At 42.3% G+C, this 72089-nt stretch overlaps 1 long non-coding RNA gene across 1 annotated transcript; it reads right to left on the bottom strand.

Annotated features, from left to right (window-relative positions):
• Positions 1-6856: 6856 nt before the first annotated feature.
• LOC137336798 (uncharacterized) lies at positions 6857-48978 on the bottom strand. The gene is made up of 3 exons (XR_010966595.1): positions 48858-48978; positions 8119-8235; positions 6857-7075 (listed from the first exon to the last, which is right to left on the bottom strand). It is a non-coding gene; the product is annotated as an uncharacterized lncRNA (long non-coding RNA).
• Positions 48979-72089: the final 23111 nt, after the last annotated feature.

Here is a 72089-nt window from a genome sequence, read left to right on the forward strand (position 1 = left end):
GGCGATGGTTATGCCATTGAATGTCAAGGGGAGGTGGTTAGACACTCGTTGGGGATGGTCATTGCCTGGCACTTGTCTGGCGCGAATGTTACTTGCCACTTATGAGCCCAAGCCTGGATGTTGTCCAGGTCTTGCTGCATACGGGTACGGACTGCTTCATTATCTAAGGGGTTGCGAATGGAACTGAACACTGCAATCATCAGCGAACATCCCCATTTCTGACCTTATGATGGAGGGAAGGTCATTGATGAAGCAGCTGAAGATGGTTGGGCCTAGGACACTGCCCTGAGGAACTCCTGCAGCAATGTCCTGGGGCTGAGATGGTTGGCCTCCAACAACCACTACCATCTTCCTTTGTGCTAGGTGTGACTCCAGCCACTGGAGAGTTTTCCCCCTGATTCCCATTGACTTCAATTTTACTAGGGCTCCTTGGTGCCACACTCGGTCAAATGCTGCCTTGATGTCAAGGGCAGTCACTCTCACCTCACCTCTGGAATTCAGCTCTTTTGTCCATGTTTGGACTAAGTCTGTAATGAGGTCTGGAGCTGAGTGGTCTTGGCAGAACCCAAACTGAGCATCGGTGAGCAGGTTATTGGTGAGTAAGTGCCGCTTAATAGCACTGTCGACCACACCTTCCATCACTTTGCTGATGATTGAGAGTAGACTGATGGGGCGGTAATTGACCGGATTGGATTTGTCCTGCTTTTTGTGGACAGGACATACCTGGGCAATTTTCCACATTGTTGGGTAGATGCCAGTGTTGTAGTTGTATTGGAACAGCTTGGCTAGAGGCGCGGCTAGTTCTGGAGCACAAGTCTTCAGCACTACAGCCGGGATGTTGTCGGGGCCCGTAGCCTTTGCTGTATCCAGTGCGTTCAGCCGTTTCTTGATCTCACATGTTGTGAATCGAATTGACTGAAGACTGGCTTCTGTGATGGTGGGGATATTGGGAGGAGGCCGAGTTGGATAATCCACTCGGCACTTCTGGCTGAAGATGGTTGCAAACGCTTCAGCCTTGACTTTTGCACTCACGTGCTGGACTCTGCCATCATTGAGGATGGGGATGTTTACAGAGCCTCCTCCTCCTCCCGTTAGTTGTTTAATTGTCCACCACCATTCACGACTGGATGTGGCAGGACTGCAGAGCTTTGATCTGATCCGTTGGTTGTGGAATCGCTTAGCTCTGTCTATAGCATGTTGCTTCCGCTGTTTAGCATGCATGTAATCCTGAGTTGTAGCTTCACCAGGTTGGCACCTCATTTTTAGGTATGCCTGATGCTGATCCTGGCATGCTCTTCTACACTCCTCATTGAACCAGGGTTGATCCCCTGGCTTGTTGGTAATGGTAGAATGAGGAATATGCCGGGCCATGAGGTTACATATTGTGCTGGAATACAATTCTGCTGCTGCTGATGGCCCACAGCGCCTCATGGATGCCCAGTTTTGTGCTGCCAGATCTGTTCTGAATCTATCCCATTTAGCACAGTGATAGTGCCACACAACATTTGGGTGTACAGGGCACAATTTCAAGATTTTCAGATGACACAAAACTTGGAAGGGTAATAAACAGTGAGGAGGATGGTGATAGACTTTAAGAGGATAGAGAAAGGCTGGTAGCATGGGCGGACACGTGGCAGATGAAATTTAACGGAGAAAAATGCAAAGTGACACATTTTGGTTGGAAGAACGAGGAGAGCAAATATAAACTAAAGGGCACAATTCTAAAAGGGGTGCAGGAACAGAGAGATTTGGGGGTCTATGTACACAAATCGTTGAAGGTGGCAGAGCAGGTTGAGAAAGCGGTTTAAAAAAGCATACGGGAACCTGGGTTTTATAAATAGAGGCATAGAGTACAAAAGTATGGAAGTCATGATGAACCTTTATAAGACACTGGTTCGGCCACAACTCGGGAATTGTGTCCAGTTCTGGGCACCGCACTTTAGAAAAGATGTAAAGGCCTTAGAGACGGTGCAGAAGAGATTTACTAGAATGATTCCAGGGATGAGGGGCTTTAGTTACGTGGATAGATGGGAGAAGCTGGGGTTGTTCTCCTTGGAACAGAGATGGTTGTGAGGAGATTTGATAGAGGTATTCTTAATCATGTAGAATCTAGACAGAGTAGATGGAGAGAAACTGTTCCCATTGGTGGAAGAGTCAAGAACCAGAGGACATAGATTTAAGGTGATTGGCAAAAGAACCAAAGGTGACATGAGGAAAAACTTTTTTACACAGTGAGTGGTTAGGATCTGGAATGCACTGGGGGGTGGTGGAGGCAGATTCAATCATGCCTTCAAAAGGGAACTGGATAAGTACTTGAAAGGAAAAAAAATTCTGGGGATAGGGCGGGGGAGTGGGACTAACTGGATTGCTCTTGCATAGAACCGGCGTGGACTCAATGGGCCGAATGGCCTCCTTCTGTGCTGTAACGTTTCTATAATCCTTAGATTATTGTAACATGGACAAAGTAACTCGAAGACAAGGCCTCTCTTAATGAAGGTTTCACAGACTAACAAACATGAGGAAACTATTGTTCCTGAACCATGAAATATTCCATTGATAGAAGCAGCAGGCTTAGCCTTTCACCTTGTCTGATCTGTCGATACATAGTGTATTTCTAGCATTGATAACTGCCAGAAGGAAAGTTGAATAGTAGCACAACAGGGCTATATCAAGTGATTTTCCTATTTGTAACATTATTAAGAGCAAAATCTTTGTCCCACAAAAAGCAGAAGCGGAATTTGGGTGGATGGGTAGTTAAAATGCCCTGAGTTACTTACCCGCCCTGGAGCCACTAAGATCCTGCCATCCGCAATTTTAACCTGCTGTCCTGAGCAGGGGGCAAGGACACTCGCCCAAAGCAGTCTCTTTGCATATGCCTGTTGGGTTCCAATGATGTCATCATGTCCCGACTGCAATTTTAACCCTGGTCTGAGTGGGGAGGCAGGTGCAGCTTTCCTACCAGGCCAGCACAAGACAGAAGAGGATCAGCCCCAGAAGAGGCCGAGAAAGATACAAGTTTTTCTTTTCTTTGTGGGGCTAGGAGGAGTAGGGGGGCCGCTCAATTTTCCACTGCTTCCAGGTGGGAAGTCAGCCAGCGAGATTTAAATGAGGCCCGGCTGTTTAAAATCATCCGGGTCTCATTCTGCTGTGGGCAGGTGGACAATTAACTTGCCACTGGGGTTTCCAGCCTGGAAATAATAGTTCACAAATATTATTAAGAAGGCTGAATATTAAATAAAGGCTATGATCATTGAATAATTAGAGAAATATGAATTATGGTATCCAGTAAAAATGTTGAAATTCACTTTCGAGGAGTTACATTGATTATGTGTGACATCTGCGGCAACCTTTATGGATTATATTTAATGATGAGCTCAATGTTTAACACTGAAGTTTAAAAAGGCAAAGAAAAGGTTTTTTTTTATAAAGTTGCAAGTAAAAACCAGACAGTTGAAATAGATCACTTCAACACTTAACGACCATAATATGTTGCAGCAGTGCTGTCTTTGACTGAATACTTTCTCACTCAGTAAGAGTTTCAAAGATCGTTTTTATATGTGTTACAGTATCGGATGAGCAGAGCTTTTGGAACATGTGTGGTCTTTTTGGCATATCCCCAGTAGAGGCTGAATAAACAGGAGTTGGACAAATGATTTAGTTAGAACAACTGGCACAGCAGACAAATCAACAAGACACAATATTGTTAGTCACCACAGGCCCTGTCTCCCTCATTCTCAATACCCCAAACTAATTCATTTCATGTACTAGCCAATGTTTAAAGAGTGAAAACCAAGAGCGTGGGTTAGGCCATTTTCGCCACAGAAGCTGAAGTTGCATTTGTAGATTACTCATTGGAAGATAAATTGTTTGTTTTAGTCAAATGAGTAAACAATTTAGTTTTTATGAAGCTTTGACATTTTCGGTTATTTCACCCCTTGCCTTGCTCAGTGACTCCTACCCTTCACTTTAAAAAAACTCTCTCAAGCTATCTTAAAGAGGAAGGAAAGGCGATGAGTGTTTTCTCCATCTTTTACAATTTTTAACCTCATGGAAACTTGCCATTTTGGGTCTCTGTTGCCCCTATGACTTTTCCGCAATGTAGACTACAGAGGTACCTGCATATCTCCTGGAGTAGCCTTGTTTAATTTTAATAGGAGGTGATGCTCTGGACCAGCCAAGGGGCCAATCTGGCAGTGCCCATTCGTGGAAAAACTATTACTGGGTAGGCACTACGCTATTACAATAGGAGGAGATATGGTAATTATTTATTAAAAAGTCAGAAGATTATTTTCCTTCCCCTTCAGGTCTGTTTAATCCTTTTCTCAATTTGTGGCAATGCTGCTCAGTTATTTTTAAACTGAGAATTGATTCCCCTTCCCCCCACATACGTTTAACACTTATCTGTTGTTTTTCTCGTGCTCTTGCACTATCTCAGGTTCATTACACATTCACACTAGGATATGCACAAAGTTATTCAGTTATAATTAGTGAATTAACTTTCACATTTTATTGCACTCACATTATCCCCCATTAAAATTACATAAATAATAAGGGGTGTCTTATCGCACTCAGATCAATGACTTTCTCCATATTCCTCTGGTTTGCACTCATACAGGTATTTACCTGGTCATAAAACTTTACCATGATTTTTCTACTCTTGTTGCTGTGTATGTTAAGTGAAAAATAAAGTATGCATCTTCGAGTTGTTGTGTGGCCATTAATGCAGTTTTAAAGTTCAGTCCTACCTCAAGGAATATATTGATGAGATAAAAAGAAAAACCATACATGCTGGTTTTCTGAATTGAAACAGACATTACTAAAAGTTCATAGTGTCGATCAACATCTGAAAAAGATAAGTAAATGGCGAGAAATTCAACTCATGCCGGTTTCCGGTGCGAAATGGGCGGCGTGATGCGAATGTGCGCCTGAAGATATTGACCTGAGTTCCATTTGAAATTGGGCCTTGGGCCACTTCTGTACGAAAGTGGCAAGCTGCAGATGCCAATCCATCCCAATGGATCTTGTCGGTCGGGGCCTCAGGAATTTTGGCCAGCAGGTAGGTGCCTAGGGGGTGGGGGGAGACGAAACAAAGTGAGGAGGGTGAACCAGAACTGGCAGCCTGCAATATTCATCTGGAGCACTCCTGCTCCTCCTGCCTCCACAGAAGTTAAGCTATTAAAAAGTTTGCTTACCTTGCTGTGGGTGGCCTCCAGCGATCCCTTTAAGGACCATTGGTTGGGCCGCTGAAGACCTGGAACAACTAAGCGTAGGCATTGTATGCCCCGCCCATTTTTCACCAATTTTGTATCAGGGTCCTAAAACTGGGATTAGGTTAAAACACCTGGAAGTCGCTGGCTTCCAATTTGACAGCTGGCACACGTCCGGGGGGCGATCGGGTGCAAAAGTTTGTGACCCAAAATTCGTGCCTCCGCTCTTCATTGTGTGCCCAAAAAAATGGGTGAAACGAGATTGAATTTCTCTCCATTAGACTGGGATGCATGCAAAAGTTAGTGGAGCAGAACTAAAATGAAATGAATGAAGAGATAAGGGAATAGAAGAGCAGATTGTAGATAACAGCAGGAAAGATCCAAAAAAAAGTGTTAGCCACATTAATAATAGCTGGCATGTTAAAGACCAGACGATCCATTGAGGCGCAGTGGCAGGAGGTGTGGGGGGGAAGGGGTAGAAATATTATGGAGGATAAGAATTGGCAGAACCATTAAATGAGTTTTTCACACCTGTCCCTGTTAAATTTGTATCCACTCAATTTAACTCAGAATTCTATGGCACATAAGGGTAGGTTTTCTGACTCACTTCACCAGCTGCACTAATGTGGACTGGGTGATCAGAAACTGGAAAATCAGGCAAGCAGCCTTTAGCCACATTTCTCAACTGATGCGATGCAAGCTGGGAAAAATTATGGCTAAGAATGCCCTCGCACAAATCGTGTGAGAGCCTCCTTACAATGGGCAGAATTATGTAAAAATATTTAAATAGACTGAAGGTGTAATTTCCTAGCTTTACCACTGTGATTGCACTGTTTGCTTTCTAAGCCCATCTGGACTAAGCCTAAGGGAAGCTCCGTGCGCAAGGGGTTCTCGGCCATTTTTTCTTCATGTGCAGTTTTACGGTCCGTGTTTAGTACTGGTTTTCATTATTTTTTGGCAATTTAAAAGAAAAGGTTTATTTTACTTTTTTGGGCAATTTTTCAGGTATAGTTTTTATTTTGTCATGATCGTGGGTGATGTTTAAATTCAGCCCAAAATAATCAAATCTTGTCCATTAATTCACTGGAAATCCAACTAATTGAAACACTGGCAAGACTTCAGCAAAACAGGAGGAGATGAAAATAGAGGGAACGTGAAAAAGGAACTTTCATGGAACCTTAGGCAGTGACGAAGCATTTACCTGCAAGCTATAGAATCCTGCGGGTGGTCAGCAAGTCAAAGTGAAATTATTGGTGCCAGTTGGTAGAACTGCACTGCACTCACCTACCATTATCGCACCAACGTTAGCTGCAGGCCTTGGGATACCTACATTGCAATGACCACTGGAAGCTTGCTCCACCTCCCTTCTGGGCAATAGAGAGCCGGTTGCAGAGCTATGTTACCTGCTGCAAGGACACCTGCAGCCAGGGACGGCAGACCCAACGGCACACAGTCAGCAATACACTCAACCTTTTTGCTTCCGTGTGCTGCTAGGCTAGCATAGAGATCAACTGCTGCCCGCACAACATATGGAACAAGTGACTGATGCATCTCATTTTCCACTAAATAGCAACAGCAGCATAGCATGAATTGTCCAATTTCCCCATACTGCTGCGTTTCCAAAAGCTGAAGAGTCATTGATGGTGGCTATGTTCCCATCCAACTCAGCAGATTCCAGTTTCTCCTCTGCAACCAGCATCTGATGCTCCCCACCTGTGCACTTTGACTTAGCCAGTTCTACCTACTGCACATCACTAACAGTTCCTTTACGATGTATATAGCTGAGCTGGTGCTTGAAAACATTGGTAAGAAGGACGCAGTGTACTGTGAGGTTCTACTGACAATGCTGGCAGGTTGCTCATCCAGGCCTACAATGGAAAAAAAGGAACAAATGTTAGAATGCTGGGATCCAAGACATGCATTCAAATAGATATAAGAATAAAGGCTCAAGACAGAGAGCAAGAGAAACTTCTTTTTTAAAAGAGTTGTGAGGCTACCGAATGCACTGCCAGAGTTAGTGATTGAAGCAGAGACCATTTTACCGCTCCTAAGTGATGATATGACTAATGGTGGGTATGCGTACTGGTGGATGTGGGTCCCTAATCGTGATTGTATGGGGCAGGCTCGATGGACCAGCAGGTTTTCCTGTCCATCGATTTCATATGTTCCTATGTCAACATTTAAGAATAGGTTAGATAGGTGGTTGAAGAAAGGGGATTAAAGGGATATGGGAACAGGGTGGGCACATGGGATTAGGACTACTGCTCATGTGGAAGATAAGCTTTTACACAGACTGGTTGTAATTTCTTTTTGGGGGCAAGGAGGGGCACTCCTGTTCAGGAAAGTTAAAATGGTGGTGGGTGGGAATGCGGCGCAAACCCCCCCTGCCATTCCTGCCACGCGGGCTGGGTTAAAATCTTGAATTTTTATGATATGACATGTTCTCTCAAACCCTCAATGTAGTGTTCAATACTTTTTTTGAAACAAAGCAGTTCAGCAATGATGCACATATTTTACTACATACATGTAGGGTGTTTTGGGTTTGTTCTCACCCTATCGATCGGTGCAGATATCTGGTCCCCGGTCTAGCCAAGGAACACTTATACCTCACGGATCGGGGGTTCAGGAAAACGGGACTTACACTAATGAACCCGGTGATGGATCACATAGTCGAATAGCACAGAGAACACACAAACTCGGTGTTTGTATTGAATTGGAATGTTGGTTTTATTATACCGTTAACACGAAGAAGATAACGATACAAACTGTCCTACACAGTACATTGAGTTACACACACCCACTACAGTACTTTATCCCGCTAAACTAAGAGGATGGTGGGGACCCTGGAGACACCTATCTCTCTCACACACACACACACACACACACACACACACACATGGTCGAGGCTCACCAATCCTTTGCACTTGCAGGTCTGGCTGACCGCTTCTCTCACGTAGGGTTCGTTGGTTTCGCTGGAAGCTGCTCTCCTCCCTGGAGAGTTCAAACCAAGAGACAGCAAAAAGCAAGGCTGCAGAACAAGAGAGAGAGAACACGAGAGAGAGAGGGGTTTCGAGTTTCTTACCCCTCTCTTACAATGACCTGCGTCACTTAAATGAGGCACTTCATGTCCGTTTAAACAGTTCTTACAAAGTGCTTAAGAATCTTTGATGGCTTTTGATGGTCTCTCATCATGTTGCAATTGCTTTTCTCGATGGGCCATTGTTAATTCCGATTTGTAGAGCACTTGCCACAGGGCTCCTTTTGTATCCGAAGTTCTAGGTGTTGATCAGTTTTGCTTTAAAACAAAGACATGGCCCCACCATGTCTGGAGCAGTTACCTCTATCAATGGCCTACTGCCTTTCTGATCGTTGACCACCTGCTGTAGGTTTTGCATTAAAACAGAGACATGTCTGAAGCAGTAATTCTCCCATATTCCACTGTGTATGTTGTTGATTCGTCTGGTGACCTCTCACCTATCCTTCCATCTTAGGATTTTAGTCAATGGCCAAAGTTTCCCATAGTCAGGGAAAAGGTGGAATTCCTAGAATTCTTACACATACTAAGTTATTTTATGCGTTAGCAAATTCTTTTCCACACAGTATGGTGAGCCTGGTTCCAGAAGAACCCATTATTTGATCTAACTACAAGAGTATTAACGTCCTTCATACATTGTTTCACAATGACAGGTCATTGTGATGGGTCAATGGAAGGGAAGCTTTCTCAGTGTGCTATCTCTAAATTACAGATAGGAATAACAGTCCAAGAGGTCTAACTGGGGAAAAATATTTCTCAGTTGCATTACTTTGTGATTACAAGGAGATGCCACTAACTTAATACAGGAATCTGTAACATTACCCTAGTGATAGCTGTTGGTTAAAGACAGCACTACTAGCTAATGAAGTCATTATCTAAATGAGCTTCCTCTCAATTTTAAGTTGTCACTACTACTTGAATATAATATTTACTCTCCCCAGTGTGCCTCCTTTTAATTACATTTGCATACACCACATACTAACTGCTGCATAAGAGAGCAGAACAAGCAGATTTTAACAGCCAAATTTAAATCAGTGCATGAATTAAGTAGATTATCAAGAAGAATCATACTTGGGGATAGGTATACTTTGTTTTTAAGACATGGATTCAGAGTAGGTCTTCTGCTTCTTAAATGATGCAAGTGGTGAAGAAGGAAGTAACACAGCTCAAATAGCTCATTCACTACTCACCTGACGAAGGAGATAATCTCCGAAAGCTTGTGATTTTAAAATAAAATTGTTGGACTATAACCTGGTGTTGTAGGATTCCTTACAATAGCTCAAATAGACAAAGAGGACTGCAATGTGAAACTTAGAAAAAATATTACCATTACCTCTTTGCTTTTGTACTCTGTGCCCCTATTTATGAAAGCTAAAATGCTTTTTCTCGCACAAGCTATGTATAATTTCTCCTATCAAGCCATCTACCCATTAATTTAATCTCCCAAGGAAAGATTCTGCAAAGTCCCGTTCTTCCCCCCCCCTCCCCCCCCCCCCAACAATATAATCGTAGCAAACTTCCAAAATGCCGACCTAATCTTGCAGACCACATTACTTAGCGCCATCTTTCATTAACATGTTAGTTGCATAGTCCCAGCAGTTCAAGAATCATCAAATTTCACACCGCATTCAGTTATTGTTATCTGTACTTAGCCTTATAACCTTCAATTCCTTCCTAATTAGATATTTATCTAACTCTTTATTGAAGATGTTAATCAACACAGCATTAACTTCGAATCTGGGAGTCGATTCCACATGATGCAGTAATCAATGGGAGGAAATTCTTGATGATTTTACATCTTGCTTGAGGCAAATTTGTTTTATACTTGTGTCCTTTATTTTTGCATTCATAATCTAAGTTGAGTAACCTGTTTGGATGTAAATGTACATTATCCATTTCTTTCAACATTTTATTAAATCTGGATCACATGTCTTCTTGATCATCTTTTCTCTCACACTTACAAGTTCAGTTTTCCATAACTTAAAACTCTAAGTCATCTTGTGTGCTGGTGTCTGAACTACCTTCAACACATAATATCCTTTTGATTAGCAGAAAATAGAAGGATATGGGTCAGAACAGATCTTGAAACGCGACCAGGACTCTGGTGCGGTGAATGGCTGTTAGGTGTTCACCAATTCTACATTCTTTTATTTTTTCCTTGACTGGAAGAACAGGAACAATTTTTTTCTTTTGAACACTGGGTTTGAACTTACTGCATGATCTACCTTTTGGCATTTGCACTGGAAAAGGTAATTTATTATATAGGTTTACACATACAGATATCTCGAGCAAACAGCTGATGAGAAATTCAGGATCCACATGACTGCAGGTTGAATTTGACGTTTCTGAAACTTGCCCCATTGTGATGTGAAGATGAGTGCTTTATTCATTAGATATTTATCCAGGATATTCCAGTCAAGCTTTAAAGCTGATTTACAATTGGTTCCTGCTAAAGGATGACTTATAAAGGCTAATTTTCCTGGCCCTTGCACCCAGGAACTGTGGCCGCAAGAGCCAGGAGAAAGGGTCAGAGACCCAGAGGGACAGGCCAGATTGAACCATGCTGAGTAGGCAGGAGGAGGGGGCTTTCCCCACCTCCCATCTCTATTTCTGTTGGGAACACTTGCTGGGTGCCCAAACACAGGGGCGCCCAGATAAAGTTGATGTTGCATGCCCTGAACACCCACTGATTTAGGTAGTCCTCAGGGCAGGCCAAAGATCTGTATGTAGGCCACAATTTTTATTCTTTGCCCTCTCCTGAAAGTTTTCACTTCAATCGAGACCTCCTGGCAGCCAGAAGGTCCCAATCACCCAGACCAGAGAGGCAGCTGCAGGCCTCTCAGGTTTGCACCTGCCTCTGATAATCCAGGCCCTACCATCGGCACAAGCCCTTGCACTGGAGCAGGCCCTGGCCCATTTAAATGGCTTGGATCAGGAAGTAGGGGAGATCCAGGTCTGGACAGGCGCAGTGCAATATTCTGCTCCTTTTATTGTCTAGGTATGGAGGGCCCAGGATAATTGACCCTATAATTTTTTTTTGGTGTTGAGTTAATGGATGATTTAGCTCATGTTTGTCACTAATGTGGTCAAAAAACTAAAAAAAATCCACTGTTTTGGTGGATTTCAAAAGGGCAGCAGTAGAAGGTGCAACTTTTGATTGTTTTCCCACCACTATGAACTGCAGCAGTGAAAGTGATCATCAGCCAAAACAGTGACAGCCCCCAGCCTGACTGCCTTCCGTTCACTACAAACCTTCAGTATTTCAATTCAAATGGATTTAGGAGCACTTACTGGTGCAGTACTCCACAACTTAATGCTTTCAAAATTTAAAAAAGATGTACTTATTCTTGTGATGTGGGCGTCACTGGCAAAGCAAGCATTAGTGTCCATCCCTAGTTGCCCTGAGAAGGTGGTGGGCCTTCTTCTTGAACTGAAGTAGTTTAATACAACTGAGGGCGGTTAAGAGTCAACCACATTGGTGTGGGACTGAAGTCACATGTAGACCAGACAGGGTAAGGATGGCAGGTTTCCTTCCCTGAAGGATATTAATTAACCAGTTGGGTTTTTACTACATCATCCAACAGCTTCATGGTCACTTTTACTAATACTGGCCAGGTGAATAAAAATTAGTTTAAAACTTTTTGTAAAAATCTGTACTTGCATGAGTATACCACATAGGTGTACAGTAGTTGCTGCATGCAATTTTTAAAAAATCTGCATAAAAATGTTCTTTTTAACTTGGCTAGTGTTACAATATTATGTAGATAAACCAATACCAATTCCGATGCCTCAGAAACTAATCATGCTAGGGTAGGAATAGGATAGATTTTCCTTAGAGGTTAAGGCTAAGATTTTAGTAATTGTCGTTGGGGATATCTTGGTCTGGATGTTAATAGTAGAAGTGGATAAGCTGGTGAGCAAAAGCAGTGATGGGCTTTCCTTCCATTTTACATTTAATCTAATTTTTGCCACAGCTTAAAATGAACGTAAGGAGAGTAGTACAAAAGGAAAGTTTATTATGGGCCCGTTAAGAACTGTTAAAGCCTTCTTAAAGGTCTATTCTAAGAATCGTGTTCAATTTTGTTTGGGGGGAGGAGAGCATTTAAAAAAAACTGTATACTAAACTTTTTCAGAAAGCGAGTTAGTCACACAAAGGAGGGGAAGATTTAGACGTATCAGCATAACTGCCAGAAGTGAATTGTGCAATGGATTTTTCAATCTTACAGAATGGATACAGCAGCAATTGTTGATGTGTCCTAGTTCTGCAGCAGCTTCAGGATTGAGTAGTCCGAGCAATCTGAGGTCATAGGAAGTGAATCACTTACCGACCTACCAAACCAGAATCACCCTACTGGCCATGATGGAAGATCAGTGCATGATGTGCAAGGACACATAGACTGAGGTGTGCAGCCAGCACAGTAAAATATCACTGAAGGTCTCCACTGTCCTCAACATACATGTGATACGGTCTCTCCACACATCTACAAAAGATGACATTGCAGAGATCAGCTGCTATGCTGTCCACTACTGCATTAAGCAGGTAACTGAAGCCCTGTTTTATCATTCATCCGCCTACATAGATTTTAGCAGAAACCAGGAGGAGCAGGACAAGAGGCAGTAAAAGATTTTCAACATTGGTGACATGCCCAAGGTACAGGATATCAACGGCTGCATGGGTGAAGCCATTCATGCACTTGCTAACAATGCTGTAGCTTATTTCAATACAAAGGGCTCAATACATACATTTGGTTCTAGATTCCTGCTGGAAAGTAATGCACACTTCTCATGTAGTATATTTTATGTTTTCATTCTAAAACAATTAACATCAACATGCATTTATATAGTACTTTTAACATGGAAGACTTCCCCAGATACTTTACAGAGAAGGGAGAAATAAAATAGATAAATGCAATGAATGCTGAGCCATGGAGGAGAGATTAAGAAAGGTGAGTGAAAGCTTGTTGAAAAAGATGGGTTTTGTATAGGGTTTTAAAGGTGGAGAGAGAAGGAGGGTTTAGAGAAGGAGTTCCAGAGAGTGGGATTGAGGTGGCTGGAGGCTCTGCTACTATCAGTGGGGCAAAGGGAGGGGATACACAAAAGGCCAAAGTCAGAAGAGCAAAGGATGCAGGTGATGCGAATCTGGAGGAGATTGCAGAAGTAAGGTGAAACAAGGCCATGGAGGGATTTAAAGACAACAATAAATATTTTAAATTTAATGTGTTGGGGAAAGGGTGGCAATGAGGAAGGGGGTTATGGCAAGTGGGACTATGCGTGTGACACAATTCGATCAGTTGGGTTTTGGACAAGTTGGAGTTTATTAAGGGTGGAGGATGGGAGGCCAGCAAGGGGGACATTGGAGAAATGGAGTCTAGAGGTGACAAAAGCATAATTGAGGATTTCAGTGGCAGAGGGGCTGAGGTGGGAGCAGAATTGGGCATTGTTGCAGAAATGGAAATAAGTGGTCTTGGTGATGATAGGGGATATGAGATAGTCAAAAGTAACACAGTTCTTTGAAAGAAAATAAAGGATGGAGGACTTGTTCGTCAAAGATACAGATTGTTTTGTTCAATCATGGCCGATAATACCTTTTCACAACCTCTGTAAAGATCAGCTACAATGATGTGTATGGGTGGAACAGAGCCCCCATCACTCAAATATTTGAAGTGCTGAAGTTTGGAGTTTCAGATGCTTGGACTGCTCACTGGGTCCATTACAATATGACTGAAGTATGCAGCATGTTGTATAATATTGTCATGGGCAGAAACCTCATGATGGATATGAATGATGAGCAGGAGAATCATGGTACATAGAAAGGACCAACAGCAGATCAAACACTGCAGTTTGGAACAGAGGCATGTGAAGATCTGATGGCTCATGTCTTGTCCTAGTCCCAGTGAGATCTGCTATTAGGCACTATTAGGTTTCATTGGTCCTATTTTCAATGTTGAAGCTGCTGGTTGTTTTTCCTGCTTAGTTTGTGATAAGAACTAAATATGCTTAGTTTACTTCAGTCATTGACAGTTAATGTTTTATCTGCATGATAAAAAATTACAGTCTGCAACATATACTGGAAGTAATTTCATTAGAAAGAAAGATTGATGAGATCTGATAGATGTTCAAAATTATGAGAGGTTTTGATAAGATTAATTGGCAAAAACTATTTCTACTGGTTAGGTAGTTGGTAATTAGTAAGCATAAGTTTAAAATCATCATCAAAAGAATGAGGGAGAGACTAGGAGATTTTTTTTTTATGCAGAGAATTTTAGGAGATGGAATGCCCTACCAGAAACAACGGTGGAAGTAGAATCCATAATATCTTTGTAAAGCGAAGTGGATAAATATTTGAAAAAGAAAAATTTAAAAGGGTATAAAGAAAGGATAGTAATACCATGTTCCACCCCATTTTCCAGTCCCCCATGGGACGATACACCCTAGTTCCCTCAAAGACCCAATTGGGATTATGGACCCTACATCTGTCTGTCAAAGCTGCATATATTAACATTTCAGACATGATACCCAGCCATCATAGTAGCTTTATCTTAACTGATTCTAAATCAAAAGATATATCTTTTTTCATAGCCTGGCTATCGCCTGCTTTCCATTTTGTATCAAGAATTATGGAATCTCATAAATTACAGCACAGAAAAGGGTAATTTAGCCTATTGAGCAGTGTTGGTACTAATTCTTCAACTCGAGCTAATTATTTTAATCTAATTTCCCTGCCCTTTCCCTGTATCCTTTTTTATATATATCCTTTTATTATGGACTTCCAAGGTTTACCCACAACTGAGTAAAACTAACTACAAACATACAAATTAAGAGCAGGTATAGGCCATTCGGCCCCTCAAGCCTGTTCTGCTGTTTGATAAGATCATGGCTGATCTGATTGTGACCTCAACCCTACTTTCCAGTCTACCTACTATAATCTTTGACTTCTTTGTTAATCGGGAATCTATCTAAATCAGCCTTAAAAATATTCAATGACCCTCTCTGGGGAAGGGAGTTCCACAGGCTCAGGACCCTCAGAGAAAAAAATTCTCCTCATCTCCATCTTAAATGGGAGACGCCTTATTTTTAAACTGTGTCCCCTAGTTCTAGTCCCTCCCACAAGGGGAATCATCTCTCAGCATTTACCCCTTCTAGTCCCCTCAGGATCTTATATGTTTCAATAAGATCACCTCTCATTCTTCTAAACTCCAGTGTATACAAGCCCAACTTATCCAACCTTTTCTCATAAGATAACCCACTCATCCCAGGGATCAGTCGCGTGAACCGTCTCTGAACCACTTCTAAAGCAATTATGTCCTTTCTTAAATAAGGAGACCCAAAATGCACACAGTATTCTCGATGTGGTCTCACCAATGCCCTGTAGAACTGTAGCAAAACATCTCTACTTTTATATTCCATTCCCCTTGCAATAAATGACAACATTCCATTTGCCTTCCTAATCACTTGCTGTACCTGCATACTAGCTTTTTGTGATTCAAGTACTAGGACACCCAGATCCCTCTGTACCTCAGAGTTCTGCAATCTCTCTCCACTTAAATAATATACTGCTTTTCTATTCCTCTGCCAAAGTGGACAAGTTCACATTTTCCCACAGTATATTCCATCAGCCAAATTTTTGTCCACTCACTTAACCTTTCTATATCCCTTTGCAGACTCCTTATGTCCTCTTCACAACTCACTTTCCAACCTACCTCTGTGTCATCAGCAAATTTAGCAACCATACATTCGGTCCCTTTATCCAAGTCATTGATATAGATTGTAAATAGTTGAGGCCCAAGCACTGATCCCTGTGGCTCTCCACTCGTTACATCTTGCCAACCTGAAAATGACCCATTTATGCCTACTCTCTGTTTCCTGTTAGTTAGCCAATCCTTTATCCATGCTAATATATTACCCCCTGCACCATGAGCTCTTATTTTGTGTAGTAGCCTTTGATGTGGTACCTTGTCAAAAGCGTTCTGGAAATCCAAGTACACCAAATCCACAGGATCCCCTTTATCCACGTTGCTTGTTACTTCCTCAAAGAACTCTAATAAATTAGTCAAACACGATTTCCCTTTCACAAAGCCGTGTTAACTTTGCCTGATTGCACTGAGATTTTCTAAGTGCCCTCCTTAATAATAGATTCTAGCATTTTCCCTATGACCGATGTTAAACTAACTGGCCTGTAGTTTTCTGCTTTCTGTCTCCCTCCTTTCTTGAATAGAGAAGTTATATTTGCTATTTTCCAATCTGATGGGACCCTTCCAGAATCTAGGGAATTTTGGAAAATTAATACCAATGCATCTACTATCTCTGCAGCCACTTCTTTGAAGACCCTAGGATGAAGTCCATCAGGCCCTGGGGACTTGTCAGCTTTTAGTTCTAATAATTTTTTCGGAACCCTTTCCCGAGTGATTGTAAATGTTTTAAGTTCCTCCCTCCCTTTCACCTCTTGGCCTATAATTTCCTGCCTTATCTCTTCTCTTTTCTTGAAAAGGGTATAACATTTGTCACCCTCCGTTCTTTCGGTATATGTTCTATTACCAAAGATTTTTAGAAAATGATGGTTGGTGCCTCCATTATTTCTGCCCCAATCTCCTTCTGTATTCTGGGATGCATTCAATCTGAACCTGGATAATTTTCCATTTTTAGTCCTACTAACTTTTTAAATACAGTTTCCTTTTAAATATTTATCTCTAATAATTGTTCTTCCACATCCTCCTCAGGTATTCCTACAGCTCCACTTTCACCTTCCTTTGTCAAAGCTCAAGTGAATTACTTTTCTTCACTCAAGTACAAAATGGCCCTGTCCATCTCTAAGTAGTGCCACTACTTTTTTAACTATTCTATTTCTTATTTGTTTATAAAAGCTTTTGCTTTGACCACCAACCTTTTTTGTACCCTCTTGCCTTCCTAATCTCTCCTTTTGCTTCCCTTCTATACTTTTTATATTTCTGATAGTAAGAAAGAAAGAACTTCCTTTTATATAGCACCAAAGTTCTTCACATCCGATGAATATTTTTTGAAGTATAGGGAGATGAGGCCTGGGTTTAACAAGCCATCCAAAAGATGGCAACTCCAACAATGCAGCACTCCTTCAGTACTGCACTGAAGTGTCAGCCTAGACCACATGCTTTCGAGTCCTGAAAGCACGTACAGATTCAGAAATGAAAGTGCTACCAAGCTCAGTTATTTGCTTAGTATTTAGCATATTCTTTTTTTGTGCTCTAACCTCTCTATTTATCCTAGGAACCCCAGATTTGATGTACCCTCCTTGCTCCTCGTTAGAATGTATTCAGCATCATAGGCCCTGAATTTTTGGCCAACTAACGTGCCGCAGAACCTCCTCCAAAACCAAGGGATGGGGTTATAAACATATTTGGGCAGGCGGTCCTTGTCTGTATAGGCGCTTTAGAAGTGCCTATCCTATTCTGCTGGTGGATGTTGGAGAGGCACAGAGCTGCTCCGTTAAGGCTAGTAAAGGGCCAATAATTTAAAAAGGCTCAGACAGCCTGCTGAACGTCCACCCTGCACCTTGCTTGTTGTCATCATCCTGTACCTATTGGGACCAGTTCTGGGGCAGGAAGGACCTGTACAAGATGGACAGGTTGCATCTCAGCAGGGCTGGGACCAATGTCCTTGCTGGGAGATTAACCAGTGCTGTAGGGTAGGGTTTAAACTAATTTGGCTGGGGGAGGGGCACTAGAAGCATTAGAGGAGATACAAGGCGCACAGAGGACTGGGAAAGACAAACAGCATCAAAATAAGGAGTAGTTCAGAAATAGGAGGAATCAGACCGGGGGTGCGGGGGGTGGGGGGAGAATACGAGGCAGACTAAGATGGGTTTGGAGTGCATGTGCATAAATGGTCAGAGTGTGGTAAATAAGGTTGGTGAGCTGCAGGCACAAGTAGCCCTATGGGATTATGATATAGTGGCACTAGCGGAGACCTGGCTCGAACAAGGGGAGGATTGGTTATTTAATATTCCTGGCTATAATGTATTCAGGAAAGATGGAAAAGGAAAAAAGCAGCAGGGGTGACAGTATTGATCAAAGATACTGTTACAGCACTAGAAAGGGATGATGTACTTGAGGGTTGAAAGACAGAATCTATTTGGTTAGAATTAAGGAACAATAGAGGAGCTATTACGCTAATGGGTGTATACTATAGGCCACCAAAGAGTGGGAAGGAGATACAGGAGAAAATTTGCAGGCAAATTACAGAAAGATGAAAGAACTTTAGAGTAGTGATAATGGGGGACTTCAATTATCCCAATATAGACTGGGAAAATGACAGTGTAAAGGGAAAAGAAGGGGAGGAATTCCTGAAGTGTGTACAGGAATACTACTTGATCAATATGTTTCCAGCCCAACGAGGAAGTAAACAGTGCTGATCTAGTTCTGGGGAATGAAATGGGGCAAGTGGAACGTGGTTCAGTGGTGGAGCATTTGGGAAACACTGATCACAATATCATTAGATTTAAAATAGTTATGGAAAAGGACAAGAAAAAATCAGATGTGAAAATACTCAACTGGAGGAAGGCTAATTTCAGTGAGTTGAAAAGGAATCTGGTCCAAAGGGATTGGAATCAAAATTTAGCTGATAAAACAGTAAATGAGTAATGGGAAACCTTCAAAGAGGAGACAGTTTGGGTACAGACCAGACACATTCCCATGAGGGGGAAAGGAAGGGCATCCAAAACTCGAGCTTCCTGGATGACTAAAGATATAGAGATTAAAATGAAACAGAAAAAGGAAGCTTATATTAAATGTCAGAATCATAATTCAGTAGAGAACCAAGCTGAATACAAAAAGTACAGGGGAGAACTGAAAATGGAAATAAGAGGGACAGAAAGAGAGTATGAGAATAGATTAGCGGCTAACATAAAAGGGAATCCAAAAGTCTTTTATAAACATATAAATGGTAATCAAAGGAAAGGTGGGCTGATTAGGAACAAAAAAGGATATCTCCTTCTAGAGGCAGGGGGCATAGCTAAGGTATTAAATGAGTACTTTGCATCTGTTTTCACTTAGGAAGAGGATGCTGCCAATGTCAGAGTAAAGGAGGAGGTAGTAAAGATATTTGATAGGATAAAAATAGATAAAGAGGAGGTACTTAAAAGGTTGGCAGGGCTCAAAGTATAAAAGTCACCCAATCTGGGTGGGATGCATCCTAGATTGCTGAGGGAAGTAAGGGTGGAAATTGCAGAGGCTCTGGCCAAAATCTTCCAATCCTCCTTTAGATATGGGAGAGGTGCCAGAGGACTGGAGGATTGCAAATATTGCACCCTTGTTCAAAAAAGGGCCAAGGGATAAACCCAGCAATTACAGACCAGTCAGCCTAACGTCAGTGGTGGGGAAACTTTTAGGGACAATAATCCATGACAAAATTATTAAGCACTTGGAAAAGTATGGGTTGATAAATGAAAGTCAGCACGAATTTGTTAAAGGCAAAGTGTGTTTGACTAACTTGATTGAATTCTTTGATGAAGTAACAGAGAGGGTTGATGAGGGTAGTGCGGCTGATGTGTAAATGGACTTTCAAAAGGTGTTTAATAAAGGTGTCTGGATTTGAAATTGGCTGAGACAGAAAGCAGAGGGTAGTGGTGTACGGATATTTTTCAGACTGGAGGGAAGTATACAATGATGTCCCCCTGGGGATGATGTTGCGACCACTGCTTCTCTCCAACTTCTTCATCGACTCCTTCACAGGACTCCCTACCATTGCAACAAATTTTCTCTCATAACTAGTTAGTAATTGTTCCTGGTAGTTTATATTACCGGTTGTGATCCTTAATCGAACATTGTGTCCAACTGTAGCTTGTAAAAATAACAATTGTATGGCTTAAAGTAGGATAAATTAGCATTTTGAAATTCATCTATTTTTGGGAATTTAACAGCTTGATATCTATATATCTATATTTAGTGGGGATTATGCAATCATTTGAAATGCATTCATTTAATTCCACATTTATATAACTCATATATTTATGTTTGGTCTTGTGGCAATTTGAAAATTAGTAATTTTTCACAGCCAGTAACAAGTAGTCAATATCATGCCTATATATGTCTGTCATGTCAAAATCTGTTATTTGGTGATACCAAAGAGTAGCAGTGTAGCCTTACTTTGGTCTGTTTCATACTTTTGAACTTCTTATGCACATCCTGACCAGTGCTCTTGACTTCACCGGGTCTGTGATATATTGCCATGCTCAGTAACTGCATTGTATCAAAAGGATAGAGAAGCATTGGAGAAAGTGCAAAAAAATTTCACAAGGATGATACCAGAACTGAAAGGATATACTTATCAGGAAAGGTTGAACAGGCTGTGGCTCTTTTCTCTAGAAAAGGTCTTTAACATAATAGGTTTTGATAGGGTAGATGTAGACAAAATGTTTCCACTTGGGGTGAGTTCAAAACTAGAGGCCATAAATATAAGATAGTTACTAATAAACCCGATAGGGAATTCAGAAGGAACCCTTTTACCCAAAGAGTAGTAAGAATGTGGAACGCGCTGCCACAAGGAGTAGTTGAGGCAAATAGCATAGATACATTTAAAGGGAAGCTCAAAAAGCACACAAAGGAGAAATGAATAGAAGGGTATGCTGATAGGGTTAGCTGAAGTACGGAGGGAAGAGGCTCGTGTGGAGCATAAACGCCGGCATAGACCAGTTGGGCCGTATGGTCTGTTTCTGTGCTGTAGACTTGATGTAACTCGATTATAATTGTTGACTGTTCTATGGCACCCAAAAGATAGTTTATTCTAAAGAACTATTTACTGTGATGTCCATGTCCTGGTCCTTAAATCTGAATTACTAAGTTTGGTGGCCAGCCATAATGATTGAGTTTTACTCTCTCACACGCGCACAAGTAGATCAACTTTCAGGATTTTTGCTGATTACCAGGCAATTTAGGTGCTTGCGAAGTATGAAACAAGACTATTTCAGATAAGTCGTGATTGGCTGTTTTTTTTTAACACTATCATGATCAAATTAGTATTTCATGAATTTGACAGGAGAAAAATGGCTGTTGGTTACCATAAGAACATAAGAAATACCTGCACGTTCCCCTCTAAGTCACACACCATCCCGACTTGGAAATATATCGCCGTTCCTTCATCGTCGCTGGGTCAAAATCCTGGAACTCCCTACCTAACAGCACTGTGGGAGAATCTTCACCACACGGACTGCAGCGATTCAAGAAGGCGGCTCACCACCACCTTCTCAAGGGCAATTAGGAATAGGCAATAAATGCTGGCCTCGCCAGCGACGCCCACATCCCATGAATGAATAAAAAAAACAGGAGCAGGAGTAGGCCATACGACCCCTCGAGCCTGCTCCGCCATTCAATAAGATCATGGCTGATCTTCCACCTCAACTCCAGTTTCCTGCCCGATCCCCATATCCCTCAATTCCCTTAGTGTCCAAATATCCATCAATCTCAGTCTTGAATATACTCAACGACTGAGCATCCACAGCCCTCTGGGTTACAGAATTCCAAAGATTCACAATCTTCTGAGTGAAGAAATTTTTTCTCATCTCTGCCTAAGTCTTGAGACTATGACCTCTAGTTCTAGATTCTCCGGTCAGGGGAAAGAACCTCATAGCATCTACCCTGTCAAGCCCTCTAAGTATTTTATTCATTTCAATGAGATCACCTCTCATTCTTCTAAACTCCAGAGAATATAGCCCATTCTACTCAATCTCTCCTCATAGAACAACCCTCTCATCCCATGAATCAATCTAGTGAACCTTCTTTGCACCCCCTCTAAGGTAAGTGTATCCTTCCTTGCCTTACAGGGGACCAAAACTGTACACAGTACTCCAGGTGTGGTCTCACCAGAGCCCTATATAATTGCAGCAAGACCTCCTTACTCTTATACTCCAACCCCCTTACAATAAAGGCTAACATACCATTTGTCTTCCTAATTGCTTGCTGTACCTGCATGTTAACTTTCTGTGATTTATGTACATGGACACCCAAATCCCTCTGACTGCCAACATTTCTTAGTCTCTCACCTTCTAAAAATATTCTGTTTTTCTATCCTTCCTACCAAAGTGGATAATTTCACATTTCCCCACATTATACTCCATTTGCCACCTTCTCGCCCACTCACCTGTCCATATTCCTTTGCAGCTACTTTGCGACCTCCTCACAGCTTACCTTCCCACCTAGCTTTGTATCATCAGCAACCTTTATACATTATACTCGGTCCCCTCATATATGTTATTGATATAGATTCTAAACAGCTGAGGCCCAAGCACTGATCCTTGTGGCACCTCACCTCCAAGCCGAAAGTGATCAATTTTTCAACCAATCCTAAATCCACGCTAATATATTACCCCCAACCCCATGAACCCTAATATTGAGTAACAACCTCGTGTGTGGCACCTTATCAAATGCCTTTTGAAAATCCAAATGTACTACATCCACTGGTTCCCTCTTATCTATCCTGCTAGTTACGCCCTCAAAAAACTCTAATAGATTTTTCAAACATGATTTCCCTTTCATAAAACCGCGTTGACTTTGCCTAATCATATTATAATTTTCTAAGTGCCCTGTTACTACGTCCTTAATAATAGATTATAGCAATTTCCCTACTACTGATGTCAGGCTAACTAGCCTATAGTTCCCTGTTTTCTCTCTCCCTCCTTTCTTGAATAGCAGGGTTACATTTGCTACCTTCCAATCCACGGGGACCATTCCAGAATCTAGGGAATTCTGGAAGATCAAAACCAAAGCATCCACTATCTCTGCTACTATTTTGATTATCAGGAGTTATCAAAATAATCTTTTAAGAAAAATATATCTCCATGTTATTTACTGTGGCAAGTGGAAGTTTAGTTATTTGGTTCTTGATTATAGTAGTAGGCAATGAGGTTTCCAGTAACTCAAATATTTTAGTTAGGCAAGCAGCAAGAGGATGGTTGATGCCTTGTTGGAGTATGGTTCATGCAGCACCAGTTTCCCTTGGGTATCTTGGCTAAGTGACCAGTATTCATTAACGTACGTCGAGGTTGAGTGTTGTCAAACTATTTCACTGTGGGCGAGGGGGCATCACAACTGTGCCCTTATCCATGCCCGCACATGTACATTTCCAGTAGGTATCCTTTGATAGCGATCAAGACTGGAAACCCTGGCTGGTTTCTGCCTTGGTAACCCAAACATTTCGAGGCCTTCCTTACTGCCGTCCCATCTAAAATCAGTTAACTCAGCACAGACAAGAGATTGAACCTGGGCCTTCCTGGTCTGCATAGATTATCTATTCACTGATTAAAATCATTGAGCCATCAGGGGATCCCTCAGATTGCAATTTAATCTAACTCTGCTTTGCTGTAATTTACGTTTTTACAGCAGCTGACTATTTGGACGGTGTCTTCAGACAGCATCAGCACTATGAAAGTGGGGCAGAATATGTGCATTCTATGTTACATATATTTACTTCTCTGTGAGGAAGGATCTATTGTGTGTGTGTGTGTGTGTGTGCGCGCGCGCACATGTATATATATTTTAAATAGGTTATTTTTCCTGATACCATAGGGATCAATTTGGTTAATGTGATCCTTGAAGGGCAGCATGCTGTTTAACTGTATACACGGAATTTTTCTGAGTTAACATTGTCAAGGTTAATGTTATTTCTGACTATTACCTCCGTGGATGCTTTTAGCAAGAGGTTGTGTTGAACCAAGTATAAATAATTTGTTTTTATTTATGACTTTCATCAATTTTTTTTTATCATGTTCACAATTTATATCGTTTTAGCACATTTGCAAAAGTATTTTAGGGTTTTATCAGCAGCATATAAAATTACTTTGGAACTTACCTCAGGGAGGCTATAAATGTAAAAAACTAATAATAATTGCCCTAAGATAGCCCCTAAGGGACTTCTGTATAAACTGACAGAAAAATGCCAATATGGTCTTTATATATTGACTAAATACATGTCTTTTCTAATATTAGCTTAAACTTCCATCTGTTTGTTAAATATTTAGGCAATTAAGTGATATAAAGGCTTTTGGTATAAACAAGTGACAATGACAAGTCTGTATGTTTGTGATATTTTTGACAAACATTTGCTGTGATTTCTAAAATAAAGACACAGCATTTATAATCTATTGTGCTGACTTGGAAAAAGAACTACAGTAAGTGTGCTGTCATAGACTGCTAAATTTGTGTCAGGGACAGGATAAGTATTTTTTTACAGCCTCAGAGGGAAAAGAAATGCGAGGGAAACTGTGACAGTGAAGGATCTAATTACCCAGGCATGAAATGAGAAGGTGAAAGTAAACGTTATTTTACCCCTACAAAGGAGGCTTGTGGGAATAGTGACATCATTGCCTGCGTACAGCAACATGATGTCACTGGAAGGGCAATGAGAGTACAAAACTAGATTGCTTGTTCTAGGCATTTAATAAATGTCTGTCATAATGAAGCACAGAGTTGTAATGAATCTACACATGATAGCAGTAATCAACAATTTAAGGCTGGACAGCAATCTTTTCCTCATTACACACATCCAGTCGGGATCAAGTTGATAACATTTAAATCATAACAATGGAGCTTGAAGTCTTGTATGTTTTTAAACCTATTGACAAGACCATACAATGGCATTCACTTACCTCCAGCTAATGGCAATCAGTGATAGTGATCTTGAAAGGGAGAGTGAGACAAATCAGCTATTGGTTCTTGAATTCTTGGAATATTTGCTAATACAGTACTATCTCATCTCCAAAAAGAAAATTAATTTGTTTAAAGAAGAGTGTAATTTTAAAACTCCATTTGATGCGCTGAATGTATTTTCAAAACCAAAGGAGGTAACTTACCAGACAGTAACTTACCCTCCTAAAGCCTGCTGAGCAGTGAACGTGGATATGACCATTGGATGTCAGCAGGGTTAAGTTTCCACTTTCCGAATATCCACATAAAAAAATCTAGCAGGATGCTTGTGACAATACAATGAATTGTCTTTCAATTAGTCTACACTTTCTTGGCAATAATTCCTCCACTGCCCAGCATGGCTAATGTAAAACAAAAGCTTAACAGATTTCAGACTCATTATGCTGGATGGAGCAGCTACTTTGCAAATGATAATAGCATAGCTGGTCTTGCTTTTGATTCTTATTTAAATTCCATTGCTTGTACACTATGAATAATTTAGTGTTTGACGAGGTTTTCCAGCATTAAGATCCACAAAAACATTTCAAAGTCAGTTAATGTATAATATTGCAAGATCAGGCAGGATATAGAATGAAGTCCTTATAGATCCTCCATTGGCTTAGTGGGTAAATGCAATGCCTGATGTGACATTGATGTATACAGTCCAGGGCCTAGAAATTGTATCACGCCTGAATCGGTGCGATCCCGGTTCAGCTTACACTGCATGTGCCTAATGAGGCTGGCGAGCTGCGGGTGCCAGTCATGGCCCCAGTGGTAGCTCGTCAGTTGTGGAGGAGGAGCAAACTTGGCTGGCTCGAACATCGGCTGAGGACCTCAGGTGAGTCCGGGAAGGAGTGGGGGGAGCGAGAGGTGACCGGCAGCGGCCTATAGATTTATCGCTTGTCCTGGCTCCACAATAAGGATAGAAAAAAGTAGAATCTTACCTTTCTGGTGATAGTCTCCAGTGGTCCCTTCAAGTACCACTGGTTTGGCTGGTCAGCGCTTGAAGAAACTGATCACAGAATGCACGACGCATGCTGCGGTCATGTACAATCAAATTTAGCAAATTGGGGCCTCAAATAGGTGTTATGCCCCCTCTTTGCACATGCAAAGGGCCTAATATTTCAGACGTGTGCCCTGAATGGCTTTGGAGGAGCCTTAATCAATATGGCGGGCAGTTCACTTCCACTGTGAAACCACCTGCCATATTGAACCATTAGGCACCCATTATTAGGCCTGTAAAACAGGTGCAGCGCAATTCAATTTCTAGGCCCAGTAAGCCCCCAGCTCAATCTGAATTCTGTGCTAAGTTAGATGGAGTAACAATGGGAGTGCTGCAATTGGTCTCAGTTTACTCAGCAGTAGGGTGGGGAAAGAAATTATTTAGGGTTCCTGCTCTTGATCACTGTCCAGTGACCCCTGCTGGAAAGTATGCATCTGTGAACATTGGATGAGAACAAGATCAGGTTAGGCTGTTATGCCCGTAATAGCTGAAAAGCCTGATGGCCATAACTGGCTGTAATGAAGTGTGAAGAATAAAGCTTTGGAGCACCAGGAGCTGGTTGATTTTCAGTACCTCTGGAGCTGTTCCCCACCAAGATTCAGAGTGGACAGGAGAAAAATTGGAAAAAATGCTTTTAGAATTAAGTCCTTTACTGACTAGTGTATTGATAATTGCACGCTTCCTATTTTTCTGTGGAAAAAATGTAACAAAACAGTAGATGTGAATAAACAGCTAAGCAAGAGTGGTAGAAAGCAGTAATGGAGTTTTCTTCCATTCTGAATCTTGCTCCCGTGCTAAACTATGTTTGCAAAAATTAGTCTGCAAATAAAAAGTTGCATGTTAAGGGCTGTTAAATCCTTGTTAAAGAACAATAAAGATAAACTTGTGTAGTTTTGCACAAGGTAGGATAAATACAATATTGATTTTGCTACTCACAGACATACTTATAAGTTAGTTTTACAAGGTTTCAAAGTTTCAACAGATCATTCAAGGAAATAAACAGGGCAGCAGAGTTTTAATCCCCACACTATGGGTGCACCAGCCATTGCCAGATATTCCATAATGTATCAGGTACTTGGGGAAAGGGAGGTCTGGGAATGCAGAGGATGTAAGAGGTGCTCAGCATACAGAACAAACTACTTTAACCAGTGACTCTACCGCAACAAATGCAGCTAACTGGACTTCATGGCAGATCAATGCGTGAGGAGCCTCAGCCTGATCAGGGACCTGCACAGACTGTTAACTATCTGCACTGCACTAGGAGTGATGGTGAAGGTCATTACTGCCCTCAAATTTAGAGCTACGGGATCCTTTCAGGCACCCACAAGGGAACATTATAGGATTCCATCACCATGCGGACTATTGTTACATTAAGGAAGTAACTGAAGCCTTGTTTTGCCATGCATCCACTTAATACACTTCAGCAGTGACCATCATTATAGCAGTTAGTTTTATTATACTACGGATCCAAAAATGCATGGGAAGATGTGTCTGCCTGGGACCTCTGTCACTGACCCTGCCAAAGTCTAAAGGATCAGGTCAAGGTCCCTTTGTTTAAATGGCCATGTTGGGCACCTCCAGCAATATAGGTCCACAAAAGAGGCCGGAAATTCCAGCGGAAGAGTGGTTTGAGGCAGTTGGGGTTTGGGGAGACAGTGCTTGGTCCTTGCCGGAAACATCTTTCAGGTGCTTCCTTTGAAAGAGGGCTGCTTTTAATTGTTTTTTCTAATGTACTTTCTCTTCAGGGTTCCAGGCCATAGTCTCAGCCTGGACCCCTAGCTGGGCCTTTTGGTGGGTCTGTGCACCTGGTCTTGCTAGGCGCATCTCAGCCAACCCTACACTGGATGCTTGTGAAGGCCGGGAAAGTGGAATTCCCAATTGAGGGAGTCTTTGCCCGCTTTAGTGCCTTGTTTTGGGTATGTTCTCAAATTGGCGGGATGTGACAAGTGGTGCCCCGCAGGGATCTGTACTGGGCCACAGCTTTTCACCATATTTATAAATGGCTTGGATGGAGGAATAATATCAACAACAACTTGCATTTATATAGCGCCTTTAATGTAAAATGTCCCAAGGCACTTCACAGGAGAGTTATCAAACAAAATTTGACACCGAGCCACATAATGAGATATTAGGACAGGTCACCAAAAGCTTGGTCAAAGAGGTAGGTTTTAAGGAGGAGAGAGAGGTGGAGAAAGGGGAAGTTTAGCGAGGGAATTCCACAGCTTAGGGCCTAGAATGCTGGAGGCACAGCCGCCAATGGTGGAGCGATTAAAATCGGGGATGTGCAAAAGGCAAGAATTGGAGGAGCGGAGAGATCTCGGAGGGTTGTAGGGCTGGAGGAGGCTACAGAGCTAGGGAGGGGTGAGACCATGGAGAGATTTGAAAACAAGGATGAGAATTTTAAAATCGAGGCATTCCCGGACCAGGAGCCAATGTAGGTCAGTGAGTACAGGGGTGATGGGTGAACAGGCCCTAGTGCGAGTTAGGATACGGGCAGCAGAGTTTTGGATGAGCTCAAGTTTATGGAGGGTGGATGACGTGAGGCCGGCCAGGAGAGCATTGGAATAGTCAAGTCTAGAGATATTAAAGGCATGGTTGAGGGTTTCAGCAGCAGATGAGCTGAGGCAATTGCGGAGATAGGCGTTGTTACGGAGGTGGAAGTAGGTAGTCTTGATGATGGAGCAGATATGTGATCAGAAGCTCATCTCAGGTTCAAATAGTATCATAGTATGAAATAGCACAGAGGGAGGCCATTTGGCCCATCGTGCCTGTGCTGACTCTTTGGTAGAGCTATCCAATTAGTCCCATGTCGCTGCTCTTTCCCCTTAGTCTTGTAAATTTTTTCCCTTCAAGTATTTATCCAATTCCTTTTTGAAAGCTATTATTGAATTTGCTTCCACCTCCCTTTTCAGGCAGTGCATTCCAGATCATTACAACTTGCTGCGTAAAAAAATGCTTCCTCATGTCGTCTCTGGTTCTTTTGCCAATCATCTTAAACCTGGTTCCTCTGGTTACTGACCCTTTTGCCACTGGAAACAGTTTCTCCTTATTTACTCTATCAAAACCGTTCATATTTTGAACCTTTATCAATTCACCCCTTAACCTTTTCTGCTCTAAGGAGAACAACGCAGCTTCTCCAGTCTCTCTGCATAACTGAAGTCCCTCATCCCTAGTACCATTCCAGTAAATCTCTTCTGGACCCTCTCTAAGGCCTTGATATCCTTCCTAAAGTGTGGTGCCCAGACGTGAACACAATGCTCCAACTGAGGCCTAACCAGTGTTTTATAAAGGTTTAGAATAACTTCCTTGCTTTTGTACTCTATGCCTCTATTAATAAAGCCCAGGATCCCATATGCTTTTTTAACAGCCTCTCAACTTGTCCTGCTACATTCAAAGATTTCTATACAGGTCTCTCTGTTCCTGCATCCCCTTCAAAATTGTACCCTTTAGTTTATATTGCCTCTCCTCCTTCTTCCTACTAAAATGTATCACTTCGCACTTCTCTGCGTTAAATTTCATCTGCCATGTGTCTGCCCATTTCACCAGTCTGTCTGTTTCCTCCTGAAGTCTGTTACTATCCTCTACATTGTTTACCACATTTCCAAGTTTCGTGTCATCTGCATACTTTGAAATTGTACCCTGTATACCCAAATTCAGGTCATCAATATATATCAAGAAGAGCAGTGGTCCTAATATTGATGCTTGGGGAACACCACTGTATTTTTCCCTTCGGTCTGAAAAGCAACCGTTCACCATTACTCTCTGCTTTCTGCCCCTTAGCCAATTTTGTTATCATGCTCCCACTGTCCCTTTAATCCCATGGGCTTTAATTTTGTTTACAAGTCTATTAAGTGGTACTTTATCAAATGCCTTTGAAAGTCCATATACAAAACATCAACCGCATGACCCTCATCAACCTTCTCCGTTACTTCATCAAAGAACTCGATCAAGTTAGTCAAACATGATTTTCCTTTAACAAATCCATGTTGACTTTCATTTATTAGCTCATACCTTTCCAAGTGCCAAATAATTTTGTCCCAGATTATTGTCTCTAACAGTTTCCCCACCACTGATGTAATTGTTGGGTTTATCCATCTCTCCATTTTTGAACAGGGGTGTAACATTTGCAATCCTCCAGTCCTCTGGCACCACTCCCACATCTAAGGAGGATTGGAAGATTGTGGCCAGTCTCCGCAATTTCTACCCTTACTTCCCTCAGTAACCCATGCATCCCATCTGGACCAAGTGACTTTTCTTCTTTGAGTACTGCCAACCTTTTAAGTACTTCCTCTTTATCTATTTTTATCCTATCCAATATTGCTACTATCTCCTGCTTTACTGCTACATTGGCAGCATCCTCTTCTTTAGTGAAGATGGATGCGAGGTATTCATTTAGCACCTCTGCCTTCACAAGAAGATCTCCTTTTTGTCCCTAATTGGCCCACCCTTCCTTTGACTATCCTTTTACTATTTATATGTTTCGAAAAGACTTTTGGGTTCCCTTTTATGTTACCCACTAATCTAGTCTCATACTCTTAGTCCCTTTTATTCCCTTTTTTAGATCTCCTCTGTACTTTCTGTATTCAGTCTGGTTCTCTACTGTATTATGAACCTTACATTCATCATAACGATCCTTTTTCTGTTTCATTTTAATCTCTATATCTTTAGCCATCCAGGGAGCTCTAGTTTTGGATGCCCTGCCCTTCCTTTCCCCTTCGTGGGAATGTGTCTACTCTGTAACCGAACCATCTCCTCCTTGAAGGCCTCCCATTGTTTATTTACTGTTTTGCCTACAAATTTTTGATTCCAATCCACCTGGGCAAGATCCCTTTTTAACTCACTGAAATTGGCCCTCCTCCAGTTAAGTATTTTTATGCTTGATTGTTCCTTGTCCTTTTCCATAACTATTCTAAACCTAATGATATAATGATGATATAATAATGCCCAAATGTTCCCCCACTGAAATATGCTCCCCCACTGAAACATGCTCCACTTGCCCCACTTCCTTCCCCAGAACTAGATCCAGCACTGCGTCCCTTCCTTATTGGGCTGAAAACACACTGATCAAGAAAGTTCTCTTGAACACATTTCAGGAATTCCTTCCCCCTTTGCCCTATACACAGTTACTATCCCAGTCTATATTGGGATAATTGAAGTCCTCCATTATCACTACTCTATTACATCATCCTGTAATCTGCCAGCAATTTGCTCCTTTATCTCCTTCCCACTATTTGGTGGCCTACAGTATACACCCAGTAGTGTAATTGCTCCTCTATTGTTCCTTAATTCTAACCAAATAGATTCTGTCTTTGACCCCTACATCATCCCTTTCCAGTGCTATAATAGTTACTTTCATCATTACTGCCACCCCTCCATTTCCTTTCTTTCCTTCTCTTTCTTTCCTGAATACCTTGTAGTCAGGAATATTAAATACCCAATGCTGCCCTTCTTTGAGCCAGATCTCTGTCATTGCCACTATATCATAGTCCCATGTGGCGACTTGTGCATGCAGCTCACCAACTTTATTTACCACGCTACGTGTATTTACACGCATGTACACCTAACTCATCTTAGACTGCCTCACATTTGCCCCCTGTCTGATCCCTCCTATTTCTGAACTATTTCTTTACTCTAATGCTATTTGTCTCTCCCAGTCCTCTGTGCAACTTGTTTCTCCTCTCTGGTGCCCGTCTCCCTGCCAAATAATTTAAACCTTCCCCCACAGCACTAGTTAACCTCCCTGCGAGGACATTGGTCCCAGCTCTGTTGAGATGCGCCCCGTCCATCTTGAACAGCTCCCTCCTGCCCCAGAACTGGTCCCAATGCCCCAGGAATCTGAAGCCCTCCCTCCTGCACCATTTCTCCAGCCATGCATTAATCTGACTTATCCTACTATTCCTATACTCACTAATGCATGGCACTGGGAATAATCTGGAGATCCTGCTTTTTATCTTCCTCCTTAACTCCTGAAACTCTGACTGCTGGACCTCAAACCTTTTCTTTCTTATGTCGTTGGTTCCCACATTGACCACAACTTCTGGCTGTTCCCCTTCTCCCCCCCCCCCCCCCCCTAAAAATGTTCTGCACCCTCTGTGATATCCTTTACCCTGACACCAGGGAGGCAACACATCATGCGGGACTCACTTTGGCGGTTGCAGAAACGCCTGTCTGTCCTCCTGACTATTGAATCCCGTATAACTACTGCATTCCTACACTTCGCTGTGTCCCCCTGCGCAGTCCTTTGCCACATGGTGCCATGCTCCGGACTACACTCCTTTGCGGTGTCATCACCCTTCCCAGTATTCAATACTGAAAACCGGTTAGTGAGCGACACGCTCCTGGAGGATTCCTGCACTGCCTGCCTCTTCCTAGCCTGTCAGCTCGCCACCCACTTATTGTCCTGAGCTTTCTGTGGCTGTGGGGTGACCACCTCCTGGAACATACGATCCAGGAAATTCTCAGCTTTCTGTATGCCCTGCAGTGATTCTAGCTGTTCCTCAAGTTCAGAAACTCTGAGCTCGAGCAACCAGAGGCAGTTCCTGCACACGTGGTCACCCAGGACACCACATGGTGCAGGAATTGCAAGGAACGTGTTTCAGCTGTCCCATCATTCTATTTAGCGTCTACTTATATTTTTTTATATAGATAGATATATAGATGCCTAACAGTTTACTTAGCTTTAAGGCTACCACCAAAGACACTAACCAGCAAAGACACTAACCACCAAACTAAATACTTACACTGACTTACCCTTGGTACTCCTCCTTGTCTTGTAATGTCACTTTTTGACTTCTTGATTTTTTTTTTCCAGTCTGTTTCAGACTCACCGCTCCTTATGAGGCTGCTCTTTGGGCCTCTCATGATGTTCTGCCATATATCTAAATTTGGTGATGACACTAAGTTAGGTGGCACAGCAAATAAAGTAGATGGGAGCAGAAAGTTGCAAAGGGACATTAATAGATTAAGTGAGTGGGCAAAACTATGGTGGATGGAGTTCAATGTGGGAAACTGTGAGGTCATCCATTTTGGACCTAAGATAGATCAGAGTATTTTCTAAATGGCGAGAAGTTAGGAACTGTGGAGGAGAAGAGAGGTTTAGGTGTCCAAGTACAGAAATCACTAAAAGCTTGTGAACAGGTGCAAAAATTAATTAAAAAGGCTAATGGAATGTTGGCCTTTATCTCAAGAGGGCTGGAATACAAAGGGGTGGAAGTTATGTTACAGCTGTACAGAGCTCCGGTTAGACCCCATCTGGAATACTGCATTCACTTCTGGGCACCGCATCTCAAGAAGGATATATTGGCTTTGGTGGGGGTGCAGTGCAGATTCACCAGAATGATGCCAGGGGTAAAGGGATTAAATTATGAGGACAGGTTGCATAGACTGGGCTTGTATTCCTTTGAATATAGAAGATTAAGGGGTGATCTAATTAAAATGTTTAAGATGATTAAAGGATTTGATAGGGTAGATAGAGAGAAACTAATTCCTCTGGTGGAAGAGTCCAGGACAAGGGGCCATAACCTTAAAATTAGAGCTAGGCCATTCAGGGGTGATGTCAGAAAGCACTTTTTCACACACAGGGTAGTGGAAATCCAGAACTCTATTCCCCAAAAAGCTATTGAGGCTAAGTTAATTGAAAATTTCAAAACTGAAATTGATAGATTTTTGTTAGGCAAGGCTATTAAGGGTTATGGAACCAAGGTGGGTAGATGGATTTAAAATACAGATCAGCCATGATCTAATTGAATGTTGGAACAGGCGCGAGGGGCTGAACGGCCTACTGTTACTATGGAAGCTCTGCCCCCACCAGATCTTCCCAGAAACTGCAGTGCAAGACCAAGACCTGGTGTATCTAGTTCCGAGCCTCATTTGCGACCCATCCAGCAGACTCCCATCAAAATTACAGGGGAGTGCCCTGGAGGGGCTGCACATTTTTGAGGATTTTCCACTTGTTTTTCCAAAGTACAGGGCAAAATTGAGTGTACATTTGTGCACCAATTAATATTCCTGTAGCTAAACAGGAAGGGGTTATTATTCTAACAACATGTAAATGTATGAGACCACCATTAGAACATTTTTCACGTCAATGTTTTCTTCCTGCGGAGTAAATAATTTTTCTGAGACAATGTAACGTGAAAGATATTTGAAAGCGAAGGAAAGTTGAAGACCTGGCTCTTCAAAGATATGGGGCCCGATGTTAGCAGGGCTGCGGGTTCTCGGCGGGGGGGCTATCGGGCGCGTGGGTGACGCGCCCGGTGAAATTAGTCAGCTTCCCGCGCGATTGTAGCATCCAATCCACTAATTGGATCCACTTACCTGGTCCTCCGGGTTCCCCACTGCTGATCTGCGCGTCGGGCGGGCTGCGCATGCGCAGTAAGATCTGTCAGCTGGAGATGCTCTATTTAAAGGGGCAGTCCTCCACTGACACATGCTGCAACAAATAGCAAAAATTACAGCATGGAGCAGCCCAGGGGGAAGGCGGCTCCCAGTTTAATGATGCCTCACTCCAGGTATCAATACGTGGGATGAGGAGGAGGGGGAGGACAGAGATCTTCCTCCTGGCGTGCAGGAGGAAGCGGCCTGCCTCTGCCACCAGGAAGGCCTGGCTCGAGGTGACAGAGGAGGTCACCAGCGCAACCAACATATCGCCCATCTGCATACAGTGCAGGAGGCGCTGCAATGACCTCAGTAGGTCAGCCAAAGTGAGCACACGTAGTCTTTCCCCTACGCTCCGTCTGCCACATCACTGCCCCCACCCCACATCTCCTTCAGCACTGCCAACACAACTCTGTCACATCACCCCTCATACCCACTCAAACCTCATCCTCATCTTACCTGCACCTACTCACCTCGCCAGTACCCATCCCGCCACTACCACTCAACCCAATCCTCATACAATCTCATTGCTCTCTCTCATACTCACCCTCTCGTGCATCTCTTTCACGGCCAGCCTCACTCAACCTGCCACTACCTGTGCTGCAGCCACAGGGCATGCATCACATATGTGCAGTAGGCAGCGTAAGGCAAACGTGTCGTGAGCATGAAGGGGATGCACAAGGATGTTTGAGGGTTTGTCATGGGTGTTACTTATATTGAATTTCTGACCAACTCACATTACATATTATATTGGCACCACTACTGCCATGTCTTCGCGAATCCTGTCTGGTTTGTGCAATAATGCCCTCTCCTGAGGATCACTATGAGGACCCACAACTGATGCCACCCATTGTGTCACTGCAGAGTGGGTGTAGGTGTATTTGCAGGCCTCTTTTGCGCAGACGACTGAGACACATCGGCGATGTCCCCAGTTGCACCCTGGAAGGATGCGGAAGAGAAGTTGTTGAGGGCAGTGGTGACTTTGACAGCGACAGGTAAGAAGATGGTGCTCGGGCCCACCGGGAGCAGCTCGGCATGAAGGAGGCTGCAGATGTCCACGACTACATGTCGAGTGACTCTGAGCCTCCGTGTGCACTGCTGCTCAGAGAGGTCCAGGAGGCTGAGCCTCGGTCTGTGGACCCTGTGGCGAGGGTAGTGCCCCCTGCGACGCATCTCTCCCTGCGGTTGCCCTCCCCCTGCTGTGCAGGTGGATGTGTCACAGCACTGTGTTGTGGGGCTCCACGTGTCAGAAGTGGACGGCGTGGATGGTGAGGCTGGTGATGCTGTTCGCCCTCCGAGGAGGTCATGACTGCAGCTACGGCGGCCCCCATCCGCAAGATGTACATCTGAGGGGGTCCGCAAGGTAGGTACATGTCTCTGGACCCCGGGGTAAGTGTGCAGGTTGGTGACTTTGACTGTCAGGAGGATGTTGGTGGAGGCCAAACTTTGTCCCAAGTGACAGAGTGGCCTCCTGCAATGGGTGAGGGTCTCCCCCCCCCCCCCCCCCCCCCCACCTGTCAAATGGACCTTTGCAGCTGCCACAGGCTGACAGCTGCAACACGTCCATTTGACCTGGGAGTGTTTCCCCCAGTATGGGAAACAGTCCCAGTTTGCTCTAAAATCCCACATAATCCTTTGATCAGGTCAGTTAATGACCTGAAATACCTAAATAAATACCTTCAAGTGGAACCCCGCTGGCTTTAATTGCCTGCGGGATTCCCACCAGTGGGGGCTGCGCGCGCACGCCGGCGCGTCAGCGGGGAACCTGGAAGTGCGCGGGTTCGGTGCGGGCTCCGGTACTGCGCCGGGATTCTCCGATTTTCGGAGCCCCCCCGCCAGGAATGCACCCGATAGCGGGTGCTAAAATGACGCCCATGATCTACACAGTTCAATATGGCTGGTGACACCAGTAAACAATCCCCTTAATCCAGCAGAGATCAGATAGATCAGTGCACATGTGTAAACCAAGACCTCCAATGAGATGCCTAGACCAGCTGGGGAAGGGTGGGAGGAGACCGTATTATCTCCCTCACCAAGAGTGGGCAAAATTGTAACAGTATGTCACAAGCTGCACAATAATGTCATGGACAGAAACCTCAGCATGGACTTTGATGAAGTACAGGAGCCACCATTTGCACACAAGCTACTACAGCTGGGACGACAGGTACAAAAGGCACTCTGGCTGGAGCATTCAGTGAGCTCTACAGCTGTCCATTATAACTTTGTAAACACATCAAATAGAATCAGGAAACGTGAAGGCAATGAAAAAGAAAATTGGGTGCAGCGTAAAACGGGCTGCCGACTTGCCATGAGCCCATTTCGCGCTACTGGTGAAGACCAATTTCACCCCCCATATGTTTAATTTGGTCTACTTTTGTAAAAATGCCTTCTTTTCTAAATAAAACAATGACAGGCTCTATGATATAATTTTATTTGGTGAATGAACGCATGTTGTATTAGTGTATGTGCTATGAGTTTTCAAGGTGTTTTTCTACAGTATTTTAAATTACCCTCTGTGACTAGTGAATTTCTACATACTGCTTGTTCATTTGCCCTACTCTTAGGGAATTGAATGAGTAGCAGTGATGGTTGATTACTCCACCAACTAGTAAGATTCAAACTTTAATGCCTGTGCTTTGGGAAGAGAGTAGATGGGATGTTGTTAGTACCTAAGCACACTTACCCATTTCAGTACAATGCTTTCATTACATTATGAAGCATTTATGCACAAACGGTTTGTATCGAAATGCAAATCATACAAAATACAATTAATATGGTACATGCCAATGCACCCTTCTAACCTCTTCAGGACTCGTAGTTTCCCAAACCTTCCTATGAATTGCCTTATGTGCCACTCATGCACTGTCAAAGGTATCTCCCGGGATGGTCTATCCTTGTTATTCATTACAACTTTGTAAGAGCTGTGTATTACCTGAGCAATTTATTTCTTTCATTCATACTTGTTAAAAATCACAGTTGAAAACATCCCCATATATGTATAGAATCATACAACATAGAAGGAGGTAATTCGGTTCATCATGCCTGTGCCGGTACTTCAGCACCTATACTAAGACAAGGTGATGTTCTCACCTTAACTTGATGTTGTTTTCAAATATAAAACTTCCTCCCTGGTGCTTACAGTGGTTAACCTTAAATTGCCCAGTTGATTATAGTACAGGTTGATTGATTTATCAAGCACATTGTCAGCTAGGGCTTTAATGCCCTGGCCCATGAAATGAGCTTTGTGATTTCTTTGTTGCTCCAGTTTTGCAAAGCTTTATGCATTCCACAACTGGATGGACAAGACAGTCTCTATTTTCTACCAGTTAACTGGCAATTTTTAGGTTCTTGAGAAGTCTGAAAGGAGCATTAATACGGGTGTGTTCTGATTGACCAGTTTTGTTTTATTAATGCTAGTGTGGATTGGGTTGCACAAAACTTTGGAAGAAAAACCACATGCACTTCCCATTTGATTTGGGCTTGTTATTTTCTACAGTACAACAAGCTAAATATACTCTTCAGTTCCTTAAAATTTGAAAGGGTTTTCACCTATAGGAGCTTACTTCTTTCTAGATGTATATAGGCTCCATATACACAATTTGAAAAAAATAAAGATTGATTGGGAGCAGTTTGAGGACAGGTTATATACGAGAGGTTGGTCTGATGCAAATTTGGTAGAAAATCAAGTGATTTTGTGTGTTTACAAGAATATTTAACAAAAGAATTAAAGGTATCAGCCGTGGCTCATTGATAGCACACTTGCCTCTGAGTCAGTTGGTTGTGGGTTCAAGTTCCACGCCAGAGACTCGAGCACAAAATCTAGGCTGACGCTCCAGTGCAGTACTGAGGGAGTTCTGCACTGTTGCAGGTGCTGTCCTTCAGATTAAATGTTAAACCGAGGCCCCATCTGCCCTCTCAGATGGACATAGAAGATCCCATGGCACTATTTTGAAGGAGAATGACCTGGCCAATATTTATCCCTGAACCAACATTACTAAAACAGATTTTTTGGTCATTAGCACATTGCTGTTTGTGGGTCCTTGCTGTGTGCAAATTGGCTGCCACATTTCCTACATTAACAGTGACTACACTTCAAAAGTACTTCATTGGCTGTAAAGCGATTTGGGATGTCCTAAGGTCGTGAAAGGCCCAAGTCTTTCTTTATTTCAGATTTAATTAGTATTCATTGTAGTGGTATATACTAGAGGCCAAGAGCCTTATATGCATGAAAGAACTGTCAATGTTTTATCATTAGATGGAAAGAGGCTTTGAATGTGCTTTCCATTTTCAGATTGATGTTTCTTTTGTGAATTGTAACAAAACACAGACCATTCCTTAAAATGTCTAAATGTTGTATGTACTGAAACTCCTTGGGAGCTGACAAAAGGGGAAAACATTTGTCAGTCAAAATATAAGCTTTTTTTTACCCTAAATTTTTTTTTTAAGATTATATTTTGATATAGTTAGGTGTAAGTGTTAGAATCTGATTTAGTGACACTACTTGAAAATCCTATTACAACTGTGAATACTGGAATGTAATAATGTAGCATAAAAATATACAGAAACCTTGAAACTACTTAACCTGGCAGTATACAAGTGAAAAGATAGCATTTAATTGGATGGCTTAGATTTCCAGATTTAAGAATCCAACTGGCTTAATGGATCTTTTGAATTTAACAGCAAATTTCTCTGCTGCCTAATCATATTGTTGGAAAATATAAATTAAAAAATACCATGGAATGTACTTTGAGAAATAAGCATTATAATATAAATAATCATCAAAGGATAGGATAACAATGTACATAAGATCATTGGCTTCTTAACTTTCAAAATTGTACTGCAATAAAATAGTCATTATGAAGCAAATTCCAACCTAATTTTGGGGGAATCCTGAGAAGGTGTTGAGTGGTACCTGACTTTCAAGCTGTTTACATTTTATTGAGCTGCTTTGTTTGTGATACTGTTAAATATGGGTAGCTCTGGATTCATCCAGAGAACATTTGTAGTTGCTAAAGTTGTTTTAAGAGGGGAATAAGACATAGAATTAAGATAATGGATTGAATTTAGACCCCAAACGAATGACAAATCACCGGAGTGGTTGCTCCACATGCTGGTTTGTGCTGACATGAGGCCCGTGCCAAAATCAGCATCGGGTATCATTTGCATTTAACTGGCGAGTGACTGGTGCCAATTGGGCATCCGGAAGCAGCTCATTGGATCCACTGGCAGCAATTTGGGCCAGCTGTGATGCAGGCAGCTGCCCTCAGGTAGTTCCTGCGCGGAAGAGGGTGGGTGATGTTGACGGGGTGAGCCCGGGCTTGCAGTGGCTTACAGTTGTTTTGTGGAGCCAGGAGGAGTACTCCAGCTCCTTCTGACTCCACAAAATACAAAAATTTACAAAGTTTTTGGATCTTTTTCAGCGGCCTCCAGCAGTCCCTTTTAAGTTCTACTGGTTAGCCCCAGAGGAACTATTTGGAGTTTGTGCGGTGCAAGCTTTACTTAGTTGCTGTCCAATATCACATCAGGGAACTACAACCAGGGTAGCTGGTTATTTCCGTTATTCTAATTTCACACCTGGAAAAACAGGTGCATCAATGTCCAATTTATCCTCCAATATTCTACAAATTCTTCTTTATTTTTAGCCTGCTGGAGTCCAGATAGTAATTGTTTACTGAGGTTTTATTGAGCTTTACCCACCAGGAACCATAATTGCTTAGTGTACTTGGAAGAGAGAAAATGGGAAGAATGGCATAATCTCCCTTTGTGCTCATCCAATTTCCTCCTCCACAGATGAGCTACCTTTGTTTTTGATCTGTATATTACCAAATAATTTTGGGACCAGGAAACAATCACAAAACACCGAATGTATTGTTTGCAAAGATCTCTTCGAAAATTACAAACCAGTGCTACCAGACCTGGGAAATCCCCACCCAGTGTTGTCAGCTCCACATCCTCTCCTTATAGAATCATAGAATCATAGAAGTTACAACATGGAAACAGGCCCTTCGGCCCAACATGTCCATGTCGCCCAGTTTATACCACTAAGCTAGTCCCAATTGCCTGCACTTGGCCCATATCCCTCTATACCCATCTTACCCATGTAACTGTCCAAATGCTTTTTAAAAGACAAAATTGTACCCGCCTCTACTACTGCCTCTGGCAGCTCGTTCCAGACACTCACCACCCTTTGAGTGAAAAAAATGCCCCTCTGGACCCTTTTGTATCTCTCCCCTCTCACCTTAAATCTATGCCCCCTCGTTATAGACTCCCCTACCTTTGGGAAAAGATTTTGACTATCGACCTTATCTATGCCCCTCATTATTTTATAGACTTCTATAAGATCACCCCTTAACCTCCTACTCTCCAGGGAAAAAAGTCCCAGTCTGTCTAACCTCTCCCTGTAAGTCAAACCATCAAGTCCCGGTAGCATCCTAGTAAATCTTTTCTGCACTCTTTCTAGTTTAATAATATCCTTTCTATAATAGGGTGACCAGAACTGTACACAGTACTCCAAGTGTGGCCTCACCAATGCCCTGTACAACTTCAACAAGACATCCCAACTCCTGCATTCAATGTTCTGACCAATGAAACCAAACATGCTACTGGCAGACATCAGTGAACCACACCTCACATTTTACCCCCCAGTTCTGCCAAATGCAAGTTCCCCCTCCACAGTGATGTCAGACCAGAGGACCCCTTCCCATGATACCAAACCCCTGTAGCCCCACAGTGGCGCTGCTAAACTCCGAGACCCTCGCCTGAGTTCTGGGACCATTTTCAAGTGCTACCAAAGCCCAAAAACATTCCTAAGACCATCCCCAATGCAGCTAAAACCCTCTCCCCTACTCAGTGCTGCTAAACACCAGGGTTTCAAAATTCCAGTCTGCTGCTAGAAGTGCAGTGGAGCATAACTTCCGCCCACTCATTTACCATCACTTTGACCTCGTCCCAAATCATGAAGATAAGGTCATTTTAATATTAGGGGTGGGTACCAGCACCATTAATGAATTCCCGAGCAGCACCTTGTCACTCTGTCAAAGTCCATCTATGCACAGGGACCAACTTCAACTGAATGCTACTCCCTTGATGTGCTGTCGTTATGCTAACAGCAATCAATCTCTCTTGAATCGATTGCCACTTGGATATGGCATTGTGGAGCCCAGTTACAGTTTTGTACACCAGGTACACCTGCTCCCTACTGGTGTACTTACCACTGGTCATATAACAATCTAAACTGGTAGGATTTCAGGGGAAGCCTGGCCTCCTGCCAGTCGCACATCCAAAAATGTTGTCACAAGGGAGACAGGTGGAAGAGGCGTCCACACCTTCTCCATTGGAATTTCTCAATGATTCTGTAAAATGGCAGAAATGAGTTCCACCCCATATTCCTGCCCCTCCACTCCCACTGTGCTGGAGTTATACCCCCCAAACCCTAGAACTTTGTGGTTCAAATATCCAACAACTACTTGTACCATCCTGCAAACCATCTTGCTGTGTATTTTCAGCTTTAATACTGGGTTAGGGTTAAAAATTAAGAATGCAGGAATATTTATAAAATGTACAGCTTTTACAGAATAATGGGCAACAGTCATGGAATTCACTCCCTAAAGCACCAGCAAAAATCCCAGAATACCATTAAATAAAAATGAAACTTAACTTATTAGGGCCAATTTTTGCCATCGCTATGCTTGGGGAACATCAGGTGCCATGGGGCAATCTGGCCAGGTCTGGGAACTTTGGGCAATTCTAGCTCTTCATAGGCACAGCACACCTCAGGTAAACTGTGCCTGTTTCTTGTCTGGTGTCTGGAATTGGGGTGGGGAGGGAATGTGGAGAACACAAAATCGACCCTATTCAGTCACTGTAAATCAGGTGTCCCGATGTTGTTCCTGACATGACTTAAACACCCCTACTATTATAAAATGGTGGGTCCTCCAACTCATCATAAACAATGCCATGAGAAATCTTCTAGTAGCAGGAAATTGTGGGCCCACTCCCTCAATTTTCCATCCATTGTGGGGGAACTTTAAAGGAGTGCGACTGCAATTTCCTGATATGCGCTTCCGTTGGTGAGGCTCACTGCCAGTAGCACGCATTCATCAAATCAGCCCTCTAGATTTGACTTTCTCAATGCCCCTGACTGACCTCCCATGCTTCATCTTACATAAACTCCAATTATTCCAGAGCTCGGCTGCCCACATCCTTTCGCCTATCACCCAGATCCTTGCCCATCTCTGTTGACTCCCTTCCCCTAGCAAATCGGTTTTCAAATTCTCGTGCTTGTCTTCCAATCTCTTCACAGACTCAGCCGCCTTCAGCTCCAAGTTCCCACCTCCACCCTCTGACTCCTTCAGCTCTGGCTTACTACATGTTCTCTCCTCCCTTCACCCTACTGTTGGTCATCTTAGCCCCACATTCTGGAACTCCCTCTCTAACCCTTCAGCCTTTTTATATTTCTGCCCACCTTCAAAACCCTCTTTAAAACCTGCCTCTTCCACTGTGCTTTTGGTCACCATTACTAACTCCCTCCTTTGGTTTGATGCCCAACTGCAAAGCACATTGGGGCATTTCACTATGTTAAAGGCATTATATAAATGCAGATGGCTGTTGGTACATTCTTTGTCATTGCTGATATTTTATTAGGCTGTACAATCATTGTCACATTGTACATTTTTTTTTGGTTTACAATTACATTTTTACTTAACACTCCCAATTCAGTGCAATCCAATAAGGCTTGTTATTTAACAAAAGTGGGGACAATCCTAGTGGAAGATGCTTTGAACATTCCCTCTCTCTATTTATTTTATTTCTATGTGGATTAATTTAAATGATAGTTTTAAAGGCAAGATTCATATAAACACTTCATGTTCTTTTTCATTTATCAGATCTATAAAATGATTGGCATGTGTGTTTGTGAGCTATTTAGTTAAGAAATCTTTTTCTAGTGAAGAATGCCTGTCGTCCAAAATGAGAGAGTTCTGTATTTCACTACAGAAAATGTTCAAGAAAATGCGCTGGATTTACATGACATGACATTAAGGACTTGAAGGCATCGTGTGTGTGAGTTAGTGGATTATCCACTCTAAGTGGAAGTGAGCCAAACACTTAGGCCTCGATATTACCAGGGAGGCAGGATGGCAGCGGGGGGGCGACTGGGCGCGTGGGTAACCCGCCCGGTGAAATCCGTCCATTCCCCATGCGATCGTGCGTAAATTGAAGCCACTTACCGTGGCTTCCAGGTAAACCTGCGCAGCGGGCGGACTGCGCACCCGCATCACAGGCTGTCAGCTGGAGGAGCTCTACTTAAAGCGGCAGTCCTCCAATGCTGCTCCTGCAGCAAAGAACCAAAATTATAGAATGGAGCAGCCCAGGGGAAAGGCTGCTCCCAGATTTACTGATGCCTCACTCCAGGTCTTACTGGATGGGGTGAGGAGGAGGAGGAATATTTTCTACCCGGTGGACGGGAGGAAGTGGCCTGCCTCTGCCACCAAGAAGGCCCGGCTCGAGGTGGCAGAGGAGGTCACCAGCAGAAGCAACGTCTCCCACAAATGGATCCAGTGCAGGAAGTGCTTCAATTACCTAACTGGGTCAGCCAAAGTGAGTACACTTACTCATTCTCCTACACTCCGTCTTCCACATCACTGCCCCCACCCCCCACCTCATTCTGTACATGCCAACACCCACTCAAAGCTTATCCTCAACTTACCTGCACTTACTCACCTCCCTAGTACTCATCCTACCACAATCACTCAACCCAATCCTCATACAACGTTATGGCTCTGTCTCATACTCAATTGTAAACAATTTTACAACACCAAGTTATAGTCCAGCAATTTTATTTTAAATTCACAAGCTTTCGGAGGCTACCTCCTTCCTCAGGTGAACGATCGTTCACCTGAGGAAGGAGGTAGCCTCCGAAAGCTTGTGAATTTAAAATAAAATTGCTGGACTATAACTGGACTATAACTTGGTGTTGTAAAATTGTTTACAATTGTCAACCCCAGTCCATCACCGGCATCTCCACATCATGAATTTTCAATGACTACTGATTGAATAAAGATTCTTTAAAAGAGTAAAAAAGAGTCAATGAAAGATAAGTTTCTTTAAGCAGTCACATTCAGACTGTGACTGCTTGATGCCTGACTAGTGTCTTAGTGGTGCTTCTGTCCTTCCAATCTGGCACTCAATGCATTCTCAGTACTCTGAATAATCATCTTTATTCTGCAAGGCAGCTGTGGTCCACAGGTTGAGCCAACTGTCCTGTGGGATGCAGTGTGTCATGTGCATCTACTTGCAAACAGTGCACCTCAATGTCCACTCTGAACAGCAGAGGTGTTTCCTGGAGGATAAAAGGCCCATATCACCCCATTAAACCTGTCTGATACCAGATCGACTTTTCTATCTGCTCAAGCTTTATTTGAATCCCAGGTGAATATCCAGTCGGAAAAAAGTACTCTTTGCCAAGCTGGCACCCATAATGACGTTGGAGTTTTCATTATATGGGAGATTCCCTAAACCTCGTCTGACTGCTTCTAGATAACTATGGAGTGGAATTGAATGAAATGAGTATCATACAAAGTTCACAGTAACATTGTCTTTTAGGTGTCACTTAAAGACCGAAAAATGGACCTAGTTAATAACAGTGTTACTAATGCCTGTTTCTATCAATTACTGCCATAAGGGGGGATGATATATTAGCAGGTTCCTCTAATGAGGCCATATGGGTGGAGCTTAAAAACAAAAAGGGGGCAAGCACTTTGATGGGAGTGTACTATAGGCCCCCAAACAGTCAGGGGGAGATAGAGGAACAGATATGCAGGCAAATCTCAGAAAATTGTGCAAATAATAGGGTAATAATAGTGGGGGATTTCAACTTCCCCAATATTAACTGGGATACTCAGAGTGTAAAAGGCTTAGAGGGTACAAAATTCTTAACGTGCATCCAGGAGAGCTTTTTGAGGGGATTTGAGAAAGAACTTTTTCACCCAGAGGGTGGTTGGAGTCTGGAACTCACTGCCTGAAAGGGTTGGGGAGGCAGGAACCCTCACAACATTCAAGAAGCATTTGGATGAGCACTTGAAATGCCATAGCATACAAGGCTACGGACCAAATGCTGGAATATGGGATTACAGTAGACAGGGCTTGATGGCCGGCGCGGACACGATGGGCCGAAGGGCCTCTATCCGTGCTGTATAACTCTATAACTCTAACTGTATAACTCTATATAATTCAACTTCAGTATTTCAGATAAATAAATTGCACATTGTTGACAACCTTTGAAAAGGGACACTGGGTGCAAACAGGCAGTGCTGTTGTACAGCAAATATATCTATCTCTGCGCATTTCTATACAGACCTAGAATAAGTTACAACTCTGAGGCTAGTTGGCTCATTGTGATGCAACTCAGATAAGTTAATTTTTCTGTGTATCTGCATGAAATACAAATCGATGTAAATCAATTGCAAATTCAAACAAAGAACACATTTTTAAAAATAAACCTTAAATATAATTTACATTTAATGGTCATGTGTCACCTCCTGACTCCCCAAAGCCTTTCCACCATCTACAAGGCACAAGTCAGGAGTGTGATGGAATACTCTCCACTTGCTTGGATGAGTGCAGCTCCAACAACACTCAAGAAGCTAGACACCAACCAGGACAAAGCAGCCCGCTTGATTGGCACCCCATCCACCACCCTAAACATTCACTCCCTTCACCACCGGCGCACTGTGGCTGCAGTGTGTACCATCCACAGGATGCACTGCATCAACTCGCCAAGGCTTCTTCGACAGCATCTCCCATACCCGCGACCTCTACCACCTAGAAGGACAAGAGCAGCAGGCACATGGGAACAACACCACCTGCACGTTTCCCTCCAAGTCACACACCATCCCGACTTGGAAATATATTGCCGTTCCTTCATCGTCGCTGGGTCAAAATCCTGGAACTCCCTTCCTAACAGCACTGTGGGAGAACCGTCACCATACGGACTGCAGCGGTTCAAGAAGGCGGCTCACCACCACCTTCTCAAGGGCAATTAGGGATGGGCAATAAATGCCGGCCTCGCCAGCGACGCCCACATCCCATGAACGAATAAAAAAAAATGTGCTCTTAAAATTTTTTTAAAAACCTTGCTGCCATTGTTTATTAGAAGTGACTGTAGTGGAATTCTCCTTCATTGCAGTTGTCTAAACAAGCTGTGAACTGACAATGCTCTCTTAATCCAAGCTGATCTGCACAACCGACCTAGGATGAGCAAGAGAGGCTTTCCAGATTCTGAGAGCAGGAATGTCAAAATCAAATTCTGATTTTAGAATAGTTTCTGTGAACTCTGATTTCTAGTGAATTTACAGTGATGATTTTTCTATGTGGAAAAGACCATGACCAAAAATACTTTTGGGTAAGGGTGTTGATCTAAAAGCAACCTTTGAAGTGGACTTTGAAATTCAATCTGCTATAAATCAATTTATGATTTACAGATACTGTCTGGCTTGGAATTTGTGTTTGTTGCAATGATTAGTAATCCCCTCTCTGGGCCTATGATACTCATTTATACTAGCTGTATGCCAAGCTCAGAATCTGTAGTTATTCTTTGAATTCCAACAATATGACCATGAATTATATTTGTAACCTTGGGATTCTCTCTGTAGCATAACGCCTCTCAGCTGGAAATGGGGTACTCCTGCAATGTGCTTGATTAAATTTGCTTCAGCCTCCGGTGCTCTATATAAATTCTCACAGCTCAGGATATGAATGGACTTTTCTAAACTGCTTGATCAAATAATCTGGCACACTATTTTAATGTGAGTTTGGCATATTAACAGTAAAATTGCAAACTATGCCAAGTCAAAAGTGCTTATTGTATGCTATCTATTACAACCACATTTAGCACTTTCATTTATCCTACTGTTAAGAAGTTCTTAACAAATAGTCAAATGCAAATATTGACAGCAAGATATACAAGTCCTCCTCTCCAATTAGTTTTGCTAATTTCAGTAAATAAAGTTTAATTAAGAGTGGTGGTTATAAGGTAAGAGTTCCAAATTACTATACAAGTAAATTGTCAGATATTAAAGTAGGACCATAACAACAAACATTCTATGGAGTGGGCTGTTTATTACTAGTGCTTGCTCTGTGAAGTGTTTTATAGGTCAACTAAAAATATTCAGCTATATATATTGTCGGAATACCAGCATAGTGCTTTGCTTCTTTATTTCAAACATCCTTGCCTTCAAGTGCCAATTCTAACTAAAGCTAATCTTTAAAATAACTATTCAAAGAATATTTTCATAGATTTTAAAATAAATTATATATTAATATATAAATCATAGCTTCTGGTTACAAATATGAGTTTGCTGTAGACACATTCTCAGGTTCAGTGGCGTCAGTCACCCCTGTAAGTGGTCTAAGTGTTGTACCTTCATGAGAGTTCACTCACATTGCTCTGCATCTACTTGTACGATAGAATGACTTGGGGTGTAATAATGTTTTGACCTGAACCAGATATCCACATCTTTTGCATGTTTTTTTGTTGATCTCTGAGGGCAGACTGAGTGAACACTTGATATGACGAGACTTGATAGGAAAGGTTAAGCTACTTTATTTCCTATTAAATTAATAGAACAACAGTTATGATTGGATTCACCTATTTTCATTAATACAACTTGTCTTTGTGTAATACATAAAAATAATGAACATGCTACACTACACCAGTTTAGTGGATTATCTTTTTTTAAACTAGAAGTTAATTTCCTAACTCCCCTGGACTTCCATCCTTCTCAGAGCCGTTTGCTGATTGACTGCTCCCACTTTTGCAATGCTCTCTGGGGATAATTTTGACTTTGGGCAATGGTGTAAAATGGGTGATATAGATTCAGCCGCCGTTATACATCTCACCTGATTTTCATTTCCATTGAAGTGGAAATCACCAAGTCAAAATGATCTCTTCTGTGTTTTAAAAGTCTTACTTGGTATTGGCTCCTGCTGAGTTCAAATCAATAGAGTTGTTACAGCAGCAAGGGGGGTAATTTAACCCCCAAGAATGGGTGGGTTGGGGACAGATGGGAGATTAAAATAATAGCTTTTTGGGGCGGGACTGCATTCCGGCTCCAACGTGCCCACTTCTGGGTTTGACCCAGATGCGTTTGGACATCAGGAAGAAATAATTGAGGTACTTAATTTTTTGTGTATTACAACAGTAAAACAACTTTAACCTTACCTGTTCGGGTTTCCCATCGCTTCCGATTCACATCAAGTGAAAGCAGGTGGGATGGGCTGGATCCATGAGGTGAGTGCCTTTATTGCACTGCTTGTGGGCCAGGAGGAGCAGGAATGCTTATTCCAGGCCCAACAAGCTCACCTGGCATGACATGACCCTGTGATCGGCCGACCTCCCCCACACCCCCCACTCCCCAATCTTCAAGGCCCACCTGATGTTGTCCACATCCCCCCACCTCCCCCCCTCTGATTTGTTCCAGGGTCCACAATCTCACTCTCACCTCTGATTCACCGCTCCTTTCCTTCCCGACAGGCTGCCAGCCTGTTAATCTGGTTGCTTGGTGCGTGGGAAACCTGGAAGCGCAAATGCTTACCTTCAATTGAGCTGCGATCGCAGATTGTGACGCACTCATTTGACTTCTGGGTTCCCCACGTGAATATCTACAGACGCTCTGTGTTCCTGGCTCCCAGCTAAAATCATGCCCCGTGAGTGTGATCGATTGCTCGAATGTCAAATTATCTTATAATTTTTATAGCACAGATTCAGTTGCCCCGTCTGAAATCTAATTGGCAACTGTGCTATCCTGTGAATTTGACCCCTTGAGAGCTAAGTTTAGATCAGTAGTAGCACTATTAATAAATATTACAACAAGGGCTGCCTGTGACGACATGGTCTGAAATTGGAAATATGATAAATTATATTTTTTAATTGGCTGAACGGATAGTCTAAATGGTTTTCTTTTACAGCACTGCATTTGGGCTGAAGGACTTCAACTTTTCAAAACAACTATAGTAATAGAAAAAAAATCCAATGAATAAGGTGATAGTTTGAAATTCAAAAGCAGCATAGTCTAATACCTAATTATGCCTGTTGGAAGTAAGTAATAGAAGTACTGTTTTAAATCTCAAAGATAAAAATATTTGTAGGGTATTTTTATTAACTAGATTTGATCTCCAAGGATTTATGATGAGATATTGCAACGTACAACTGGTAACAGAATGTCTGCAGCAGTTTTCCCACCAGTGGGACACTATTAACACCTGACTTGAGCTTTGTAATTGGAGAAGCTAATATTCGTTCCATGGAGTGCACGTGAACTTGATTTCACAGCCAAGATAGTGCAAGCAGCTCATTTTTCTTTTCTATTGCTGCCCATATTCCAAGGTTGCCAATCATATGCATCTGTTACTGCCTGTAGTTCATCTTTAATGTTACTTTTCAATGCATATTGTTTTTGAATGGGTATCATGATTTCTTCTCATAGTTGTAGAATGTAGAGATGACAAGCTAGGGATGTTCCTTGGGTTGGGTTCCGCCAGGATTTAATTGAGGTATATAAAATTATGAGGGGCCTAGATAGAGTGGATAGGGAGGACCTATTTCCCTTAGCAGAGGGGTTAGTGACCAGGGGGCATAGATATAAAGTAATTGGTAGAAGGATTAGACGGGAGCTGAGGAGAAATTTTTTCACCCAGAGGGTGGTGGGGTCTAGAATTCACTACCTGAGGGTGCTGGAGGCAGAAAATCTCAACTCATTTAAAAAGTACTTGAATGTGCACTTGAAGTTCCGTAACCTACAGGGCTACGGACCAAGTGCTGGAAAGTGGGATTAAGCTGGATAGCTCTTGTTTGGCAGACACGATGGGCTGAACTTTCTATGATTCGATGAGCACCACTTGGCTCCAGAACTCATTACAGCCTTGGTCCAAACATGGATAAAAGAGCTGAATTCCAGAGGTGAGGTGAGAGTGACTGCCCTTGACATCAAGGCAGTATTTGACCGAGTGTGGCATCAAGGAGCCCTAGTAAAATTAAAGGCAATGGGAATCGGGGGAAAACTTTCCAGTGGCTGGAGTCGTACCTAGAACAAAGCAAGATGGTAGTGGTTGGTGGAGGCCAAACATCTCAACCCCAGGACACTGCTGTAGGAGTTCCTCAGGGCAGTGTCCTAGGCCCAACTATCTTCAGCTGTTTCATCAATGACCTTCCCTCCATCATAAGGTCAGAAGTGGGGATGTTCACTGATGATTGCACAGTATTCAGTTCCATTCTTAACCCCTTAGATAATGAAGCTGTCCTTGCCCGCACGCAGCAAGACCTGGACAACATCCAGGCTTGGGCTGATAAGTGGCAAGTAACATTCGCGCCAGACAAGTGCCAGGCAATGACCATCTCCAACAAGAGCGAGTCTAACCACCTCCCCTTGACATTCAACAGCATTACCATTGCCGAATCCCCCATCATCAACATCCTGGGGGGGTCACCACCATAAACTTAACTGGACCAGAAACTTAACTGGACCAGCCACATAAATACTGTGGCTACAAGAGCAAGTCAGAGCTGGGTATTCTGCAGCGAGTGACTCACCTCCTGACTCCCCAAAGCCTTTCCACCATCTACAAGGCACAAGTCAGGAGTGTGATGGAATACTCTCCACTTGTCTGGATGAGTGCAACTCCAACAACACTCAAGAAGCTCGACACCATCCAGGACAAAGCAGCCCGTTTTATTGGCACCCCATTCACCACCTTATACATTCACTGCCTTCACCACTGGCGCACTGTGGCTGCAGTGTGTACCATCTACAAGGTGCACTGCAGCAACTCGCCAAGGCTTCTTCGACAGCGCCTCCCATACCCGTGACCTGTAACACCTTGAAGGACAAGGGCAGCAGGCACATGGGAACAACACCACCTGCACGTTCCACTCCAAGTCACACACCATCCCGAATTGGAAATATATCGCCGTTCCTTCATCATCGTGGGGTCAAGATCCTGGAACTCTCTACCTAACAGCACTGTGGGAGAACCTTCACCACATGGACTGCAGTGGTTCAAGAAAGTGGCTCACCACCACCTTCTCAAGGGCAATTAGGGATGGGCAATAAATGCTGGCCTTGCCAGTGACACCCACATCTACACTGCCTGGACTTCTAAGACTGAATGGCTTTAATGCCGACAGCAGCTTCACTTGTAGAGTTCTTCCTCCAGTTGTCCTCATGGCTTGGCAATTGTGCATTTACGCTTTCCTGACACATTCGCGCCCAACACCATTTTAACTTAGGAAAAAACTTGTCGGGGAACGAAACCCACCCAGGCAGGTGGGGGACTACTTTACATGCAAAAGTCACAGCCCAATGAAGTCATCAATGGCATGACGTGATTATAACTTGCTGATATGGGAGGCCAGCCCAGCTTGAATCCTGCCAATAGAACCTGGCTTGCCAAATGAGTTTCCAACTTCCAGATTGCTTCTTTCATCCTTTTTTGCCTTACTTTCCCTCAGAAACCTTTCTCCAATCATCATGGGTGCTATTATTGCCAGTCTTCTCTGGCTGGAGGAAGAGGAGCAGGACCTTCAGCAACCTCAGGAGTCTGAGGATCCTCAGGGAGCAGTCCCTCTCAGAAGACACCAGATGAGGGTGGCTGATCGTAAGAGGCCATAGCCAGCACACAGGGTGTACAAGCCCAGTGTGACTTTTCTGGATCTGACTGAGGAGCATTGCCTAGATGAGCTAGAGTGCTTGATGGTACATCTTCGGGAGAATTGTCCTCCTTTGAAATTTCTTGTGCAGGAGGCTTTTGCTACTGAGAAGAACCTAGAGGAAAGAAAAATGGGACAAAAGTTAGGATGGGAGATAGAAGCTGCACATTTGCAGGTGATAGTCTTGAGAAAACAGCTTGACGTTGTGTAGCTTGCTGAGGTGATGGAAGGGTTGTAAGTAATATGCTGCCAGCCTAGCCTTCCCTGATGGTGCTGGCTCCGCCTGGGTCACTGATGTCCAGGGCATCCTGCTCTGCTTGGATGAGAACAATGACGTTCGGTACTCCTCTGGTCTTTACTCTCTCCTTTGCATTGTGTGCTGTCTTCTGCTGAAAGAGAGGGTTAGAGTTAACAAGTAGTTGTTGAAAAGGTAAGTGGAGATGCATAGAGCTTGTGCTTATAGTGGATGTGTTGAGAAGTGGAGAATATGCAAGATGGAATGAGGAGGAGGAGGTGCTGAATGTAAAGCCAAGTGTGTGTAATGTGAAGTGAGGAAGGAGTGGTGGGAGGGGTTGGGGGTTGTGCAAGTGGTAGTTTGTGAGAAGAGAATGGTATAAGTGTTTGGAGTGGAGAGGAAAGGAGGAGGTGAGTGTGTTTAATAAGAGAGATTTTGTGGTTTGCCCTTGTGATTGAGGGGAGGGGATTGTTAAGAATGATGAAGGAGGGGGTGAAAAGAGTGTTGTAAGATGCTGTTGAGAGAGGTGGAGAAATTAAGACCTTGCCGCTCTTGTGAGGTCAGGATACCTCAGCTTATCCTGAAGCCAGGTCCTGGGGATGGTGCTGGAGGTACTGTCCCTTCCAGCCACCTCTGTCCACACCTGCTTCACCTTGGCCTTGGAAACACCGTTGCGACTTGTGGGGAAAAGTTGCTTTCTTCTTCCCCTCACATCTGCAATTAAAACCTCCAGGGAGGCCTTAGAGAATCGTGGGCCAGCCTTTCTATTCATCTTGGCTGTCAGAAATTGTTTTCCAATCATTTTCAGCACCTGAAAAGTAGTTTCATCATGGCAGATGAAAGTGGGGAATGCAATCTCGCTTTAAGAGTACAGTCAGGAGTTGCGATGGAAATTGTGTGCAGCAGGTGGGGAGGGCTGCCTGATTGTGTAGGTAATGCATGATATTCTATTGAGGCCTTGGGAGTTAAAATGGCCCGGGCCTCACGCTCAGCTGTCTGTGGGGGTTTTGGGCTATGATGTCATCAAGTTTTCACACCTTGTAGTCAGCTCTTTTGTTCTGTGAGATTGTGTTGAACCATCAAGCAATGTCTTAATACCTTTGTCAGACATTTGTTGTTATGGTTTCCTAGATTTCCAGCTCAATAATCTGGACTTTTTAGTCAATTTTCAATCAGCTTTGTCATTGGTATTACCACTGGTTATGCTTTTGGGTCAATTGCCTCATATCTGCCTTGCTTTTGTGTTGTGATTATTACTGGTTCCAATAATAGGAAGGTGATACTGATGGTATATTAAATAGAACTGAAAATCAGGGATAATTGGTTTGGTGGTAAGTGTGAGTGGTTACCACTGTTTGTTTGTCCTCTCAAAATAGGTTCTCTGATCTTTTAAAGGTGGTAACAAATAAGCATTTGGAGCACCTTGTAAGTTTGGGTGAAGTTTGACTGTGGTTGACATTAGCATTAATCTTTTAGTGGGTTTTTGCAGACTACATGATCAGTGGAAGCTGCAGAACATCCATTTGTATATACTGCAGCTCTAACATCTGGTTCATATGACACAGCTGCACTATGTTCCTAACAGTTTTTACTTAGAGATTCATATGCTGTAGTATCAAAAATAAAACTTTGTGGTGTTTGAACACCATCTTTATCATATGTATTGAAAATAATGTTTTAGAACAACTAATTACAATTTTAAAAAAACATGCAAAATCTTTACCATCCTTGAAGACGCAGAACTATTGCTGCAAATACCTTTTTGTCCAAAGTGCAGATTAATGGAGCATATCACAACTGAGTGAAGGGTATGCTCTGTAGTTTTTGCACTTTGAATGCCATTTATGAAAGTAAGTAAATGCTGCAGCAGGTGCCAGTAATTAGGTAGCAATGAGGATTTACACAATGAGGTTTTATGCATATAAGTAGGTTGGTTTAAAAATCAGCAGTAAACTTGTTTGTTTGCATAGTAATTGAAATATGCTTCATAGTTCACCCAGTTCAGACCTACCTCAGTGCAGCCCTAAACCACTTAAAATTAGTTTCTGTACCAGTTGGGTTATTAGAAAACAAACTTGAATCATTCTCATGTATGCATTGCCATGGTAGTTGTTTTTGTCACAAACCAGTCTATAACAGGCTGTGTGCGAAGAAACCTACTAGATTAATAGATAAAGACAAACACACATGCAGGCCAAAATAATCTAGATGGCGTTGAACAGTGAGTTGCAGTAAAACCCATGGGGTTGATTTTAACTGATCTCAGGAAACGGGCGACTGTCCCTGCCTCAGCTCATGTGCTGTTGAAATCTTCATCCATGCCATTATTACCTCTCGACTTGACTATTGCAATGCCCACCTGGCCGGCCTTCCATCTTCCATCCTCCATAAACTTGAGCTCATCCAAAACTCTGCTGCCCGTACGCTAACTTGCACCAAGTCCCGTTCACCCATCACCCCTGTGCTCGCTGACCTACATTGACTCCCGGTCCGGGAATGCCCCGATTTTAAAATTCTCATCCTTGTTTTCAAATCCCTCCATAGCCTCGCCCCTCCCTTTCTCTGTAACCTCCTCCAGCCATACAACCCTCCGAGATCTCTGCCCTCCTCCAATTCTTGCCTCTTGCTCATCCCCGATTTTAATCGCTCTACCATTGGCGGCCGTGCCTTCAGCTGCCTAGGCCATAAGCTCTGGAATTCCCTCACTAAACCTCTCCACCTCTCTTCCTCTCCCCTTTTAAGACGCACTTTAAAACCCACCTCTTTGACCAAGCTTTTGGTCACTTGCCCTAATATCTCCTTCTGTGGCTCTGTCATATTTTGTTTGATAACGTTCCTGTGAAGCGCCTTGGGACGTTTTACTATGTTAAAGGCGCAATAGAAATGCAAGTTGTTGTTGTTTATACGTCGCCTGATTGTGGAAAGGAAAATCGGGTGGGGTGCAAAACGGGCAGCTGACCTGCTGCTCCCTGTTTTCCAGCCAGACAAAACAGTTAAAATCACTCCTGTGGTCACACCCCATGCCAATGCAATTCTCCATACTGGATTGCAAAAAGTTATTTTCTATAAATTGACATTGGTATTTTGTGCAGCCCCATTTGAATAATGAACTTCAGATATCAGTGGTGCAGTGTGTAGGATGATTACTAGGATGGGGTTGATGTCCAAAATCATGATGTCATGTGGTGATTCCATATTTTTCTGTGCTGTCAGGGAAGAATGAGTTGGAGGCTTGGTGTGTTGTCACAGGGAGAAAGAAAAGATTGAAGGGCAAATTACCTGGACTGCTCACATCCACTTGATAGTAGACAACACAAGAGAGCCATTGCCTTAAATTGGCAAGAAGCCTGCCTACCCTTTTGGTGTGGACTTGAATGTGTGATCTGCTAAACCTAAAAAAAAATGAGGAATGGAAAGCAAAAATATAATGTGAGCGTGTGTATCCTTTTTTTTATCCTGTAGTGCTGGAATGAAATGAAAACCATTCTTGATTTAAAAAATATTAGAACAAATTGCTAACTAAATGAAGTGCTACAGGATGGAATCTCTCAGTTTAATGGCTAACTTGTTCAAATAAAGAAATATATCTGTGCAATAGCAGGATAAGTACACAACCTGAAAGATAGTAATTGTTAGTAAATAAAAGTAACAATAGAGAAAAATATATAGAATTGCTTTTGGCACAACAGTAGTTTCAAATGAATGTATTTATATTGTCTCACCATCTTTAATAGTGCAATTTCCTTGTGCTGGGGCTGTAATTATTTATGTAATATATATATATATATCTAAATCTCTATCTAAAATAGCTAAAGCTGTCACAAAACTATACATCATCTCCAGTACTGCACGGCACAAAGGATATAAAATCAAGCCCCTGGCATTTCCACTTTTCATTAGGAAAAGCATTTCATCATTTAATACAAATTCAAAACTGAAAAATAGGGTAACACAGTGCAGAACACCTCTAAATATTTAGAGGTAATACTGCAGTAGTGCTGATATACAGAACAGGGAACACCTTCTGCATTTAGCTTCAGAAATTCAATAATATTTGTAAAGTAGAAGATTTTAAGAAAAACTCAGCCTTATTTAGAAATATTTTGGTAGGACCAGATGTGCATCACAGTGAGTTACAGGGAGTAATAATACATGATAGTGAGTTAAAGGGATTGATAATACATCACAGTGAGTTTTGGGAGTGATAATACACCACAGTAAGTTTTGGGAGTGATAATACATCACGGTGAGTTACACGGAGTGATAATACATCACAGTGAGTCACACGGAGTGATAATACATCACAGTGAGTCACACGGAGTGATAATACATCACAGTGAGTCAAAGGGAGTGATAATACATCACAGTGAGTCAAAGGGAGTGATAATACATCACAGTGAGTCAAAGGGAGTGATAGTACATCACAGTGAGTCAAAGGGAGTGATAATACATCACAGTGAGTCAAAGGGAGTGATAATACATCACAGTGAGTCAAAGGGAGTGATAATACATCCCAGTGAGTCAAAGGGAGTGATAATACATCCCAGTGAGTCAAAGGGAGTGATAATACATCCCAGTGAGTCAAAGGGAGTGATAATACATCCCAGTGAGTCAAAGGGAGTGATAATACATCCCAGTGAGTCAAAGGGAGTGATAATACATCACAGTGAGTCAAAGGGAGTGATAATACATCACAGTGAGTCAAAGGGAGTGATAATACATCACAGTGAGTCAAAGGGAGTGATAATACATCACAGTGAGTCACACGGAGTGATAATACATCACAGTGAGTCAAAGGGAGTGATAATACATCACAGTGAGTCAAAGGGAGTGATAATACATCACAGTGAGTCAAAGGGAGTGATAGTACATCACAGTGAGTCAAAGGGAGTGATAATACATCACAGTGAGTCAAAGGGAGTGATAATACATCACAGTGAGTCAAAGGGAGTGATAATACATCCCAGTGAGTCAAAGGGAGTGATAATACATCCCAGTGAGTCAAAGGGAGTGATAATACATCCCAGTGAGTCAAAGGGAGTGATAATACATCCCAGTGAGTCAAAGGGAGTGATAATACATCCCAGTGAGTCAAAGGGAGTGATAATACATCACAGTGAGTCAAAGGGAGTGATAATACATCACAGTGAGTCAAAGGGAGTGATAATACATCACAGTGAGTCAAAGGGAGTGATAATACATCACAGTGAGTCAAAGGGAGTGATAATACATCACAGTGAGTCAAAGGGAGTGATAATACATCACAGTGAGTCAAAGGGAGTGATAATACATCACAGTGAGTCAAAGGGAGTGATAATACATCACAGTGAGTCAAAGGGAGTGATAATACATCACAGTGAGTCAAAGGGAGTGATAATACATCACAGTGAGTTAAAAGGAGTGATAATACATCACAGTGAGTCAAAGGGAGTGATAATACATCACAGTGAGTTAAAAGGAGTGATAATACATCACAGTGAGTCAAAGGGAGTGATAATACATCACAGTGAGTTATAGGGACTGATAATACATCAAATTTAGTTAAGGGGAGTAATAATACATCACAGTGAGTTACAGGGAGTGATAACGCATCAAATTTAGTTAGGGGTAGTAATAATACATCACAGTGAGTTATAGGGAGTGATAATACATCACAGTGAGTTACAGGGAGTGATAATGCATCAAATTTAGTTAGGGGTAGTAATAATACATCACAGTGAGTTATAGGGAGTGATAACGCATCAAATGTAGTTAGGGGTAGTAATAATACATCACAGTGAGTTACAGGCGGTGATAATACGTTAGAGAGTTTACAAAATTCCTGAAACCTTAATGAACCTTGTGCAATTGTGGTGTGCTGGCTCTCGGTACACTACGCACTGATTGGCCACACTAGGTTGTGCTTTGCACATGGGGCACAGAGCGGTCCTCAGACATCCTCAATAATACAGGGATCCAATGCCTGATGCATTTCATCACAGTCGGTGCCAGCCATCACATTTATCAGCCCCACAGAATTGCTTTTTCACCTCTTGAGACCTGCGTTCAAATGCAGATCAAACACCACCTTTCTGATGCCTTTATTCGTTACATGGATAAATGCATTACTGTCCAAAGTGCAGATTAATGGACCACAGAACTATGGTGAGAATCTCTTGTAATGTTGCGGTTAAGAAACAACCTTGGGCTGATGATGCAACGATTCTTTTAATTGTGGCATAATTGGAACTACACATGAAAATTCATACTTATATGTTTGCAATTAATTTATAAAACAGTTCTTAATGAGAATTATTTACTCCAATTGTGGTTGATTAAAAACTGTCCCCCCCCCCACCATCCCTACAGCAATACAGAGCTGTGGTGTCAGTCTGTGCTGTGAAGCAGAAGATTCATATTAAGCTAATATGCACCTAATTCAAATCTCCTGCTATTGTTTTGACTACAATAAAATTTAACATGTATGCATCTGGTCGGTAATTGAATCTTGCTCATCGTCTGAACTAATCCGGGACTCAGGGAATTATAAATAATGGGATCATCCAGTGTGCAATCATAGTTACACAATCAGATGGCATTTAGTTCAGATCAAGATGATGCCTGCATTTATATTTCCCTGTGCCAGGAATCATTTCATCCACTTAGAACAGTTCCATTCCCACCCTAAATTTATAGGCATGAAAACTCAAGGTTGGCCATTTTTTCAGGGTTTTTAAATACAAAATGCTGATACTGCAATTTAAAAAAAAATTTCAAAATGGCAGCAGCTACTGCTGATTAACAAAATGTCCGTGTAACATCCAAGTCTTTGCTTAGCACCTTGTGCAGTATGTAGAAGCTACTTTTGTTATAGTTTTTATTAAAGGAGGATGATGATGGCCACAAAATAAGGAAAGCTGTATCAAGCACAAAGAAACAGAAAAAAAGCAGAAAGAGAAACTGAAGAGAGAGAAAAAAATTGAAACAGAAGAGAGACAAATGAAAGACAGAAAAACAGGAGAGGGAGGAACACAAGAAAGAAATAGAAGACAGAGAAACAGAAGGGAGAATGTAGAAGGAGAAAAGCAGCAGAGAAAGAGAGATAGAAGGGAGAACTGAGTAAAGAGAGACAGGGGGTAAAATTTGAGGTCAATGGAAAGGAAAATCGGACAGGATGTATAACGGGTGGCTGATCTGCTACCAACCATTTTGCGCCCCGGCTGAAATTGACTTTTACCTCCAAAATCACCAGAAAAACCAAGAGGACGGTACATAAAAGTGAGATAAAAATGGAATGTAATACAACTTATATTGTATTAAATTTTTTATGTCGCAACACACTTTGCTTCTACACACCTTACTTTAGGTTGTCATGTTCTTTTACACTTTTGTGTCAACTTTCCTCATTGTGAATTCATATTTCCTGTTCAGTTTTCCTATGTCAACTTTCATGGCACTTTTTTTTGATGGACCAATCAAAACACTCAAAATACTTTTTCAAAAAATTAATCTGCAATTTTCCCAATGAAATTTCAGTTTCTGGCAAGGCAAGTACACTTTGAGGGGTGTTGGCAAGTCTATGATTGGGGGGGGGGGGCAGGGGAGGCTAAGGCATCCTTGTAGAGTCAGCAGGAGCGCTCCTGTTCCATCTGTTCTGATGTCATTGAAAGAGACGGGCTGGTGGGATGATGATCCCCATTAGAAATCCTGCCAATTCTGTTTCCTTAAGCCAGGGGATGATATACATGCATAATGCAAATATACTTTTTGTACAAAAATGGATGTGGTGGCCTACTGTTTGTTTCCTAATGGCAACCAATCACCAAGTAATTGACTGCCATTAGGAAACTGACAACAAAGACATTACTGGCATTCTTTAGAAAAAAAACGTAGCTCTTTGACTGGAATGGCTAGCCTTCATGATCGAGTGGTAAGATGCTGTTCCAATATTCCTGGCCTCCTCTGGGCCGGATGCCCAGGTAGTGGTGTAAATGACATGGGTGCCTTCTCATTTTGTGTAAATGACTGCATCCTCAGGATTTGGGGTCCATGCTAGGCTAAACTGGCAGCTGGACATTCCGCCCCACTGCATTTCCAATAGTGGAGAGGCACTCGAGGAATTTCAGGGCCGTTATTTTAATATTTCTTCTTTGTCTGTTCTGATAAACAGCAAAACACAAAAATACAGGTGAAAATGGTTGAGATTCAGGATCTCCTTTTAATTTGAACCCCACTTTACAATCATCCCTCACCTTGATGGCGTCAAAAGCTACAAATATGCAAAACACACCTTAATTTTACTATATATAGTTGCAGTATTTTGATGTTGCTGGCAATTGTAATCACTGTAGAAACAAACCATCTATCAATTTGTTTGATGCACAGTAAGGGTAATATTTTTTTACTTTGCATTTCCAATGGGGAGCTCACCCACTGAAAATATACATTAGAAATCTGGATGTACACTGCCCATGATTTTCCAACCATTATTTTAAATGGTCTGAAAATCTTGTATGGGGTACCCCCAAAATACTGACGTGTACTCTGGGCGGGCAAGATTCCACCTATTATAGGTAAATATTTTTGATATAACACTTTAGGTAATGTAATGCAGTCCAGCTAACATGCAAAGACTGTATTGCAGTGCAACCAGCCAGTAGATACTGTTAAGAGAATCTAATTAGCCCAGATATACTGTAAGACAATCCAACCTCTAGAATTCTGCTCTTGATTATTTGGGTGATTCATTTATCATTGCCTTGGCTATCATCATACCCTTCGACAAGGCCTTGACGTTGCATTTACAAACAACTTACTGTTATATGGCCTCCCACTAAAGCTGTGCTCACGACTATTTAGTTTCCTTCCTCTTCAACTGATCTGCGTGTAGTTGTTGATGGCTCATGCTCTGAATCCTCTTTCTTTGAGTCAGGGGTTTCTCTGGCCTCTGTCCTTGTCCCACTCATATTAAATACCTCCAAACATCTTGCTACCCTTCCACACTATATTCAACGACCTTCTTCATTTCACATGTGTACAACATCAGTGCTCATCACCCGCTGAAATGGTGTAATGACATTTTTCTTTCTTTTAATTCTTCAATGACATAGGGCCAATAATACAATGGCCAGTGTCTGTTGCGCTGCAGTGCATCTGCACCAGCTCCCTTTATTATGAGGATGTAGAGGTCTGCGGCCTGCCATGTATCCAATTGGCTCTGCATCCCATGCTGCAACTGCCCAGCAAGTATTGCATTGGAGCCAATGAATAAATTGTACACAAGGCTCATTAAGGTCCTACTATTCATTTAAATTAGGAAGCCTTCTCACAATGTGCCTGTTTGGAACAGGAGCTCCAGGGAGACATGGAAAGGGAAGAATTTTGCTGTTGAGTGACCCTCTCCCGAAAATAGGCAACTCTTCATTTTTCTTGAACTTTTCTTGATCCTTCAATAGTCAGGAATCTTAAGATCCCAATAGCAGTAATGGAACAAAATGATGGCAATGTTCAGGCAGCCAGCAGCCCTCCACTGGTTGTTAGCACCCAACATTCTAGCCCCTGCTCCCCCCATCCCCTTTGTGAAGTTCACAGCATATCATACCATTCAAGTATTTAAATAGATTACACATTATTGTGCAAGTTCATTTTGGTACATTGTTGAGATGGCATTATCAGCCCCATAATTTCTTCATGTCTTTCACAAGTCAAACCAACAGCTATTGTACCTAATCTTCTATGGCTGTACCTGTAGTCCTTTTTGATCTACTGGCGCTCTTGGTTCCACTAGGTCCTCTGGCCTCAAGTGGAACTTGTACATCTCCTCCTTTGCGAAAGCTGCCTCCAAGGAACTTGGATTCCTTTTTTATACCACTTATTTTCCCCTAAACAACAGTTAACTTTCTGCGAACACAGGTTTATGCAAGACTTGATGACTGCTTCCATTTCTGGGGAGGCTCTTCTATCACCTCTCTCATACTACAGGACAGGAGACGAGAAAAGGTTTGTCATCTGATAGGTGATCTTTCTTTCACTATTAGTCTCCAATATCTTTATCCAATGCAACCTTTCCCACCTTTTATCAATACTACTATGGTCAGTGCTCCTCTATTAATTCCTCTCTTGTTCCACCTAAACTTTGAATATCAATACTGCAGGGTTTTTTTTCTCCTCCCTATATCCCTACTGCATTGAGATCATAACTCATTGCACAATATTCTGCTCTCATTCATTTTTTGCATGCCTCAAAACTGAGGAACTCCTTACTTCTCTCAATCTTTAATCTCTCCTGCAATCTTCTTCCTTTTTTTAAAAAAAAGCAAACCGTTACGTCCCGACTTACTTTGTTCTCTCTTTTCAGCCTAGATATATTGTAATATAGTCCCGATAGTCTGCAGATAGTTACACAGTCAGCCACCCTGCAGTTATTGTAATGTGGGTCAACCATTCTACAGATGCTGTATTATAACCTAGTCAGTTCATGGATACGGTCCAATCTCCCTGCAGCTACTGAAATGTAGCCCAACCAAATATAGTCCAACTGGCCCACCTATAATGTCATATAGTTCAATCAGCCTGAATATATTGAGCCATAATTTGCTGTGGCAGGGCAGCTAACAGCGTCTGCCATTAGTTAGATTTGCCCTTGCACGTTTAGGTTGTTAAATTTTTTGCATGGCAAGCTGATGAAAGTGCGAGGTGATAATGTCACAGCGAGTGGAACAGGGCATCTGGGACCTGAATGAACAGGGCCAGCAACTGTGTATCTCCTTAGCCAATCAGGTTGAAGGATTGTGAAATTAACAGTGCACGGACCGAGAAGGAAGAGTAAATTAGAGTGGGTGAATTCAATATCAAATCAGATACAGAAAGAGAAATAAAGAGGGGGAAAGAAAGATTGTATTGAAAAGGAGAAAAAAAGAGACAGAAAGGAAAACTAAAAAAAAGAAATTTAATTTTTGTTTTAATTCATTCATAGGATGTGGGCATCGCTGACAAGGCCAGCATTTATTGCCCACCCCTAATTGCCCTTGATAATGTAGTGGTGAGCCACCTTCTTGACAACTGAGTGGCTTGCTAGGCCATTTCAGAGGGCAGTGAAGAATCAATCACATTGCTGTGGGTCTGGAGTCACATATAGGCCAGACCAGGTAAGGATGGCAGGTTTCCTTCCCTAAAGGACATTAGTAACAATCCGGTAGTTTTTACGATAATCTGGTAGTTTCATGGTCACCATTACTGATATTAGCTTTTTATTCCAGATTTTTTATTTTATAACTGAATTTAAATTCTCGTGGCAGGATTTTAACTCGTCTCCGGATTACTAGTCCAATAACACAACCACCATGCTAGCGTACCGCTATTTAAAATGTGATATTTAAAAAATCTCCAACAACAATTAAAACCTGAAGGAATGAGACTCCACACTTGTAATAGTTAATTTTCAGTGCCAGAGTGGTTTACTGGCAATAATTAATACTTATCACGTCATTAAAAGGGTACTTAGACTGAAATGGACAAGACTTAATTTCCTATGGTGAGTTTAGTTCATATTTGCCACGCTAATACAGCAACTTCACGCCATTCAATGCATTTCAGTGGTGAGGCAGACAGTGAGATGCCATTTTTGCGAAGCTAACGGAAGAGCGACGCATCTCGGCCTGCAACTTTTGGATTTCCCATTTAACCATGCATCTGCCCTTGCCTGTCGCATTTGTGCATAAATAATGGCGAGCGCCATTAGCCTCACCGTTATTTTGATGACAAATTCTTGCCCATTGTAACAGAACTCAACTGTGACAAATAGAAAGATTTCTGTGTCCTTTGTATCTCATTGTCTGCCTCATCATTGAAATGCATTGAATGGTGTGAAGTTGCTGTTCTGACGAAACGTCATTGATCTTAAACGTTAATTCTATTTCTTTTTCCACAGAAATTGAGTATTTCCAGCATTTTCTGTTTTTATCATAGAAAGAATTCTGCATTTTTTATTAGATGTCAGCTAGGGTAAATCCAATTTACATACGGCTTCACCCAACTGTGTCTCTGAGAAGATCCCATTATTCTGTGGCAAATACAGGTCACTGGCTGCATGGATTCAAACCTAATCATCGTATTTAGATGACTGCTCTAAATGAGTTTTCTCTGTTGTTTCATGGTTAGGGGATAAGGCAATGATGTATGTGGTTACACCACGCCTGGATGGGGCAGCTTCAATGGACTTTTATTACTCTTTTCATGTGTTTGTATGTTTTCAATGCCTTTGTACAGAAATCAATTAAGTCAAAAATTTGCCTGGTGACTGGAATGGCTTATTTGAGATGTTAGCATATACAGATTGAGAGACAAAGGAATAGGTAATTCTAAATGCCAAATGCTATTAACAGAAATGTAGGAGGAAGTGGCAATATCCAAACATTAGTACCTCTTTTCTCAAGATGTAAGATCTGTTCAACTCTCAGTCTGGTTGTTTACAAGGAAATGGGTTTAATATGATAGCCATCCCATGGCATAAAGCACAGCTCTGGTTACTCAGCTTTAGTTCTGACAAAAGATTTGAAATCCATGCGAAAAATGAAATTTGTGCCATCCATATACATCACTGCTTCTTGAAGATCTACCAAGGGGCAGGGCTTATCAAATTCGGTTAGAAACATCTTCCAAAATGGGTATATTAACTCTTTGTGGAATTATTCTAGTTTTGTTACTTTTTCTTGAAGTATGTGTTGTTTCAGTATCTTGCTGCGTCTTTCTGCATCTGTGGATTAGTTGACCTATAAATAAATCTGACCACATAATTTTAGTCTGTATGCATTTTTCTGATGGCATGTTTTTTTCTGCCCTTTGGACAGAAGAATATGCACAGGCATCCCATGATAAACATACAGCAATAAGATAAAAATGATTAAACCTGGACATGCTAACCCATACACGACTTTAATAAAGGCACTTGTTTCATTTCATGGGAGGCTCGTGCTTATAGGAACTACCGATAAACAACAAACGCAAGAAAAAAGTATTGGGTGAAAGTCTGAAGTATAACATCAAGTGTCCTAGACATCCTGGGGTAGATTTCTAACTTGCCACCCAGGTATAAAACTGTTGTTGCGGAATGGCCGTCTGTTACAGAAACCACCCAATTTCCATAGATTTTCAAGTTGCCGCCCGGGCGGCCAACCTGCAGCACTGGTTTTACGCTCAGCGACCCGTAATGCAGTCCAACCAACCTGCCGATACTGTAATACAGCACAGCTATCCAATGGCTATTACAGCACAGCTAGCCTCTAGTAACACTGAGATAGTGTGATTCTTAATAACATCTTGCACGTATTGTAATACAGCACAACTAGGTCTCCATTGAGAATTGAGACAGACTGATCTATAATAAAGCCTGTAGCTACTGTAATGCTGCACAGCTAATTTGCAGCTATTGTTATATAGCCTATTTACGCTGTAATTCAGCATAACTAACCTGCAGTTGTTATAATACAGCTTGCTTAAATTGTGCGACAACACAGATAACTTGCAAATATTCATACAGCCTGCAGATACTGTAATATATCACAATTACCTCTGTTGGGGTCGATTGGATGTCACATCATGTTAGGTTTATTCATGCATAGTTTATAAACACTTGGTTTCATTAAAGATGAAGCAATGACTTTTTGAGAATGTATTCAAAAACAAAATCGAATCATGTGGAGATGTCAAGGGCACATTTGCTCTTATTCTTTCCAATTGCAATAGTGGAACGGGGGATTTTTAACTTCTGCCCAAAACTGGCGTGAAGTTGGTGAAGTGGCCATGCTACCCACCCGAAGCCATTTTCAATTTCAGGCTTAATCAGCATAATTTGGGTAAGTTATCGAGTACTCGGTTAGCATTAGCGGGTGGCTTGCTGCACTGCGGGGAGGGGGTTGGAATCTGGCAGCTCCACAAGTGAGCCGAGCCAGATGGAAATCAGGGGGAAAACTGTCCAGTGGCTGGAGTTATACCTAGCACAAAGGAAGACGGTGGTGGTTGTTGGAGGCCAATCATCTCAGCCCCAGGACATTGCTGCAGGAGTTCCTCAGGGCAGTGTCCCAGGCCCACCTATCTTCAGCTGCTTCATCAATGACCTTCCCTCCATCATAAGGTCAGAAATGGGGATGTTCGCTGGTGATTGCATAGTGTTCAGTTCCATTTGCAACCCCTCAGATAATGAAGCAGTCCGTGCCCGCATGCAGCAAGACCTGGACAACATCTAGGCTTGGATTGATAAGTAGCCAGTAACATTCGCACCAGACAAGTGCCAGGCAATGACCGTCTCCAACACTAGAGAGTCTAACCACCTCCCCATGACATTCAACGGCATTACCATCGCCGAATCCCTCACCATCAACATCCTGGGGGTTACCATTGACCAGAAATTTAACTGGACCAGCCACATAAATACAGTGGCTACAAGAGCAGGTCAGAGGCTGGGTATTCTGCGGTGAGTGACTCACCTCCCGACTCCCCAAAGCCTTTCCACCATCTACAGGGGACAGGTCAGGAGTGTGATGGAATACTCTCCACTTGTCTGGATGAGTGCAACTCCAATAACACTCAAGAAGCTCGACACCATCCAGGACAAAGCAGCTTGCTTGATTGGCAGCCCATCCACCACCCTAAACATTCATTCCCTTCAGCACCGGCGCACCGTGGCTGCAGTGTGTACCATCTACAGGATGCACTGCAGCAACTTGCCAAGGCTTCTTCGACAGCACCTCCCAAACTCATGACCTCTACCATCTAAAAGGGCAAGGGCAGCAGGCACATGGGAACAACACCACCTGCACGTTGCCCTCCAAGTCACACACCATCCTGACTTGGAAATATATCGCCGTTCCTTCATTGTCGCTGGGTCAAAATCCTGGAACTCCCTACCTAACAGCACTGTGGGAGAACCTTCACCACACAGACTGCAGCGGTTCAAGAAGGCGGCTCACCACCACCTTCTCAAGGGCAATTAGGGATGGGCAATAAATGCTGGCCTTGCCAGCGCCGCCCACATCCCATGAACGAATAAAAAAAAGTTAGTAGTAAAAGGAGTGGGTAGGCAAACTGGGGAGGGAGGTACCCACCAAGTGGCCAGCAGCAGGCAGAGTATTTTTAGGGGAGCAAAAGGAGCATTGCTATCTCTCCTGACCACACAAAAGTTCTCCCCAAATAATTTCTATGTCTTTTCTGAAGTGACGGCAGAGCTCCTTTGAAGGACCGCTGATTAGGCTGCTCACTGCCTGGTACAAATGGGCGGAGTGTGCGTGGTGCATATTCCACCCACTTCTACCTGAAAATTGTGTAGGGACTCAATTTGCATATGTCAGCAGCCTCCCCGCCTGTTTTGGGGAGGTGTGATGTGCGCATTATAAAGCCTGTCCCTATAAGTGTATTACAACAATCCAGATTTTAGACAATTAATTACATTTGTCTATTTGATTATGCTTGTAGAAGAAACAATTTAGTTTTTCTTATTTATTAAACTAATAGGCCAGAAATCGCTCCCTAAATAACGGAGGAGCTCAACAATGCTCTCTGTTTTAGTGGCAAATTGAAGGAGCAAGTTCGCGCATTTTCACATGCGCAGTGAAACGCAGAAATCCGGAACTTGCTGCTAGTGTTTCGCCTGCGATATGACAGCTTCGAATTAAGGGGCCATCGCACGCTGCAATCAGAGAAATCATTGAAAAAACGCCAACTTGCTTATCCGCCCAGCTGGAAAGTAACTAATTATGCCACCAAACAGGTACTCTTAAAAATACCAGGTCTAAACTAAGTTTTAACAGTAAGTATTAATGACTGCCAAACATCTAAAAATTAACTTTTAAAAATGTGGAGTCTCATATTACTCCTTATTTTAATAGTTTTTGGCCATTAAAAAATAATTAAAAGTTAAAAAATTAACTTTTCTCTTCTGTCTCTTCAATTTACTTCAATTATTTGTTTGGCTTTTTATATAAAAAAAATTAAAGTTTTATTTCCAATGACATACAGAATGCTAACTTTAAATGAATGAAGTCTGCTTGCCTGTTTGAGCAACGCAGCCTGAATCTGTGGGCGTGACTTCTCTTCTTGACAGATTTTGTGGGCGTGTCTTCTCCTCACAGACTTTTCCATCCGTGTGGCAACTCACACTGCTCAGAGGCTGGGTAGATAGCACAGTTTTTTAAAGTTCAAATTCAAGCAATTTGCGCCACAGCGCCCGCAGTAAGTATTTTCGTTAATTTAATTCGCAGGAGTTGCGGTGAGCATTGCCTTGCCGCTCTGCGCAATTTCTGACCCAATGTTTCATTTTTCATTGTGTGTAAATACTAATTGTGTCCAAGGAAATTGCAGGAACACTAAACCATTGCAAGATGTTTATGAATGAAACTGGAGATCATAGGGATGGTAAACGACTGAGAAAATCAAATATCCCACTGATATGCTGCTGGGTGTGGTGGACGAAGAAAGTCGGTAGAGAATAGCAGGCTAAAAATTGGAGATGTGAGGCTGGATATTCTGGAGTTTCAGCCTGATGATCCTTGGGAATCAGGAAGTATCTATGTAAATGGGTAGGGCAGAGTCTTTGGTAGGGTAAATTGAACATGGTCTGTGGAGAGAACAGGTCTCGTGGACTGAAAATGGTCTTTTCCTTGTTTCATGAGGGTAAATCTTGACTTTACGCAATAATGTAAAATGGGTGATAGTGAGTCGGCATCCTGTTTTACACCTCTCCCTATTTTTATTTCCATTGAAGTCAATGGAAATTGACATTTTACATTATCACATAAAGTCAAGATCTACCCCATGGTTTCTTATGTTTCTATTATAACCCAGCAAAAAAAATGAATAGCTCCCTTTAAGAAATAACAGCGGCAGAAGGAAACAGCAACAGAGATACTCTAATCGGTGGTTCAGTACAATTCAACAGTGAAACTAATTTCAGCAGTATAGAATCTTAGCTTAGAGAGAGCACATATAATATTTCCAATGGATATAAATGCCTACAATGGGTGTAGCAATGAAAATCCATGAAACTTAAAAGAGACAATTGGGGAAGTGGCTGAATATATCAAGCATAAATTTCTTATTACTAGCAAATTTCTTGTGACATTGTTCACATTAAGTTGGGTGAAATACTGCTTTATAAGAACAAGAGCATTATACCATGTAATGCACAATGCTAAGATAGAGCTGCGTTTATTCTAACCAGTCCCTTTAATGCCACAAAGTCTACTTGCTGCAAATATCCTTGGGTCAATTACAGGTTAAGTCCTATGGGTGAGAGAAGTTTGCAGATTGCAAGGTACTTGTAGGCTTCTGGCTTCCAGAAAAACTAATTAACTTGTAATTGTCTTTTTTTAAATACTTTTGACGATCTAGAAAGTGATAGGTGTGCATAAGACTTTTATGTATTAAAAATAGGTAGTTCTATCAAAGATGTTTGAAGAACTTAACTTAAGAACTGAAAGTGACTCTAGAGGCTTCAAATAATTTTGTCAGGAAAGAACGGCAGAAATGAAGAAAGCAGATCTGCGGTTATTAGTTCAGCAGTAAGGGAGATGTAAGGAAACACTATCTACAAGTGGTTCTCTGATACCGGATGAAAGTCCCGAATGTGAATGATTTAGTATACACGGTGGAGGATGGTTAAGTTCCACTTGGACTTACAGTTCCTAAGTATGGCTAGACTAATATTTGAATGATAATGAAAGATCCCAAATCCAGTGCTGAAATATTGACTCATTTAAGATATATATTTTATTTTTATCAAAAGGTTGTATGGAAAAAAATGGTATTTAGTGAGCCAAACTAATTAATACGTTGTGATTCCTCGATCAGTAAGGGAGGAACATGGTTCAACAGCTATTCGATCATTGAATTTCCACAGCGCTTCGTTGCCGCAATTTTGGTGGATGTGCGCCAGAAACTCTGGTAAACGGGATTTCCGCCGCACTTCCAGTGATACTATTGTGGCGGAGCGGGAGAAGCTCTGAGCAAATTCACCCCCATTGGCATATCTTTTATAATGATGAAAACACTCCACCTCCTCAAACCATTAAATTACATTAATTGATTACGACAAGACTAGGAGATCATAGCGATCAACTAACCCCATTGCTTGCCATTGTCGTATACTGCTCTGTCTCTGTGTAACTGAAAACCAACATAAATTTTATTTTTAAAAAAAAATCAGAAAAGTAGTTGAAAGTGTTTGTGTTCAGCAGGATTTCTGTAATATGAATATGATGTCCATCTGAGAATCATTGAATATGAAAATATTCCACATAAGGCACTCAGTTTTGTCAATTGTACATTAATGTGATAGAAATAACCATATATGTACTTTATCATCTTCTGATTTCACAGCACGGCATTAAATTTATATCAGGCAGAAGGTCGAGGTTACCAGTGGCTTATGAAGTGTAATATTAGCACAAAATATCCATTTACAATTCTAGGCAAGTCGGTGAAAATTTATTTCAATATCCAGGAACAGTTAATAAGAGACAAAAAAGGAATGCCGGGTACGGGGGAAGAGAAGACGCAAGGAAAGCAGATTTCGTTAAAGAAACTCCCCAGGATGGTCTCAGAAGATACCTAGCACAAAGGATAACCAAGTAAGAAGATCAGTCTATTAGCTTACCGAGAAAGTGTTCTGTTACAGGTAGGAAAAGGGCTTCAGATATCATTTTGCAGCAATCCAACACAATAAACTTGAGATGTGCGAAAGCTACACACAAATGAGCACAGAATGTATTTTTTTGTTATTGATTGACTTATTATCCTTGTTTTTCCCTCTAATTATTTGAACTACTATGAGAAATTGAGAATATAACAGAAGAATGAATAGAACAAGAAAAAGCTACTTGGCTCATCAAGCCCATTCCTTCCACAGCCTTACATGCCTTTTGCAGTACCATGGAGTCTGTTACATTTTAAGTGCTTTGAGACATCGCTCTGTACATGAGGAGTGCTGTAGAAATGTAAACTGCTATAGGATTGAATCTTCCAGGAGAAACAAAGGTAAAACCTCCATGAAATCAAAGGGGGTGAAATTGGTCTGTGGCGATCACGCAAAACGGGCAATAGTGAATCGGCAGACCGTTTTAGACCCCGCCCGATTGATTTTTTTCCATGGGTGTGAATGGGAGGGGGGGTTGCAATTTAGCACAGAACGTAAATCCGTCCGGCTTGCGCCACACGCATCTTCTCCGCTAGATTACGCTGCCAGGGGGTGGGGGACCAGGTGCTGTGTAGGGCCAGCACTGTTACATCCAAGGACAACTTTCGGGGCATATGTTTCTGGGTTACCCCCGGAATTCCACCCAGCTCATTCCTGATGGGCCCAGGCTGACTTACGCCTGGTGAGAGCAGTTATGGGGGTGATTTTAAACCCCAAGAACGGGTGAGTTGGGGGCGAGTGGGAGTTGAAAATAGTTGGTTTTTTTGGTTGCAACTGCAAAATTTTCGGACTTTGCATTCCCAGTGGGAAGCCTGTACTTTTGCTCGCCCACGTTAAACCCAGAAATAAAGCCGGGTTGTGGTCGCGACCCAAAAAACAACTATTTTCAACTTCCACCCGCCCCCAACCCACCCGTTCTTGGGGTTTAAAATCACCCCCTATAAGTCTGTTCTGGGCCTAGGGTAGGTCCCAGCAGGTTAGAAGAGAATGTTAATAGATTCCAGATAAGTCCTGAAGAAATGGTGAGCACTTTCAGAATTTTTTTTTGTTCCCATCCTCTTCGGCCCATTTTGGGCCTTAGGTGCCCCCTTTGCGAATGGCAGGGTGCTATTTTGACTTCTGCCTGCTCAGAAGGATAGGTACTTCTATTGTGCCGCTACAAGCATGGGTACCACCATGACTATTCAAATGACCCAATCCCAGAGATTTGGGATGGGGTCAAC

Source organism: Heptranchias perlo, chromosome 1, assembly GCF_035084215.1.
Source record: "Heptranchias perlo isolate sHepPer1 chromosome 1, sHepPer1.hap1, whole genome shotgun sequence".
Classification (NCBI taxonomy): Eukaryota; Metazoa; Chordata; class Chondrichthyes; order Hexanchiformes; family Hexanchidae; genus Heptranchias; species Heptranchias perlo.